Source organism: Micromys minutus, assembly GCF_963924665.1.
Source record: "Micromys minutus genome assembly, chromosome: 11".
NCBI lineage: Eukaryota > Metazoa > Chordata > Mammalia > Rodentia > Muridae > Micromys > Micromys minutus.
Genome location: NC_137980.1, coordinates 11,848,908 through 11,909,855, shown reverse-complemented (window position 1 = coordinate 11,909,855; position 60,948 = coordinate 11,848,908). Strand labels below are relative to the sequence as shown.

At 39.1% G+C, this 60,948-nt stretch overlaps 1 protein-coding gene across 1 annotated transcript; it reads right to left on the bottom strand.

The window, feature by feature from the left end:
* Positions 1-8,155: 8,155 nt before the first annotated feature.
* Positions 8,156-28,419, bottom strand: HAPLN1 (hyaluronan and proteoglycan link protein 1; the record flags this gene model as incomplete). The annotated part of the gene is made up of 4 exons (XM_080925717.1): positions 8,156-8,445; positions 10,734-11,036; positions 14,398-14,769; positions 28,320-28,419. 4 exons carry the CDS (start codon positions 28,417-28,419, stop codon positions 8,156-8,158), a joined length of 1,065 nt encoding a protein of 354 aa, XP_080781843.1.
* Positions 28,420-60,948: the final 32,529 nt, after the last annotated feature.

Genomic DNA, 60,948 nt, shown 5'->3' with positions numbered 1-60,948 from the left:
TTGTGATCCATAATTTCTTCCCATATTGACCAAGGTTGAATTACACAAAACCACAGGATAAAACACTAGCAACATATTCTCTTCCATAGCTTTCTTCACACTGAAGGCTATGGGAAGAGGAAAAATTCAATTATTTTAAGATAAAACTGTAGATTAGGTGAAACGCTTCATGTTTGCCAGCCATCTGGTTCAGTAACAAACTCCCCCAGGGATTTTATAACTGAAAAGACTTTGAACTTGAATGACTTTTAAGTTGGGACATAAAATGTGGTAATACAGTATTCAGAGATATTTACCAAGTACTAATGAATAGATATCTTTGGGCCTATGTTTCATGATTATTTTCTTTATCTTTGGGAAGTTGAAATAAAAGGATACACATAAGTGCTAAAAACTGACTTACAACTCTTCCATTAACACTAAACCATATGTGCAAAATATATTTTATCTCAGTTTGAGAATAACGCAACACGGCTATCTTCAGTAGAACTCTGTTCCTATCCCACAGAAAGCACTGTATGTTGTTCTAGAACTGTTGAAGGATGGTGAATCACACTTATCTCAGAGACTTGAAGTGCTTCTACCACACAGATCAGAACAAAAGTGACTGGTTTCTACATCAGAACATAGTTGACCCTCAGTCTCAGTTTATAAGAATTCAGCTAGTAACTCATTCAGATTTAGACAAAAGGATGAATGAGTAAATAAGCAAATGTAGCTTTCATAATTGAATTAGTTTTATACTTACATAAAACAGTATTTATTTCTACTAAGGTACATCAAAGCAGGCCCCAGGCTGTGTGATAGAATCTCTTGAAGATAGAACTTCTGGATGTGGCGGTGCCAGTCTTTAATCCCAGGACGAGGAAGCAGAGGCAGGTGGATCACTGAGTTTGAGGCCATCCTGGTCTATAGACTTGTCCCAGGTCAGCTAGTACTAAATGGGTTTGAAACTATGTTTCAAAATCAAGACTAGAGCCAAAAATCTCAAACTTTACCAGTTTAAGGCTGATAGGACATTTAAGCTAGTTCCTCTAATTCTGAAGACGAGGGAGAAGCTATCTAATCAGTTGGGAAGATTTCACTGGCCACTGAGAGATGTGCCAAGCCAGGAACAGAATATGTTTGGTCCAAGTGTTATTGGTCTTATGTTTTAAGAAACTTTATGCATTGTCCCAATAGTTGAAGTTCCTTAAAACATAACACTAGGCAGAACTCAGTGAATCCCGAAAAAGAGGAGGGAGTATTGTAGGAGCCAGAGGGCCACGAACATCACAAGAAACCCACAGAATCAGCAAACCTAGGCCTTGAGCATATATAGTATAGATGTGTAGCTTGATATTTTTGTGGAATTCCTAACAGAAGGAACAGGGGCTGCTTGCATTTGCCTACTTTTGGGATCTCTTTCTTCCTCCTGAGTTGCCTTGCCCATCCTTAATATGGGGGAAATGTCTAGTCTTATTGCAACTTGTTATGCTGGGTTTGGTTGACATCTCTGCCTTTTTCTGAAGGGAAACAAAGAAGTGGGTGGGGGAGGGGAGGGGGGATGACAGGATGAGGGGAGGAGGGGAGGGGCTAAAGAAGAGAAAGGGAATCGGTGTCAGGAATAAATTAATAAATAATAAAGCAAAGAAACTTCAACTAGTCTTCCTAATTCACTACACTTCTAAATGAACATATGTGTCATGAATACATTGCATTTAATTTTATAACTTAATAAATGTTGTTGCTATGTATGTTTATGAAGAAATTTGATAAGCTTTTTGTAAAGCACATAGTCAAGAGCAGAATGTTTTTGCTCAGTAGGAACATGAATATCCTAAAAGTTCAGATTTTGATTATTTGACAAGGAAATTTTTACCCTTCAGTTACACTGTATAGACTAGGGGATACCTTATTGTTTGAAACTTTTTTGAAGACGTACTAAAAAGTGTTCGTTATATTCCTCCAGAATTGCTTTCTGTTATACCGTAATGACTAAATGTCTTAGTAACTGTTTTTTTGCTGTGAAGAAACACCGTGACCAAGACAACTTAAGACAAAGCATTTAATTGGAGGGTTACTTGCAGTTTCAGAGCTTTAAGTGTCTGTTATCATCATGGGCAGGAACTAGGAAACACACATGGCAGCCAGTCATGGTGCTGGATGTAGGCGGAGGTTCCCTGATTGTCTCTTGATTGGTTCAATAAAGACAGCAGAAGCTAATTGTTGGGTGAAGGATAAGCTGGGATTTCCGGGTTGGACAGGAAGGGAAGGGGAGGAGAGAGGATGCGAATTCAGACCAGGCCGAGCAGATAGAAAGCTGCGGACAGGTAGGTCTCCCAGGGCACACACAGTTTGTAACCTCTGCTGGTAGCTGCAGAGGCTAAGGAGAATGGGGCAGGATACTGTCTACCCAGCCTCTGAGTTATCTGGTCAGTTTTAAAATATAAACGTCTCTAGCGTTTTCCTTCCTCGGGGCAAAAGGGAGCTGGGTGAAGGTAGTTGCTGGCACAGCACAAGGGGGAACCTGCAGGAATACAGTCAGTGGCTCTGCTAGGGACATAGCAGGGATCCCCGAAAGCCCTGTCTAGCCTTGGGGACTGATTAGACAGCAGGTGAGTGGCTGCTGATCACAGAGCCTAGCTGGATTTTAAATGTGTGTGAATTTTAAAATGATACGCTACAGCTGGAGACGGAAATAAGGAAGAGAGCTCTGTATCTTGATATTCAAGCAATAAAAAGAGGTCAGCCTGCCACATGCCTTTGAAACCTTAACGCCCACCTGCAGTGATACAGGTCCTCTAACTAGGCCAGACCTCCTAATTCATCTTCTAATCCTTTTAAATAGGAGCTTTTATAGGTTTTTTTTTTTTTTTTTTTTTTTTTTTGCAAACCATTACTAAAATTCTTTAAGTAAGTATAATGCATTTTTTTCTTATTGTGGGAGCCTTAGAATAAGTAATACATTAATTCTCTGAACATACTGATTTGACTTCTTTCAGACTCATTACTTAATTGCTTGTGAGGTCATAAAGCAAAAATACATTTTGAATATAGCTGTTTTATGATTTGTGTAAAGGAAGGAATGTGAATATTTTCTGTGTGCTCTGGAGGTTTATTATCTCCAACAGGGGTGCATATCTTTGGTGAGGTATCAGATTAAGAAAATCCTGTTCACAGGCTGTATTCATTGACCAGTGCCTTCCGTTATGAACACAGGTGATTTTGAGATGCTGAACACACCTGTTTTAGCAGTTTTCCGACTTTTCACATACACTGAACTAAACATTTTAAAAGAATTATTTGGTGGCACAGAGTATTGAACAGAGGGCCTCAGATACTCTAGTTTCTTGCTCTGCCACTGAACCATAAACATATCCAAGAAAGACTTTGAATCACATTTTATTAGAGGAGCAGTATCCAGTCATTTGAAGTTGGTTCCCATCACAGAAACAAGCTTCGCCCAGTGAAATAACAATGTTCCCCTTGGCAGAAATCAAGCAGGCAGGAGGCTGCCAAGGACTGTGGGCAGGTATGTCTATTTATCACAGTAATGAATGACAAATAATGAGTGCTCTTCTCCCTTTTAAGTTCACTCACAAGATTCTCAGCATCTTCAAAGATCGGACTTTAACAGTCTGTAAACCGTTAAACTCATTTGCTTTAAACATATCTTTCTGATCTCTGAATACATGCATTTTAGCAAAACAAATTTTTCATGAATTGAAAATCCAAGGAACCTTTTTTGAGCAAGAAATTTTTCAATGAAATGAAAACGGGAGTTGCCAGGTTCCTTCCGTGGGTAAAAATGTATTGAGATTAATGTGGTCAGAAATCTAGTCTCATCCAATATTTTAATTACTAGACAGAAGAGAAATGGGGCTTTGTCATTACCTTGGGGATATTTTTCTAAATCAACAGTGGTCATGTAATCAGACAACTATTACACGAGAGAGCCTACTTTTATGGCTGAATTTTTATAGGTGTGGATAACCTCCAAGGACAAAACTAGAAGAGAGAGACTGAAGGAGAGGAAACTACTTGATTTCATAAGCCACTGATTTCCACCAGGCCTGCTACCATGTTCTGACAGCAACTTACTGACCTGAAAGAGATAGCAAAATATATTGAAACAGATGTGAAGTTTGCTTCTTGTGGAGAAGATGTGCAGTGACAGTTTTCTCTTAAGTTTGGAACATGAGTAATACACACACACACACACACACACACACACACACACGATAACAATATATCTATGTTACTGAGAACTAAGGCTGCAGAGCTTTTAAATATCATAAATGGCGAGACCAAGGAACCGAAATGGAAGCCAACAGCCTGTCGGTAGGCTACATGCCACTTGCTAATAGCTCTCCATTACTCCTCTCCTTATACATATGACAGACCTTGTTCGCAAACACATGATCCATTCTATGTAACGAATGTTGTAGCATTAAACCATGTTCTTGGTAAGAAAGCAGCACACCACACTTGAATGATTTCATTTCTTTTATTTGGGAACTAAGAACCTCAATGGAATCTGTCACCCTGCCTCATACACTTTGCATGACAAGAATAAAAATAGATGAAAAACGATGACAAAAATTGTATATGATATCCATCATTTTGGAAGAGTTTACACACTAAAAGAAAAGTTAATTGGTCTCACTATTGGATTTTTTTTCTTTTTTTCTTCAAAGCTGTTTAATTTATTCAAAACAAGCATGAGGAAGTTGCTTGAATGTCAGAGCTCTAACTCATTTGGGTTTGTTTTCATTCAAAGCATTGAACTAGCAACAGGAGAATACGTGTTTGACCCAAGGAAAAATGGCTTATTCTATAAGTCAGAAGAATTAAATGATACTGTAGTAAAGCAAAATTGGCTTTTAATATTTGTTTACCAATTCATTGTAGCTTACAGAAAATAAAAACATTCTTTTTGCAATACACATTGGTTCTGCTCAAACTTGTACTTAGTAGCTATTTAATGCAATTAAATATTGACCTTCTTCTATTTGGGTGGCTTATTGACTTCTGTATTACTTGTAGCTTTTGCTGTACAGTGTGCTAGCGGTGGTCTTGAGCTATGACATACTTCTCAAAAAGAGTTATCAGCTGTTTGTTGTTTGATTTTTCTCTAAGCATTCTATGCAGAAAGAAAATGAAACAAATGATAAGAGCAAAAAAAAAAAAAAAAAAAAAAAAAAAAAAAAAAAAAAAAAACTAAAAAAACCAAAAGCAAGCAAGCAAACAAACAAACAAAAAACCAAGCTTAAACCAAATATGACAACTGATTCCCTTCTAAGCCTCCCATTTTTAGTGACGCCAGCATGGCTTTAGGAGTACTGAAGTCAAGAAACCCAGTATGGCTGCCAGCAACCAAATTGGTATCTTACTTGAATCTAATTGCTGAAATAACAAGCGACCATCTTATTGAATAAAATAGCACTTTAACAGGTACCGGCCCTCTTTTTATGAAAGAAAATTTAAATTTACAAATACTATATTTGGCTAAAAGTTGCTGTGACAAAACATGGCAGCAGTCATTAAAAGATGGCCTCCAGTGTTAATATGATAAATTATCTTCCTCCCTATATGTATTTTTTAATGTATTGGTTCTGTTTACTTAGAGGTTTCAAATGAAGCGGTTAAGTAAAATTTGTAGATCTGTTCTTTATGTATAGGACATACTATAGAATTTTGCATTACTTTATAGTCGATCTGTCATCTCTTCATCTTGATACTCTGGGAATCTCAACGTCTACAGTGTAATTTCTGAAATCGATGTTGTTCCCGTCATCTTTCCACTAGGGATTGTGCTAAGACTGCTTTTGTCTTTCAAAGACATTCGTTATGAGATGTGAAATAGGAAAGCAGGTTACTTGGTGGAGTAAAACAGGAAGATGAGAACGTTAAAAGGCCCCTTTCCATTAGGAGTTCAAAGGGCATGAAGATTCTGGTCGTTGGTGTGAAATGAGAAGTTAAAAACTCTGTCCAGCAGTGGGCATTCTAGGATGCTTTCCAGAATGGACAAATGGTGGCGTAGACATATGTCAGCTAACAGTCACTTTGGAGATTTTGATCAGCACCGTTTCCTATACTAAGTATTGAAAAGTTAAGAAATGTTACTGCACTGTACTGTGGAGTTCTAAGGTGACAAGTGGAAGGAATGACCCTACCTCAGTATAAAATGTATCTACTTGCATTGCAGACAAAATGCTTACAATATAGCTAATGATTGTTCAAGTATGATCTTCCTCCAAAGAGCTTGGCCCAGCCTGTAAGGTGTCTGAGGAGCTAGTGTGGAGTCTCCTCCTTAAGTAATATGTATTCATTATATTATAGACCTCTTCACCTTGTGTTTAGCTTAGAAGTTGGGGTTCAGTTTATATCAGCACTGTTTGAGTGAAACCCCATGGTTTCTTTGGATGTATACTTTTGTGTAATTTGTATGTCCTAACTTATAACTGCATGCATCACCATGGTTTAAGCATCTGAAAGAAGGGATCTATTAGTACTTACTACATTTTATAGAGAGAATATATCATGAGAGTTATGGCTTTATGGACTTCCAACTGCTCTATACCTTCCACACACATAACTCTATATTTATAGAGCATTTTATTATAGTCATTACAGAGCTTTAAATGCAACCACGGCCAATTCAGGAAACAGATTTATTTGGTTATGTTCATGGGGGGGGAATCTACATAAAAACATGGATGACAGCATATCAGCTATGTTGTACTTGAATTATTATACCAAGGCCCACTCGCTCACGAGAATTCACTGTGAAGTCATGGGAAACCAGAAATATTATTTGAATAAAATACAAATATTGGTCCCTTTGGGGTCTCAGCAGTCATAAAAAGAAATTCTATTTAAGACTGGAGTTGCTAATCCTGGAAGTTACTTTTCTGAACCTGGGCTTAACTTTCCACTTAAAGCCAGAAGGTATAAAATCTGCTGTGAGAATGCCAGTATTTTATTTTTGCCAGATTATATCCAGAAAGGAAACTGACAGTGACTGTATTTCCTATTTGAGAGACTATTTAGAAATGTATTTTTCACTTTTTTTCCTCTAAATACAGGTCCTATTTGGGTACTGTATCCTGTGTGCAAACAAGAAGTATTTGGAAATTGAGTATTTCTTCTAGGTAAGTGTGGAGTTATTCATTCATTTGATGGCTTTTGTCATGTGATGCAAATAAGAAATATTAAATAGACTAAAATCATTTTTTATCAGACAATAATGTTTCATAAGCTAACATAAAACCAAGCTGCTACATTTTACATGTTTTCTGTCCAGCAGTTTACCATTTTAACTGCCCTGAGTAGATTCTAAATACTGCTTAGCAAAGGTTCTTAGAATTTAAATATGATTCAGTAAAGCTACTCAAAAATCATAAAACAAGTCTTCTCAGATAGGTAATTGTAATTAGAAGGTAGGACTCTTTCATCGATAAAGGATTATCTGTGTAGTTGAGTCTGTACTTTATATAAATGAGTTGACCTAGGAGTTTACCTATGGTTTTAATATTCTGCATTTGAGTCTATATGAATTTTTTTTTTTTGGTCAAAAAGGTAGAATTTTAAAGAGTAAACTATTCTGTATACTGGAGACTTGAAGTATTAACTTTTAGAAAAAGTCTCCGTTGTTCCCTTATGATGCTGAGTTTTTGCACCTTTCAGAATCCTGGTTTATGTAAAGAAGCCTGTACTCCAAATTTGTTGTTCTAATTTGTTTAGCGAAGTGAGTTTCAAAATTGTAGAAATATGTAAAATTTGTGCTTGTGGAAGTTACTGCAGCAGGTAGCATTATGTTCCCTAACACAGTCCTGGTGACTCTCAGCCTGCGGCACGTCCCATTCGTGAAATGGCATCTTATTGGGATGACATAGCATAAACCAGTTAGGCTCTAGAGCCCGCTTTTGTTTTTTTGTTGTTTTTTTTTTTTTTTTTTTTTTAGCTTCCTTTATGCTTATATTAATTTATAATATATATCGACTGAAAGCTTTACAAAAGAAATGAATGAATTGGCCTTTATGAAAATGACTCTTTACAGTAAGTGAAAAAGGGTTATCACAGTTTTGGTAACTTGCATGAGTTCATATTAAAAACAAAAACAAACGACACGTTCACGGAACTCGGGAACTGACTCTTTCTAGGGCAACACTCAGTTGTATGCTCGGAAGCAATAGACCCCGTATAGCTTCTGCTTTTTGTCTGGGAAACCCACAAAGCGCACTGCGGCTTCGGTAGGACTGCAGCGCCTTCTTGGCCGAGAAATCGGGTAGCGGACACTGCCATCCGCCAGCCAGCCAGCATCGCAGCGGTCGTAGCCCAGAAGCTTCCAGGCAGCAAATATCTGGCCCACTTTCGCAATCTGAGCACCATCATTGAGACAAGCTTGCACTGCTTCGTCATAGGTAAGCTTGGTGGGGTGGATCAGGTAGTAAAATCGGCCTGTGGGGAGAAGGAGAGAGTTAGCCAGCCTGGGATGGAACCCGAGATGGAAGGAACCAATGGCGAAGTGCTTCTCAGTGAAAGGAGGCACAGAGTGACGTCTGAAATTTGGGGAACATAGACTTGCCATTTAAATATATTAACAGGCCGCTCTAGATTAAAGACGTTTGCTTAAGCCTTGCTTCTTTGGCGTGTTGCTCACACACGCTCTTGTACAGCATTAAAAAGAAAAGGACGCTGGCAGATGCCGTTTCTGTTAGCTAATTAAAGACTGAAAGAGCCCTTCTGTGCTTCCAGGGAAGACAGAATTCCATGTTGAATAGAGGGGCTATTTAAATTCTACTTGTAGCAGGACTGAACCCCCGAACAAGTTTCTAGAGAGGCAACATTTGAATGTGAAAGGATCAAATCAAACGATTCTTCACATAAAAGTCCATTTGAAAAACTCACAGTCCTCAAGCTCTTTTCATCACAGGTATCAATAAGACCTTATTCCCCAAAGCGACAGCATACAAATTCGTCCAACACAGGAAGTCATTTGCTCTCAATGAGACCCTTGCCAAATGCAAGCCCTGTCTGCACCCCCTAACTAGAAGAGGAGTTGGTTAGTGCTTTCAAACGTTCATCTCTTCAAGCCTGACATTTGCTGTTACTAGATTACACCGAGACAGTGTGAGTTTTGGCCATTGCAGTATTAAAGACTGAGATCCCATTAAGGAGATGGAATGCATCCTGTAGAAATGTATCATCAATCGATAGCATTGGCATGCTCCGAGGACCTTCTCAGTTGTCTTAGTTTTAAGTATTACATCGTATTTTCCAGTCGGACCCAGTACATAGTTGATACCCTCATTAACCATGGCGGGCTCTTTGTGTGTGTGTGTGTGTGTGTGTGTGTGTGTGTGTGTGTGTGTGTTATGGGAATGTGCATTTCTGTTCAGTTGTTGATGGTTTTGACTGTGTGGCTCCAGCTCAAGGCATCCTGTCATACAGGGCCTTCCACTAAACTGGCTTAGCTGACCAGCGAGAGCCAGGGATCCCCCGTTTGTGCCTCCCCATTACTGAGATTATATGTGCACACTGCCACATCTGGCAGTCTGACGTGAGTTCTCTGGACACAGCTCTTCATGTCTGTGAGACAGAGATGTCTCCCTATCGCTAAATAGGCTGCCGCACCATAAACCAATACTGCCTGTTCTCTCCGATCTACCCTCGTGAGATCTCAAAGATGTTGCCACCGCAATATTCCTTAACTAGAGAGTTTGGTCTGCCACCTCTCTAGAACAGCAAAACACAAGCCACGAGTTCAAATCTGACCCCTGCAAGTTTGAAAATGAAATGTGCTTGAGACACACACCATGAATGGCTGCAGCAGTGTGGGTGGCTAGAGCTACATCATCCAAAGCTCTCCTGGGTAAAACTTTGAAGTGTAACTTGTTTCCCTTTTGGTTTACTCATGAGTTTATTTCCAGGGACCTTAAGTATTAAACTATGGGCCTAGAGCTCCATTCACAGGGATGTGACTTACACAGTTATTCTGGCTCCTCAACCAGAAGGCCCTATGTTTGTTTTATGGCTCCGTAGTTTGCTTTTGCTTGTGTGTTTGAGACAGTCTCAGTATATAGCTTAGGCTGTCCTTGAATTTATTATAATTGTCACTCCCCAGTCTACTAAAGTAATAGGCTTTTGCCACAATATAGCTTAAAACTCTTAATCATTTTTGAACTAATACTCATCTTGTAATAGGCTATATACAAAATATAATAGGGTTCCGGTAAGAGGGCTGGGAGTGGGAAGAACGCGATGAGTCTCTCCTTAGCGCTGTGCAGACCTTTCCTGTCTTTCTCTCCAAGGCTAACTGTGCTGACTCCCTCAGTTCCCAACTGGCCTTGAACTTTGTTGATCGTCATATTGTGACTAAGAAAGAGAGGACACACGTGGCCAGGAAGCTCCTCCCCTCAGCACCGAGAGCAGTAGTGCAGGGACAGCACAGGCATGTGACAGCTTAGACTACTTCGTCAAAAATGGTTAAACTGTAGCAGAAGCTTTTGTTGAATTTATGTAGATATTTTAAAAATTATGGCACTCAAAAATTCAAGAACATTTTGCCTCTTTTTAAAATACAGTAATAACTTAAAGGATTGCTTTTTATTGTTTGTTTTTTGTTTGCTTGTGTTTTGTTTTTGTTGTTTTGTTTTGTTTTTTTCAAAGATAATAGCAAAATTCAAACAATGTTTTAGGACTTCTTCTCTAGGATAGAGGTAAAGGCAAAGCAGCTGCCATCTTACCATTGTAGTTGGATGTGAAACAGAAAACATCATATCTGCTTTTATCCTTGTCCCAAAACCCATAGTTCCTGACACCAGGCACCGTGTTTTGGCCCCCGCAGGGCTCTCGTGGTTTGGTGATCGGGTACTGCACAGATCCATCGCTGAGCCAGCCAGCATTGCACCAGTCCAGCCCACCCCGCCAGGCATCGTACAGCTGGTCGAAGGACGCAATCACAGCATCCTGGTCCAGACAAGCCTGGCGAGCCTCGTGGAAGTTAAGATTGTAGCGTCCCAGTCGTGGAAAGTAAGGGAACACCACACCTGTTCAATGGAGAGACAGGAAAGGTCATTAGTGATGGCGCCCTGAGCATGTCTACTTACAGGTGGCTGTGTGGAGAAAATGCAGCCTCTAGATGGACTAGGTTTTGGTCAACTTGGAGTGGTTTCTCACAGCCCCTTTCTACTTCACATACTTTGTATCACTCGGAATGACAACTTTAGTGATTTGCCTCCACGGCCAAGAGTTCATGGTAAAATTTTCTCCTTTCTCAAAGAGTTTCAGCCATGTGTTACAGCAGCTCAGTACTGCTATTGGTGACTAACCCCAGAACATACAACTGCTGAGCTCTTATGGGACGGCAAAAGTCAAGGCTAATATTAAGGGTTCTGGGAACTGTAGTATTTGGGCAGATGGTGTTGTCAAAAATTTACAGTTGTTGAGTTAGCAGTTTGTTTCATATAGTCTTTGACATTAGTACAAAGAAATGTTGAATGCTTCAAATGTGTTTGTTCATCTACTTGTGTGCGTGCTGCTGAAACCAGGCAAGTAAGTCACTGTCACTTTAGGATTATTATTTGGAGAAACATACGTTAAATTTGCATATCTGACAAAAATTCATTAGTCTCGCATTGATATGTTTATATGGTAATTCTCTTCTAGGGAGGCACACCCCATTTAAGCATGGTACCTTTTTGTTTCAACATTTCATGTATTCCTTAACTCTTGTTTCCTGCCTTTGAAACAGCTAAAACAGGGGCTCTTACTGAAAATGTTCCATTATTTATTTATAGGCCAGACACAAATGTCTATTGAGAAATAGTTACACCTCCCATCAGCAGAGAGGTACTGCATGCAGGACCCGAAATGGGTTTTGCTTTTAACATCTTCATTTTTCTCTATTCATGTATTATATTACAAACAAGAACCAAGGTTTGAAAATGATTTCCATATAAATAGACCAAAATAATCACTTTTCTAAACTTGTGTTATGAATGATTGGCAGGGAGTAAACATCCATTAGCTGATGGTTTAGTCCCAGAAAGTCAAATATTTCAGAGAATAATCCCTTGGGGAAATGCAGAGGGTGTGGATTGGCATTGGACTTTGGCAAGAGGCAATGGCCTTCTGAAAGCATTCCGTTTGCTCAAATGATTATTGGGGGGAATTGAGCTGTCTCACATTCTTTCGGATTTCTTTAGGACTGATATCAAGTTAAGTATTCAGAATTGTGTCCTTTACTGCACCTTAAGGAAGACATCTGACAACGCGTCTCCTCTGTAGTTAGTGAAAGATAATTCAGAGCACACATTCTTAAAGATGTGATTACAACAAATTAGTATCTTAGCAAATGGAATACAGATACCTTGTCCCACTGGCCCAGTTATTATATAGACTTTAAATTACATGCATCATGTCTACAGAGCCTACTCAAGATCATGTACAATCAGTTTTCTAATAACCAATCATGGGCACTACAACCTTTTCCAAAATGTCCTGGATGCTTCTACGAGAGGACTTGAGGTTTTAAATCAAGTTTCCTCTAGACCAGTCCATCTGGCAGGAATCACAACAGGAGAGGGTCCAAGAACTCATTCTTCTTTCTCGGGTTCTTGGCTGATGGATCTATCAGCTGAATCAGAGCCAAGAGAAAAGGAAAGACTCTTGGTTGCCACTGACCATGGTAAGGGGGAGGAAGAACCTGGAGATGGTTCTTAGGATGCTCTGCCCCTGCCCAACTAGGACCAGAGCATGTCCCAGCATGGAAGTACAACAATGCTGTCTGCATTATAGCAGGTTCTTTGTGCACCCTGTGACCTTTGTTCTTTCTTCAACAGTCTCAGATGTGTCCCCAAGAAGGAAAATAATCTATCAAGCAACGATTCTCTTGGTAGCTAGAGCTCAAGGAGTAGAAGAACTCCCAGCATCTCTATCTGAAAATGAAATGCTTGCACTACCTTTTCTTTCCCAAATGGTTCATGATGGAAACTGGGAAATATAGGATACTTTAATTTGTAAGAACTTTAAAGACCCAGAGACCAATCCATTATCCGATGCCATGGCTCTGCTCATAGGCAGTAGGACAGTTTCATTAGTTCCTGATTAAACTGAAATATGATTGAGTTAGTTCCAAATCCAGTATACAAATATAAATATGTATTTGTATTGGAGTTGCCTTCTATTTTTAAAACCATGTCATTCAACCCTTTTATAGTCAAAACCCATACTTTTGTAACTTTTAGTATTCTCTTTAAAAAACAAGTAATTAACTTTGTTTAAAAAAAACTTGAAGGGAAAAAAAAAAACATTGCACACTAGGATTAACTAGATCCACAATCTAAACTTCTGGTTGAACTTCTATACAGCTAAAAACGTGTTCTGAAGCCATGGAGCTGTGCACTGGATTTTATCAGAGAGATAAGGCTGAGTAACTTCTACATGCCTGACAGACTCTTGTGGAATTGAGGAGGGCCAATAGTCAGGGTTATCATTTTTAAAAAACACAGTAACCTTTTTTGGGGGGGGGATAAGATAAAAGCTTTGAGCAAACACAGAACTATGATCTTCTGAAGAACATCATTCTACTAAGGTTTCCCGTTTTCTTCTTCAGGGAGAACATGCGCAAAACTCATGACAATAACACAACTTGCTCTAATCGAAGTATACTCTTGGAACTTCTCAGTGAGTTGAAGGAAAGGACATTTCTGATTGTATTGCTTTGTATTTTATTGACTTTAAAACCCATTGAATGTGGTATCTATCTATCTATCTATCTATCTATCTATCTATCTATCTATCTATTCAAGAAATAGAAAACCTCCCCAAGTACCTGGATTATTAGGTATTTTATTTCTAAAAGACTCTGGGCCATTAAAAATGTGCTTTTTAGCAAGAATATTTAAGTAAACCAGAAGTTGCTTTCTCTGATAAATTAACTTTTGCAGTCATCTTATAGAATAAAATTACATGTATTTCATTGCAGATGTCCCTTACAAATCTTACCATTAGTTGGAAACAGAGATAATTTTAGAAGCACAATAAAAAAGAATCTAATTTGAATTTCTCAATAACCACATAATGGGATTTAAATTTTGAATAGCATAAGGCTATTTCCAAGTATTATTAATTCAATTCCATTGCACATTTCTCCTTGTTGTGAACAGCTTCAAATTTGCACATGAGTATTGTGCATACATTACAAAGTTGAAAGCTGAAATCATATGCAGATGACAAAACATAAAAGAAGAAAAATATGCTAGGCACAGACTTATGGGTCATTCCATTATTGCTCTAGTAACTGTTTCATCCCTGCATGAAAATCAAGAAGTATTTTACTATTCACTATTCAGTATATAATACTCACTATTATTCCTTTAACGTTTAACAGGCATTATGAATACCTACCTTGTAACTCCAATGCCACTACAGCAGTATCATCTTCCAGTCCTTCAATCACCTCACATTTATATCTTCCGTAATCCTCCAGGGTGAGATCTGTGATGACCAGGGAGGCATCATTATCACTGCCTCCCTTCAGAAACACTCGGCCTTGGTAACCTCCATAGGTTTTCTTGTGATAGCCCATGGATACGAAGACATCCACTTCCCTGAGGTAATCTGAAGTTAGCTTGGTCCACTTAATGCGGATTTTGTGGATTCCCGAGCCAAATGCGGTAGGGTCTCGATAAAATTTGCAGGGCAGTGTTACGTTGCCACCTCTGTGGGAGAAGACCTTGGCCTGTTCTGCTTCCACAAGTAGACGGGGGCCATTTTCCGCTAGAACAGGAAGCAGAAAGGTGGAGAAGCAGAAAATAATTTCATGGGTTTTCAGACTTTTATATGATGAAAGAAGCCATTTGACCCCTTCTCTACGTGGTTGCTTTGAAGCATACATTAAGTATTTCTCTTAGCCAAGAGGTGTCTGCAAGCGACTATAAAACTGGGAACGATATGCATTGTTGTCATTAGAAATTAGGGATTCAAGCAGCATTAATGACCTTTGTAATAAACCCTAAATACTGTTTGGATCCTTTCAATATGAACCCCAAATCTTTCAAGGTAAAGTAAGCTTGGACACATTTTCTACTGCTTTTAAGTCCGCAATATACTTTTAGAAAAACTTTAAATAAACATAATTCACTTGTCCTTTATCATATGGTCATGCAAGCACATTTATATTCATGTCTTGCATTTATATGCACTTCTAGAGTATTTCAGGCTACAGACATTCATTCCATTTCAACTGAGACTGGGCATCAGAGATAGTTTTAATGCTGGTGATGGATGGCAGTACATTTTGAGATACATCCTTCAAAACCTGAAAGCTAAAGGCATGTTTAAAAAATCATACTTATTTTGTAACACCCAATAACTATTTCAGTCTTAGTTTCCTTTCGATGGCCTCAGTTCCTCTCTATTTCCTTTCTTCTTCTCCTTCTTGTTCTCCTCTTGTTCTACACTGAGCACCTCCATCTTTATTGTTCCTGCCCTTTGGTTTCTTGGCTTCACCCTCCAAGGACTTCATAGCTTTGGAAAGAGCACCGCAATAACACAAGTTGCCAAGTCAGCATGGCTGTCTGCTCTAGAAAGCCAACTGTTATTTTCAGATCTTGGCTTTCCCTGGGGTTTCCCCCTCGTTAGAGCTTTATGTTTTTGACCTTGACACATTCTATTGAGGATGTTTGGGATATGCAAAGGAATAAGTGTAAGAACTCTTGGACAAGCATACCTCTTGTCTACACACAGTTTCCAAACCACAGAAGCTGCTTGGTCTGTAGCCTGGCAGTCTTTGCAGCCTGAGAACAATGGCTTTTGGACAGTGCTTGGCTCTGAATCTCTTAAGATGCATAGATCACAAGGACAACGGTTCTCAACTTTCCTAATGCTATGACCCTTTAATATGATTCCTCATGTTGCAATGACCCCTCAACCATAGAATTATTTTCATTGCTACTTCATAACTGTAATTTTGTCACCTATTATGAGTCATAATGTAAAAAGAAAAAATTAGAAATAGAGGTTTGCCAAAGGGGTCACAACTAACAGGCTGAGAAACACTGCATCAGGGAGAATAACTATGTTCCTTGAGATAGAGCTCAAAATTTATTTAATGATGCATATATACCAGGTTCTGATTCACAATAAAAAAATCTAAAATCGGATGCTTTTGATGCTATTGTGATCAGAATTTGATAATTCAAACCTTAGTGAATTGCACTTATTGTGAGTGAGTTGAAATCCTCAAAAGCAGAAAAGTATAACAAAGTCATCTATGTCCCCTCTTTCAACAGATAATAACAAATAAAGAGTATGACTTCATAAAGTAGCTAATTAAAATGAATCATAAAGCACGCTTCAGGAGACATTTGTGTATATTCCCATCATTCTCTTCTTATTTAGTCTGAGAGAATCTGAAAAGGAGAAAAATCTCCCCTTTGCTCTACTGTACATATAATTTCCCTGCCTAATACTCCAATATCTGTATCTAAGATCTACCTAAACACCCCTAGGCATCTTTCTTGGTTGGGGGAGAAATATCCTGCTGACTAACCATGCTTATTTTGGTTGTTTGAATAAGACTGGACCCCACAGACTCATGTATTTAAATGCTTGCTCCATAGGGCGTGACACTATTAGGAGGTGTGGCTGTTGAGTAGGTGTGGCCTTGTGGAGGAAGCGTGTCATTGTGGAGGCGGGCTTTAAGGTCTCATGCTCAAGCTAGGGCTAGGGTGGCAGTCTCCTCTGCTGCTTGCAAATCAAATTGTAAAAGACTCAGCTCTTTCTGCAGCATCATGTCTGCCTGCATGTAATCATGCATATCACCATAACATTAATGGGCCAACCCTCTGAAATTGTAAGCCAGTCCCAGTTAAATATTTTCCTTTATAAGGATGGCTGGGGTTACGGTGTCTCTTCACAGTAATAAAACCGTAACTAAGACACCATAAGGAACTTTGATACCTCATATTTGAGGAACACACCTGGGCTTTATGCCATGCTGGGCTTTGAGTATAAATAGAAACACTAGACATTTCTACAAGATATTTCCGTTTTCTGATTTGTCCAAATTGCCAAAAGGCTCAGCAGCAGATAGGAACAGGGATTTACACATGACAGAGAGCCTCATGTAATCTTGCTGTGTGAATTGCTAAATCTTCCATTAGGGGAAGCTCCTTTACTTGCAGATGAATTAGGGATTTCAAACCTATCATATAGTAGGCCTTGTACACATGAATCACTTAGAACAGCATCAGCTAGCACATGGCACTAACTGCCTAGTTTCTGTTGTATAGCTTGTTTGTACTCATAGGCCTCAGAATACTAGAGCTCTGCCTAATGGTGAGCAAAAATTTCACATCTATAGATTTTCAGTATGTTGTAAAGTTTTTTAGGCAAACAGGTCAAAATCTAAATAACATCTCCAATGTCACCTATTTATTAAGGGACATGGGCATTTGGAGGCTTTAGTGGAGCTATAAGATGTTTTAGGATAAATCCAAGGTCTTATTCATAGATTACTGAGCTGGAGCAAAGAACAAAACTCATGTATGAAGGACTGAGTCTTCTGATGTTCTCTGTTTTTAACATGTTAACTCTTCTGCAGTATTTCATGGCGGGCAGAGGATGAGTATATTTCAGTGTTTAATATGCTTTCCAGGGTTTATGATCATCGAGAATTTGTTAATGGAAATGGTGAATTATGTGAAATCCAAATAATTCTGGGGAGGATGCCTTATACATTTAGTTAGGAATGAGCATCACTGTTCACTAAGTCACGCCCCAGTAAGGCCCTGCTGATGGCTTTGCCTTACATTCCTAGGAATACTGCAGATTATATAGCACTAAGCATGGCTGGAGAGGAAATCTATCACCAAACAGAATAAATGAAAGAACAAAACATGGTTAGCAAGTCAGATGCTTTCAAAGTTCTGTCAAAGCCCCACTATAGCTCAGCCCTGTCATGTCTACGTCAGGAGAGCACTTAGTTTAATCTTGTTACCAGGCTCTGTGTCGCAGGCTTCCAATGCACTAAGCAATGACAACAGCATCAGAAAAGGAGCCAAGACCACTAAAGACAGGATGTGAATGCACATTGTTGCCTAGAGTAGAAAATCTTGGATCTGATCATGTCCTTTTAAGTCCTGGCTTAGTCCTATATATTTATGCTTCCACCAAAAAACTCTCTGATTGACAGGGTGGTCTCACAGCAATACAAAAACGCTATAAAATTAAACCTTGATCACCAGAGTTGATTCTTCTTGTTTTTCTTCTTAACAAAATGAGAGAATAGACAAAACAAAGCTGCATACATGTGCTGGTTTTGTTCTTAGCATTCACTGTAGGCTCAGGCGAACACTTCAGTAGACTGAAGACCCTGTCCTTAAATCAGGCTGTTTACTCAACACGTAAAGCTAATTTGGGAAATTAAAGGTGCTCAGTGGAGCATGTAGCTTTTTGGAAGGGCATCTTTTAGGTAGAAAATTACTTGTTCTATCAGAAATGGTGAGTGATGGTAACTGCAGGGACTTGATGCCCTTCCAAGTGCAGCGCTTCCTCCAAGGGAAACAGCAGGGCATGGTGCGAATGCCAACCGGGGATGCACTGGACTGCTGGCATCCTCCTGTTAGTCTACACGCTGCTGTGCAGTCTGGAGGAGAGATGGAGGAGCAGCATGAGAGAAGTGTGACTTTTGTGTCTGGCACGGACTTGAGAAGAGCAATAGGTCAAAAGTGATTGTACAAAAAAAAAAGGTAGAAATGTAGCTTTGAAATGACACCTTTTAGTTCTATCACGAGTGTAAGGTGTTTGAAGTTCATATCCAGAGAGAAACCCTACCTGGAAAAAAGGTACTGAGAATCAAAGCTTATCCCTTTGAAACACAGTTGTGCAAGGTAACAAGTCTTGTTAGGCTACTTGCCCCCATGGTATATAGAAGGAATCATGTTCTAGAAGTTCAGATTTCTTAAATCAACTGAACATAAAATGTGGTGACTTATTTCTGATGGTTGCAAAGGGGAATAAAAAACTACACCTGTACAAGAAAAACAATAAAGCAAAATTTTGTCACCTTTTGTGTTACTTTGTTTGGTGTTTTGTCTTGTTTGTTTGGTTTTGTGTGTGTGGTAATGTTTTTAAGGTATATATGTCTATGAGCACACACATGCTTGCATATTCACACACATATATATTCATAATGTATACATACACACATACATATATTCAAATATATATATTTGAATTCTATTCACTTATGCATGCAGGGCCACTATTTTCTTTCACTGTAGCATGCAGCCATCCACAATCTCTTTTCAAATTGTTCATGACGTAGAAAAGAAAGCTGATTCCTTTTGTGTCCTCACCTCATAGACAACAATACAGCTGTAAGCCCCAGGAAAAGTCATTCAAAAGACCTTGAACAAAGTTTTAAAACAAATTCCTGGAAGAGATGAAAAAGGTGTGTGTGTGTGTGTGTGTGTGTGTGTGTGTGTGTGTGTGTGTGTGCATATGTGTAGGGGGTATTTATTTATTTGTAGGGAATATTTCCATGTATTAAAAACTTAGAACTTTGTGTATGAATTACATATGCATGATGGAATGAAAAATAAAATTTGAGGAATTCCTTAATAAATAAATAGCCAACCGAAAACACCAAGTGCCTGTCTATGATTCCTGAGGAATGAAATAAAAGAAGTCCCCAGAGGGTGATTGTGGTATATTTGCAAAAATGAAGCATTAATTGTTTTACAGAATGTTTGATCCTCTCTTAATAAAACTGATATCTCTAAGCAATATTTCAAAGATGCTTTATTTCACTTTCCTTAGTCTTTAAAGTCAGTATTTCCGAGAACCCTCAGGGTGTCTGGTTTTGAATTATCAACAAAGCCCCAGTGCTGGAAATGGGGTAATGAAGGTAACCCTTTCAGCCTTCCTGTGCTGGGGTGGCTATCTCTAATACCAATTCTGTGTGTTTCTGTGGCCAGTTCCTTCTCCTGAATCTACCAGACTATCTAGAGCAATATAGTTTGCAGTTTTCTCAGATAGCATGTATTTTTCCTCTGAGACCTGCATTTTCTAGTTTGATGTGCTATGGGGCAAGTAGCCTCATAGTACACACTGTCTTCTTCCCTTGTCTTCTGGCTAAGCTGACTGTGATGGGAAATCATTCAACACTGAATGATAGTTTTGTTTGGGGCCATCCTGATCACGAATGTGTGTTATTTTTCCGTTATTGCCAACTTCACATTGCAAAGCAAAGACACATGCTACCACTGTTTGAAATCCTGAAGATGTATTTATGGCAAAGTTGAAAATACTCTTGATGCTAAAGGCAAACCTATCTGCTTAAGCATCAAGAGGCCCAAAGGAACTCTCTGGGGTCAAATGAGTTACATTAAAAAAAAAAAAAATCTCAACTCTGAGTTGTGCACCTGAACCTCTGTTAATGTACTGATAAACACTTTGCCCTGTGTACTTTCATTTTCTTTATATTTTAGTGTAGGAAGATGGAAGAAGTGGGGAAGGTTTATCTCCATTTTACTGATAGACCTTCACGTGGGCACTTTCTTCCCTGTCAATTATGTCTCTGCCTATTAAAGACATCTGGGTTATGCATGACTCTGAGATCAATCTGCCTAATTCCTCTGACTCTCAGTTTTCTCATCCATAAAAGAGAACAAAACAACCTTATCCAAGCATTCTTATGAATATTTTTTAAAACTCAGTACACAAGACAGCTTTGCGAATGCTCCACTGACAATGAGTGTCCAGTTAGTTACTGGTGCTAAGAAATGCTCGCTAACTGTTCAGCCTGGGAAGAGAGGTACAAGCTCCTCTTGCACCTTACCAGACTCAGAAAACCGTTCCTAGAAGCAGTCGGTTCATAAAAGCCTGTACCTCACCAGGGCCTCCTTGATTCTTCTGAGGCAGTGATTCTGGACTGAACTGTGTGTGAGGACCGTCAACCCCAGGAGGTCCTACTCTGCCTCTGTGGCCCACCAGCAGTTGATGGTTGATGGGCTATGAGGTTTCCTTTTCTTCAGTGGTGTAGCCTGTCATAAGTTGCCCTTGCTTTTAGTAAACAAGCTCCCAGTCTTGCTCAGGCTGAAGATTCTAATTAACCTCAGTGTGTCGCACACAAAAAAGAAGACACTGATGTAGGTGCAGAACTTCTTGCAAGAAAGATTTCAGTGGGAGAGAGGGGGAGGGGATATGCGAAAATGCTCAAAATTCACTGTGTAAATTGAGATATGCCAATCAATAGGCTTTCTTGGTCCTCCTCTCTTCCTCCCACCAATCTTCCCCACCTTTGTCTGTCTCTATCTCTCTCATCTTTATTTCTCTATAACACCATTTCTTTCTAATCCTTCCTCAATCTCTTTGTAGATTATTTGGATTTTTACCAGTACTCTCACCTTCATCCTGATCTTACTCTGATCAATAATCACCTTGGCAGCCTAAAAGTACATTTCTAAGAAAGGCCAAGACTAATCATCATTTCATAGTGATCCCTTTGATTTGGAACACCGTTCTAAACATTTGGAGCAACATTGAATGGAATAAAATATTAACTATTTTTACTTATTTCTGCCTTCAAAAAGTACTCCCCAAGGAATGAGGAAGTTTAGATGGAGTCTGTCTGCTCAGATGAGAGCCTGGTACTCAGGAGAGGCAGACTACGCAAGTGTGAATTTTAGTCTTTAGTAGCTAAGAGCCTCGGGTAAGACACTTGGTCTCCGTCACTGACAGAGTGACTTGCCAGCTTCATACTGTCATTGGAGAGGATGAGATGGGCACTGGACTCACTTTCCAACAGACTGCGTAGATAGAACTGATGCCAATATCAGGGTAGATGCTAGCATTAATCAAGGGTTAGAAAATGGTGGAAAAGCTAGAATAGTAGAACAATGTGTGAGCACACACCCCATTCTAAAGGGGCAGTAGATACGGGTCCTTCCAGTGTCACCTAGGGGATATAGGTTGGGAAGTAGCAAATCATTCTCAAAACATATGTAATTTTAAACTATCTAATTCTAATCCTTTGCGGGTGGTTTAGATTTTAACAGGTTTCTTTCCACCTATATATCCAGGCTAGTTTGGGACATGATTTTTTGATTTTCTCAAGTTCTTGGATTCTGGGCATATGCTACCATGTCAATTTAGAACTAAAAATAATGAGGAAAAAATTTACATGCACTGTAGATCAGGACTTAGACCCTTTGGAAGTGAATGTATGTCTTTTTAATACTCTCCTATTCAAGTTGTTAGTAGTGACGGTCTCCAAAACTATCCTCCTGCCTCTGCCTGCATATCCTACGTCTTCAGGCTATCCTGTCTAGTCTCCAAATCAGTTAACCTACACCATTTAGTTTATACATATCACATGTATGAAAAACTCTGTAAATTAGCAAATCCACACACCTTCTGTTCATATATTGTGTTGCCAATATATCTCTCTCGGTTTATGGTAATTTATTTTCTCTGTTTCTACCAGTATAGGCCTTGCCTTCACCACTCAGTCATTTAGTGACTGAGCCTACAGAAGACCTGTAGGCTGCGTTTTAAGGTATCTCCCTGTCTATTCAATCACTAAGCTCTGGTATGTCCAATTCTAACAAAGTAAACAGGCCATCTAGACTTGAGATGTCATGGCTTCCCATTGACACTACCTAAGACCCTAGTTATATTCTGTTCTTGTAATAAAACACTGACCAAAAGCAACTTGTGGATGATTTATTTGGCTTACAGGTTATAGTTCATTATCTGGAGAAGCCAGGGCAAAGAAATTAGTGTAGGTGCTTAAAGTAGAAACTTCAGAATGTTGCTAACTGGCTTGCTCCGTGGCTTGTGCATTTTTACTTTCTTTTCCTACTCAGGATCTCTTGCTCAGGAGTGGCACTGTTCAGTCAGCTGCCCCTTTTCACATAAAGTATTGATCAAGAAAATGCCCCCATCCCCAGACAAACTAAAGAAAATTTGCTGGAGGCAATTCTACAGCCATGGCCCCCTCTGCCTAGGTGACTCTAGCTTGTCAAGCTGACAAAAAGTAAGCAACACACTCCTAAAGGGCGGCCTTACATTGACTCATAGACATTTCATTGTAGTGTGTTAGCCACCTGGTCTTTCATAAGAGGCAGTTATAATACAGTCTGTCTTTGCTTCAGACTTAACATTTGCAATGGCTACGTGTAAGATGCAAGCATGGAAGACAGCCATGGTAGTCTGGCTTCAGTTTACTCCTCCAGTCTCATTTTCCATCATGCCTTGAAATGGCAAATCACCCGAAATATTCAAATGCCTTGGAAAAGCACAGTGAGGGCTCTCTGTCACATCCTGCTCTTTCAGTTTACACACTCGATAGCAATAAAATGATCCTTGCTCTAGTCGGTCTCATACATGGTGCAGTTGGGCTTTGGGAGTTTACGTTTCTTGGGATGTCTAGGTGCCTTCTGAGAGTAGAAAAGGCAGGGAGAATTCCGTTTGACTTGTTTTGTTTAACACACCTCATAGCACAGTCTTTGCAGATAAAATGATATAGTTCTCAGAGTGTGTGCATGTGGTGATTAATGACTGATGACCCAGGGAAGCCAACTAGCCAACGTGTGTGAATAAACCAGGCAAAAATGGCTCTCTTTTGCCTTGATCACTGGATAATGTGAATGTGCCTCTCTAAAGTATATGCTATAGGGGTGAGTTTACTTCAGATTATTCATTACAAGTGGCTATTGTTATCTGTTTATATGTCTCTATGGGGGAGAACATTTTTGCTGCATACAGCTTGTATACCACATGCTGTTTGCCCGTGTGATTGAACATGTAACTCATGTGACTCCTTTTAATGTGCAAAGTATAAATTGTCTGATGCTTTGCACAAAGTTGGCAATTGCATGAGATTTTAGTCCATCTCATTTATCAGCTCTGTCTTCCCAGGTCCCACAGACTCTAGAGTAGTAAGCAGTCCTTCACGATGGTCATCTACAATTTTTGAAGTACTTTTAATGTATTATTTGTGTTTTTTCAGTGTCTTTATTTTGAATTAATTTCTCCATAGTAATGGTGTTTTTCCTAGACACTATCTGTGATAATCCTTGAATGAGTGTTTTCATTTCTTAGGATTTGATAGTTTATATTCCAATGACTTGATTTAAAACAGATTTTCACTATATTTTTAAGTAAAGAGCTGAGACAATAAAGAATTGTAAAATTTTTCATTATATGGTAAAATAAAAAAACTACCATGCTGTAAAGATTTTAGGTAAGTGCTTTGGTTGAGACAACACTCATTCTCATATATTTTTGGTCAGAACAAGAGGCTTTGCTAATTAACCATTTGTTTGCATGTAGATATGCATTTTCTAATAATCCAATTTCTTTCAGAGTTTGTGAGATTTATCATCTAGGAAAAGAGCATAAAATGCAAGGTCTATCCAATGTAAAATTGTTGTCCCTTGAAAGGGAAATTTTGTACCTAGAAGTATAAAAGTTCATGCTTTTAATAGACAGTTAGCAAAAGTGACATAGAATAACAGTGTTTGTCATTCATTCCAAACTTAGAAATATCCACAAGCTGTATTCTATGGGCTAAAAACGCTAAGTATTTAAAACTTCAATGAATTTCGATACTTGCTCTAGATAGGACCCATTTGTGACTAACTACTTCTCTCTCTCTTCCTTTAGTTAGTTCTCATATTCTTTTCCCTTATCACCTCTGCTGCCCTAATACGTGTGTTGAGAAAAAGCTCTGTCTGACAGTATACCTGCTGTCTCTGGAAAAGCAGTCTAGAGTTTTGCCAACACTCAGAGACATTGTTTAAAATTATGTACAGAAGTAAAGATGTTTCATATGGACCAGAAATTATAATTAGTGATAAAAGTATCATATTCAAATACACATTCATGAATAACCACTAGTTCTTTTGTGTGTAGGAGTGTGTTGTGTTATTGCATGTGTGATATGTTTATGTGTGCAAAGGTATACATGTGCATGCACACCTGTGTGTACCTATGTTATGTGTAGAATGTTTATGTGTGCAAGGATGTACATGTGCATGCATATTTGTGGGTATACAGTGATGTGTGGTATATTTATGTGTGCAAGGATGTACATGTGCATGCATATTTGTGGGTATACATGTGATGTGTGATATATTTCTGTGTGCAAGGATGTTCATGTGCATACATATTTGTGTGTATACATGTGATGTGTGATATATTTATGTGTGCAAGGATGTACATGTGCATCCATATTTGTGTGTATACATGTGATGTGTGATATATTTCTGTGTGCAAGGATATTCATGTGCATGCATATTTGTGTGTATACAGTGATGTGTCATATATTTATATGTGCAAGGGTGTACATGCACAGGCACGTTTGTGTGTATGCCTGTGAAGAACAGGAGTTGATATTAGTTGTCTTCCTTGAACTCTTACCTTCCATATTGTTTTTTATTGGTTGTTTGAGTTTTTTTTTTTTCTGAGACAGGGATTCTCACTGAATCTGGAGCTCATTGACTAGGCTAGGCTGGCTAGTCAAAGGGGTCCAGGAACACATCTGTCTTTGACTCTCCCCCAGTGCTGGGGTTACAGAAGTGTTACCACATTCAGCTTTTTTTGCGGGTACTGGAGAAGTCAGAATCAGCTTCTCATGCATGTGTGGTGTGCACTGGATCAACTGAGATCTATACTCTGTGCTCAGGATTTTATATCCTGCCCTCTTTCCTCTCTCCTTCCTCATTTCTTCTCTTTCTTCTTTGCCTTCTCTTAATCCCTCCTTCTCCCCACCCCCACCTCTTGCCAGGTTAAATATTTCCATGCCTACATTTCTAACAAATTTACAACAAAGTTGTAATGATGTTACCCGAAATGTACTTAGGTAATTCTGAATCAAGAAGCTCAAGAACAAGTCAATAAAATGTCAAGCATTTGTACCCAAGTATCTAAGGAAAATGCATGGACTGTATATAATATTAATTCAATCATTTAGTTTTGCTTGGGGACTTTTGAGTATAAAATACAACTTTAATGATGAATACAGGACATAAAGTATATTTCCATAATAATGTGAATTCTAAATATTTTTTCTACCTCTTTGGAAACATACCGCTTATCAAAACAATGGAGTAATCTGTGGTTCTGACAGCCAGTTTAATCAGTGCACTGTAAATGACTCCAAACATTTTGTGAGGGTTTCAAGTTTTTTGATTCCTCTGGGTTATTACAAATAAGGTTTATCTATGAAAAATGAGTGTAGTGGTTGAAGAGTGTAGCAAAGGCCTCCTGCCTTCTCAGTTCCATACTGTGCTATGACGTTTATATTTGTATTATAATAGACAATTGAAACTGCAACATGCCAGTTAGACTTGGATTCTCAGAACTCTGTGCCTTGAAACTTCACTGTGAGTGCTCTAAGGAAGGGAGGAGAGAGAGAGAAGGAGAGAGAGAGAGGGAGGGAGGGAGAGAGAGAGAGAGAGAGAGAGAGAGAGAGAGAGAGGAGAGAGAGAGAGAGAGAGAGAGAGAGAGAGAGAGAGAGAGAGAGAGAGAGAGAGAGGGAAAGTAGTGGGAAGAGTTCCTTGAACAACTCTACAACACATTTTAATTCGTGAGGAGAACCTCACGATGCTATGACCTAAGCACCTTTCTGTGGTAGTTTCTGCCAGCAAATATAGGCTCGGGAGTTGAATCACCTGAAAGTCTCAAGTAACTTTTACAGGGAGACCTACACTTTCTAAGAATATGAATTTACAATGGAAATGAAGTGCATGATCAAGGCAGTTGAAAAGAATCCAACAGTGTATGAAATCATTTGAATAACCTGGGTATCTTGGGCTCCAGTCCCTTGTCACTGAATTTCAATAGGACTCATGGGATTTAGAGGGCTGGGCTACAGGAGATTTTCTTGTTCAAATAATTTTACTGTAACACAAATAAGTTTATAAATGTCAGTATATTTCTTAAAATAATATTCTCACTGTCTTTCACATATACCGACTGGATCACATGATTTATACTATAACTTGAGTAGATCTTGTAAGTTGAAAGCATAGTTACATACAGAATATTTTATATTAGATTTGAAGTTGCTATCACTAATGATTCAGCAATGCCATTTCTGTTGAATTGACCACTGTGACTAGAAGCTAAAAGGATATTTATTATTCCTTATCGCTAACTACAGCATTTAAATATATTACAGCTTTTGGAAGCAGCTTTGGTTCTAATACATACATTAGGGGAAAAGCTGAGCTAGCAGCTTCCTGAGGAAAATTTACAATTATATAATTTCTCAACAGTGGGAAAAAAAAAAAAAAAAAAAAAAACTAAGGCTGCTGAAAGCAAACAAAACTTAAAAGGATATGCCCAAAATACTCAGAGACAGATTAACTAGAAATTCAACTCTCAACTTCCAAAATATTACAGGACAATATTTCTACCAGATTTACACTCAAGTGGCCTTTACACTTTTTGCTTTTATACAGTGAATATAGTTTCCTTAGACTACACTTTTGACCTTGAAATTATAACTTGATGCCTAATGTTTTCTTTTAATCAAACTTATAGTCTCTGATCCCAAGCTGAAGTTATTGAAAACTACCAATAGTATACATTTAAAGCATTGTGTTCTGGAATCCTTAGTTTAATAATGTAGCTTCCAAGGGCAGGTGACAGACTTTTTTTTTTTTTATTGCTCCTTGGACTGCCTTTCTCCATTGCATAAGTCTTTCGGCTTTCTTATTGCAGGGTGTCCCTCAACAGACGCTTCTCCGGACGGACGAAAGAGCTGCAGTACACTGCAGCCACCAGCCTTGCTACAGCTCTCTGGCTGAGAATCAGCTGAGCTCAACAGAAATATGCAGGGCTGGTGTACTGGTTCACAGTGACCGTGACAGGGTAAGCTGCTGTTTCCTGCTGTTTCTCAGCCATAGTTCGCTTGTTAGTTTTCTTGTTGGCACTGCATTTCTCAACCTTAAAGCAACCACCGTGATAGAATGACCTGACATCCTAAGTTTCACTGCATTTTTAGCTCTCCCCTCACGCTGCATTGAAATGAACTTCCTGCGCCCCATTCGACTTGGAGATACCAGTCACCCTGAGCAGCACCAACTCACTGCAGTTGGAGGCTTGTGATATCTTCAACTTTCATTGTTCCCAAGTTCTAAAGGCCCCCCCCATGCATTAACATCCATGCACCAGAAGCATGTTTCCTAATTAGCAGAGGAAGAAGGAAAAAAGTTCATGCAACAGACCAGACACGAACAAGCATCAAGCGTCACAACCGTAACTAACTGGAAATTCATCTGATGCTCATTTGAGAACTTGTGTTCTCTTACCTTGGATGTGAATAACTCGGTCTTGATCCGGAGTGTAGCTGTCTGAAAGGTGGTCAGCCCGACAGACTGAAATCAGCACCAGGAAAAGTAGACTTCTCATCCTTGTAGCTCGGACTCCTCTCTGCTGTAGGGATCACATACACGGAAGCTTGAGAAATTTGGAAGCCTTCGGAGTGTTGCAGTGCACAAATTATTATTGCCTTATCATCATGGACTGGGTCTCTGAAAATATTTAACCCAATCTGTTCAGAAAGTTACTGTAGCAGCCTGGAGACTTTCAAAGCTGACAGCCAGAGCTTTGAAAAATTTCAGTTTCTCAGAGGCAGCCAGAGTCCAAACAGTGTTTAACTCTGTCTTTGCAGAACTGTAAGTCTAAGAATTTCAAACACTGTGCTTTTGGCACGAAGACTCACAGACTTAGGCAGAGCTTTAATAAGGGGGCAGATACTCTCTTAAAGCATTAACCCCTGAGTTGGGTGTGAGTTAACGAGAGAGCAGTTTGGCACATCTATTTCTGAGTATTTATCCAGGCAGCCTTGTTAGGAACTGCATCTTAGACCAGAGCAAAGAAGCAGGATTTGCATGAGACTTGACATCACTGTTCACTGCACAAGTGGCTTCCGAAGCAGGTCAGCTCTGTTCCTTCCAGGTAGAGAAGAGGAGAAAACCAAAATCAAGCAGAAACCGCGCATTTGCTACAGATCCACTTACCGTTGTAAACACTGCTGGGGTCTATGGTGAAGGATCGAAAATTTGGACAAACTAGATTAGGACGGTGCATGACACGCCACCGCAGTCAAACTGATTGATTTCTCATTGATTCCAAGCTAAAGTGCTGACAGATCAACTCTGAGAGTCAGGTAGGGTCTCCGCAGTCAGCAGAGCCCTGCAGGGAACATCCCTGCCAGGCTCACAGGGCAATTAGGCAAATGAAGAGCTGGAAGAGAAAGGGAGGCACAGCTCTGATCCTAACTGAAAGAGGCAGACCCTTCCTTTGCCTGTCCTTTATCTCGGACTGACTTGATGAGAGAGGACAGACCACCGCATCCCCTAAAACTTTGTTATTGCAAGGACCAAAAAGTAATCTGGAGCTATAGAAACCCATCCTTTGCAGGATTTGCAGGAAAGAATTTCAGGACAGTGTCTGTTTTAATGGAAGAGCAGAGGCAAGCATCAAGACAGACCTTCTGCCCCCCTGCACACAGCCTCCTTAACAATGCCGGCTATTTTTAAAGCTGCAATTGCTGAGTTCTGGCTCCTCACACTAATTTGTTATTTTTTTCCAGGAAATCCTGGCTCTCTGGAATACTTATATTAATGAGTTTACTGCTTGTTCCTGGAGGTCCCTGAGAGAGAACCTGCTTCCCAGGACTTTCTCAGGGCTCTCGGGGACTAAAATCACACATCTCTACAGATCTTGCACAGAGGCCCTGTCACTGCCTTGGGTGACTGAAATATGCCACGTCTGCTGGCTTCATTATCTCACAGGAAGAAGATGTGAACCCGCGGCTCATTTGCTGTGGAAAGCAAGTGTGGTCTCTTCAAAATTCTACTCGGTGTATTAATCTCATTTTCAGAACTTTGTTCATCTGAGAGTTTTGTGAAATGTATTTTTTGCACCAATGACTTTGTCCATAACACCACAGCTAACAGACATGGCACATTTTCAACCCAAATTGTGCTATCGGTGAGCGATAGGAAGAGAGGCAGCATGGTCATTATTAAAGTCATTGGGATAATTACACAATCCAAGGCAGGCTGTGCTCTCTGCTTGTCCTAGCTGTCATGAAAGGTACAGGTGTACACTGTGAAATAAATGGACACTAGGAAAAAAGGAAAAATGTGATTTCAACAACTAAAACGCAAGCCCATTCTAGGGAACGGGGAAGATTAGCAAACATAATGAACTTGCTAGATTCATTTTCATATCACTGTGCTCACATATAGTTTACTTCATGGGGAGCTATAAATATGCACATTTATAGTTGTATGATTTTTGCCAATTCAACTACACAGTTGCCTTGAGTTATTTTACCTAAAATCATATATATATGGAGGTAGGTACATGGGAGATAGATATATGGATAGATTGGTAGGTAGGTAGGTAGGTAGGTAGGTAGATAGATAGATAGATAGATAGATAGATAGATAGATAGATAGATTGGTATGTAGGTAGGTAGATAGATAGATTGGTAGGTAGGTAGATAGATAGATAGATAGATAGATAGATAGATAGATAGATGGATGGATGGATGGATGGATGGATGGATGGATGGATGGATGGATGGATGGATGGATAGATAGATAGATAGACAGACAGACAATAGAGATGGACGGATATAGCTCCTTAAATTCCATAGATTGGTATTCAAACATATCAGTAAAGGTTCTTCCACTGAGTTAAGGTGCCTCATAGTCCAGTTCTGAAAGGCAAATATGGTTAGAATGTGCCTCTCTGTGTGTAGGAGATATAGAGTGTGATGATGATGATGTTGATGATGAATAATTGCAGTGAAATTTTATGAAATCAGGAAAAGAGTCTTCAGGGGCACAGTTTTCAGGAACGGTAACAGATTGCAAGCAGAGCAAGCTCTATCGACCCAACTGCGCCCATTGAGCACAGGTTTATTGCTGCTTGAAAATATCTTAGATGTTTACCATCCAACGAACAGGTAACAAAACTGTGGTGCGTTTGCACAATGGGATCTTATTTAGCTATCAAAAATGAAAATATACCATTCACAAGTAAATAGAGGAAACTGGGAATAATTATCTTAAGTGAGGAAGTCCAGACTCAGGTTGGAAAGCTTCACATTTTTCTCGAAGATGCTAACTGTGAACCTTTTGTTTGGCTGTGCTACATAGAGAACATCCTCAGAGGTTAGCAAACCAGGAGCAAAGGCCTCCCCCAGGCGTTGGAGGCCAGGTTCTGGGAGAGAAACTATTATTCTGTGAGAAGTAGGGTCAGTTTACTTGAATGATGTCACTTCCGATAGACTGACTACACTCCAAGCAAGGCCCTACTCTCAAGAGTAAGTGAGCAACACAATTAGACTTTCTTGGCTTAAAAACTTCAACAGTGAGTGAGAACGAAGGTTTGGGGCAATAGGGAATGTCATGGAGGGGCTGGGGAAGGTAGTTAATATGATCCAAACGCACTGTATGAGGTTCTCAAACATCTAATAACAGTGTTACTTTAAGAATGTGTTCTAGCAGATATGTCCTGGGTAATGAATGGTGTTTGCTGCTCACCCCACTGACCTAAGTGTAATTATTGGCCCCAGGTGGTGGAAGGAGAGAGCTGACATCTGGGAGTTGTCCTCTGACCTCCACTTTATGTCCATGTGCCCTCAGTGCTCCCTGGATAATAAATATGTGAATAAATGTAAAAATATAGAAAAAGTAGGTGCTAAGCATGCAATTTTACAGTATGCTTTTAGTGATAATTAAGCACTGTTGGGACGCAGGCTACCCTTTCTAAAGTAAAATTCCTTTCTTTTAAGCATTTGGTATTTCTATTGTATTCTATTCTGTTCTTCTTCTTCTTCTTTTTTTTTTTTTTAACTTATTTTGAGACAAGATTTCTCTCCATAGTTTTCCCTGTCCTGGAACTTGTTCTGCAGACCAGGCTGAAATCAAACTCAAAGATCTGCCTCCCAAATGCTAGAAATAAAGGCAAAGAGCTACCAACACCATGTCAGAAGTAAAATTCTAATAATCTGATATGCAAATATATCAATACCAACCATCTGATACTAAAATAGTTGCAGAATGTAGAGCTGATTGGAATAGAAATGAATATCAGGAGAGAAGCAATGATTAGGGAAATAACGTAAAACTTAAACAAACAAACCACCATGCATTTCCAGACACACACATTGCTCAACTATATAATGCTAATGTTTCCCAAGGCAGACATGGGAGATTTAAGCCTCATGGTCAGTGGACTAGTTTCCCAGCCATACTCCATGATCCTGTGAATCTCACTGACTATGGTGGCTTTCCTAAATTCTATCCCACCCCAGGGCCAGCCATTCCTTTGGCCATGTGAATGTATTTCTCATTGCCCTTGGTGTGATCCTTTGTCCACCTGGTGAATGGAAAGAAGTCAAAGCCTAGACATTTTTATCTTATTTTAATGATACATACTGCCACATTTGCAAATTACACGTTTTTGGGATTATAATATAATTATTACATCACTCCCTTTCCTCTCTCCAAACCCTCTCATAACCCCTCCCCACTCCCCTTCAAAGACACAGCCTCCTTTTTCACTAAATGGTATTGCATGCATCTATGTATATATTTATAATACATGTTTACAAATGTAACTTGTTAAGTCCAAATAATGTTCCTCGTATACATGTTTTTCAGGCTGATCACACTGGACAAACAACTGTGCTTTTCTGGGTAGATGATCGCGCCATCCCCCAGGCTGTACTTGGTTGCTCGTTTTTATGTAGTCCTTGTAGACTTTTCCCCTCCAGACCAGCATGTCCACTGATAACTTCACTGTTCAGCTCCCTTTTGAGCCTGGGTGAATCTTTATCAGGGTGGCTTCTGTTAAATTTATTATTTACAGGGATTCTCAATTCATGATGTTTTTGCTAAGGAAGATGTAAGTCTATCTTATGCATAAATAGAAATTTACTTGTGACTTAAAAGCCTGACTTTATAGAGTATTGAATAACTTTTTCCTTTTCTTCTCCATGTTTTGAAATCATTTTGCTTCTATTTTTTTTCTAATAATTTTTTCAGTCCATTTGTAGGTTTTGTGGTTCTATTTCTCTATTTATCACCTTACTTTTTACTCCTTTTTTTCTGACTCTGTCTTTTTTTCCCTTCATGTTATTGTGTTCATGAACTATCCCCTACTTACCACGGACCACAGGATTATTTGGTACCCAAATCAGGCCACAGAGAAAGAACTTTATGTAACTGTAGCCTGTAAGCTGGGGCTGTCTTGGGTAGATAGGAAAATATACTATAAGTGTAATCAAAAAAAAGGACAAAACTAATTTCCTTCCTTGGCTAGGCTCATACTAGTTGTGTGACCTCTGGAAGAAGCCACTTAGTAGCTCATGGTCACAGTTTTATTGTTCGGTTGAAATGTCTAATGTCAATACCAAATATACTCATTAGCAATTTCATCATGATAATTACTTATGTTTATTAAGGATGGCAAAAATGGAAAGGAGAAAATTGCAGGTAGATGTTCCCTTCCCTCCCCCAATTTCTGGTAACCTCCACTTTCCTCCTCTTCCTCCTCCATCTCCTCCCCTTCTTCTTTCTTGTTCTTTATTGAGGCTGGAGTTCTACTCTCTTCTTTCTTACATTTCATTTTAGAACTAACAATCTAAGCAAAAGTTTGTAGTTTTTTTTTTTAAAGGAATGGTATCAATAATGTTTCAGTGGCAATTGAATTCTTCTTTCCTCTTGCCTGACTTGTTGCTAGCCCTCTCTTGAAAAATATTGACAGAGGTGTTGCAATCTTAGCACCCTCTAATCAAGTATATTGACTCAAACTGTCCATTGGCCCATCTGAGTCTTAGGTAATTGTTGGGCTGGGGGGTGGGGAATCCTTCTTAACAGACTGTATTCCTGAGTGACTTTCTGGTAGCTTATACATGATTTTGATAGAAACGTTGTAAGTACATCTTATTAACAGCACAAAATGAATGTGATGTTCATAGAGCTCACATATGCAGCTCTATGTATGGGAAGAGCACTATTAAATACACTAAGCAGCAAAGGAAACACTTTTGTTGCCTATGAGTAACTGAAAGTAAGTGAAATGCAGACAGTTATGTGAGTAAGTTGATAATATATATATAATATATAATATAGCAAACATATAATATAAAATATGAATTGCATACACAGGCTATAAACTCCTAAAATTTCACCCTTTTCTAAAGTGATTCTCAAAGCCTTGCACAGGACTTTCAATATTGATCTTTACACAGTACCTTCGGTTAGGGTTTTATTCTTTGATTTGTAGCATGACTGTCAGGGTTTAGATAGGATTTACAGCTATGCTGAAGATAATATTGTATGTTGTTTTGTGTATGTTTAAGCAATTTGCTGACTAGGAAAGGAATAGAAGGAATAAACTGTGTCTTCCCAAAGTGTTCTGACCTTTGCCCCCTGGAATATCAGTCTCGAGTTGTTGACAAAATCTGACTCCATGGCAGGCAGAATAGCAAGGTGGTTAGAATGAACCTAAAAATGGGCATTCTATTTTTTAACTTTTACTTCATTTAAAGGTAACCATTGCTTCTGAAACAGGTTTATTTATTTCTTTTGTGGATGTGAGTACACTATCATTCTCTTCAGACACACTGGAAAAGGGCATCGGATCCCATCACAGAAGGTTGTGGTTGCTGGGAATTGAATTTTGGACTTCTGGAAGACCAGTCAATGCTCTTCACCACTGAGCCATCCCTCCAGCCCTGGGCATTCTTAATGGCATCCAAATGTCTGCATTTGTTATATCCCAGTGGTAGAGCATGTATACACCGCAACACTGACGCTTTCCAACAGTTCGGAAATAAGACTGTCAGGACTAATATACTATGTCGTTTAATATTACAGAATTAGTGAGTGAGTCACTTAGAGTTTTTTGAAGAATAATATATGGGCAATAGAATCGACATCTCCGAGGTCTGCAGTGTACTGCAGAAGTGACGATTGTTACTTCTATCTTCTCCTAAGAACTTTGCCTCGATGCTGCTGGCAAGTTTTCTCTCTAACTCCTTCAACTTTTATTTAAAGTTACTGGCTCTTCAAGTGGCATGTGCCCCATGCTTCAAAGATTAATATAACAAACTGGGAAGTTAATCCTTGGAAGAGAAACTCAGGAACAAACTTTAAGGACTATATATTGACAATGATCATTATATTAAGAAGAAATACACCTCCCCCCCCTCTGTTTATGGAAACTTAATCTAAGGTTCTTGCCCTTAAATTTCCTATTTACTATATATTATTAATAGCAATGCAACAGCCACTGTGACCACTACATTGTGATTCTTTACACGTATGTTCTTTATGTGGGGCAGAAGAAAGCATCATACTTTATCATTAAATAAAGAAAATCATCAGGGTCTGAAGAGATGGCTCAGAGGCTAAAAGCACTGACAGTGCCCTCTTCTGGTGTGTCTGAAGACAGCTACTGTGTACCCATGCCTAAAATAAGTAATTATTTAAAAAAGAGAAAATCATCAAAAATCAAGTGAGTTTATGAACATTTCTTGAAATCTTTCTAAATGTTCAGAATATAAAAATATCACTGTTGTTGGTTTTCAGGCAAACTCATGGTTCTTTCAAAGTTTAATATGTTAAATATCATTCTACTACCATGGTTTGTTGGCATGGTGATAGTCGGCATTGTTTTGGAAATAAGGCCATGTGTTAGAGGTAATATTGACTAAAATAAAAATTTCATTAGCACATTCGTTGTTTCTAGCATAGACTATTTCTTTTTTTTTGCTAGAAGTCTAATGCCAAGAATTAAGGGCAGCACATAAATAAAAATACTTCCTTACAGCCAGAGGAAGAGTCAGTTGGAAGGAGAGCAAGCTCACAGAACGGGCAAGCACTCTGACAGCTATATTGCTGACAGCTGACTAATATCCAGAATGTATAAAGAACTCAAAACCCCTGTATCCCATTCAAAACAATGATCCTGGAATCTCGGCTGAGCAGTGCATTCTGAAAGAAAAAAAATGTCTAGGAAACATCTTAAAAATGGTTCTTCTTCCCTAACAATTGGGAAAACCTGAATCAAAACAATTTTGAGATTTTTATCAATTTCAAACATTTCAGTATTTCCTTATTTTCAACAGTTTTGTGATCACCTAAACAACCATCAACAAATTCTGCAGTGAGTGTTGGGTAAAGAAAACTCCTCATTCATTGTTGGTGGTATTGAAAACTGCTCCAGCAGCACAGAAATCAGCGTAGAGAAACCTCAAAAAGATTAAAGATAAAGTGATCCTATGCTCCAGCTCTCTCTAAATTTCATTAAACCAAGAAACGAGTGATGAAAATGTGGTCCATTTGTACTGTGAGATACTAGACAGCTGGGAAGAAAACTGAAATTACAAGCTTTGCAAATAAATGGATGGACTAGGAAAGCTCATATCGAGCGAGGTAACCCAGACCAGGAAAGACAGAAGTCACATATTCACTCCTAGCTTCCTACTTCCAGCTTTTCAGATGTGAGTTCTATAAAAACAAAGAAAGTCAGGAGGATATGGGCTCTAATTGGGAAAATAAACAAATACAGGAGGAGAGAGAGGGATGAAGTAACACTTAGAATGTCTGAAAAGTCTTAAAGATTTATGCTATAGATTGTCTCCTTAAAACACCTATAATACGCATATCAGTGTGTACAGAATTAATGAACGTATTATGTTTATATATATGTACTATTTTACATATTATACTTATGTATATAATATATACTTAAACTATACTGTTTAAATTTAAACATAAACTTAAATTGAATATAAATTTATACTTTTATTAAATTTAAAAAAATATTTTTTTCTATCTGGGTTGGAAGGCTACTTTAAGAACCATAGACCGTGGTACAGCAACTTAAATACCAGACATTAAAAGTTCCCTACTGAGTAGTTGTTCAGGGTTGTCCGAGCAACTTCAAAAGCATTACAGACTATTGCTATTACCCTTGGTTGTCCCCTTCCCCTGTGAGAAAGGCAATTCCCTACTAGTGAATACACTATTCACTTCAGACAGCGGGCTCAGAGCCCCCTGCATTGATCTCACCTGAACACTTCTTCCCTGAGGACTAGCATTCATAGTGCCAGCATGCCTTGCAAGCTAGCAAAGAGAGAAGTAGACAACCCTCCTAGTTAACTATGTTCCCTATAAACCACAGCAATGCCAACATGGTGCGGTAATTCTAATGGTGCAATAGTAGGTACACATAACTTAGTAGAAAACAACAGGTTCCTAGTTGGACTTAAGATCTGCTCAACATGGGGAAACAATGTCTGGCACTGGAATCCTGTTGGATAACAGTTTTGTGCACTGTTTAAAGATTATCTTTGTATTATTCAAATGCTGATTTTTGTACCATCGAGATCTGGTTATAGGCCAGACTGGTTTTGTTAAGCATTACCTTTCTTTGTGTTTTGTAAACATCTTCTCCATCTCTTCTGATTGGTTTAATAAAAATCTGCTGACCACTAGCAAAGCAGGAGAAGATGGGACATTTGACAGAATTAGGAACTCTGGGAAAGAGTCTGAGGTGGGAAGAGTTGCCAGCCAGACTTGGAGGAAGAAGCAGGGACCAGGACTAGAGACAGAGGTGGAGATTGTCAGGTTAGAGTAGCTGAGAATCTGCTCACCCACAGTGCCAAAGCTTATAATAGATATAGAAGGTATCATTGTTATTTAGGAGCTGGTCCTGAATATCCCAAAGTCCCCCTTTATTAGTCAACCACCCAGAGTTAGTGAAGTCATGGATGATGGAGGAGTACCTACTACCACAACTTTATGGAACCAGCATAATCCCTAACTGCACCTTACATGTTTGTCCTTATACCAACAGATAAGTACAGTTCTCATCTTACATCAAAGAAACCTCTCCTTGAAACAGACAGAGACCATTACAGACAACCTCATCCAATCAACATGCAGAGTTGTGGAGCTCAGTATCAAAAGACATGTCTGAAAAACAACTCTTATACCTAAGGCTCAGAGAACATTGGAATAAACGCGCTGGAGAGATGGTATGAATCAGAGGATCAGGGAGGTTTCTGCAAGCCTGGCTTCCTGTAATGTAAGAAGCTACACTTACAGTCTTACCAACATGGCTGCCTAAACCCAGGCTGAATAGGGATGACACTAGTGGGTATGATCCTGCAGACTGAGGGAATTTCATAAAGTCTCAACCCCAGACCAAGAACAACAGGCATCCCAGGAATGCTGAGACGGGAGCAACGGTCTTCTCCAGGGAAGGCCACACCAACCGGTTATCCAGTACAATGGCCAGCCCTGAAAACATATATGCAAGTAACATTATGCAGGCTGAACAGGTTGCTGTGTTGAGACATGCAGTCACACAGACACATAGACACATAGACATGCACACACACGTTTATATGAACAATAAATAGTTAATGAAAATAGCCATAAATTTGAAAGAGCCAACAGTGGTGGCACATGGGGAAATTTGGAGTGACATAAGGGGAGGAAGAAATTATGTAATTATATTATAACCCCTCCAAATAATATAATTTTTAAAAATGAAGAAAGTACATATCTATTTCTTTCAGCACTACTTTGAGACAAATTCTCCAAATAATCAAAAAAAATTATTCTCTGTCTCTTGTCTCTCTCCTCTCTTTCTGTCTCTGTCTCTTTCTCTGTCTCTCTGTCTCTCTGTCTCCTGTCTCTCCCTCTGTCTTTCTCTGTCTCTCTGTCTCCTGTCTCTCTCCTCTTTTTTCTCTCTCCCTCTCTCTTCGTCTCAGTCTGTCTCTCTGTCTCTCTGTCTCTCTCTGTGAGTGAGTGAGTGTGTGTATGTGTGTGGTGTGTACAGTATGTCTCTCCATGTGAGAACATGCTAACCAAGGTTTTCATGCAGAGGTGAGAGGGAATCTTTGTAGAGCCAGTTCTCTTCCTCTGTGTCTACATGGCTTCCAGGGATTGGGAAGGCTCAGCTTGTCTTGTGTCAAGTACATACACTGTGACATGTCACCAACCAAAGGAGCGTAACTCTAAGCTGGGCATACTTGCAAAGGAAGAGATATAACCTTAGATTTCACTCATACTTAATCTTACAATCAAAATTTCAGTAAAATCCACAATAGTGAATTATTTTGAGTAATATATGGTTAACTCAAAGTATTTTCTTCAAGCACATAATTGACATTATCAATCTATTAAATGATATTGAAACACTGACAGGGACATTGGTGTTAACTTTAAAAATCCCTAAAAGTAAGCTAGACAACCCATTTGCTAATAAATTATAATTTGAAGGAATATTGGAAACATTGAAAAATAATTGGAAGATCTTTAGTCACTAATGTAAACATTTATTTAAATTTTAAAGAATCTAAGAGCTGGAGTTGAAAGATGTCTCAGTGGTTAAGAACATTGGCTGCTCTCCCAGAGGTTCTGAGTTCAATTCCCAGCAACTACATAGTGGCTCTCAACCATCTGTAATGGGATTCAATGTCCTCTTCTGGTGTGTCTGAAAACAGCCACAGCGAAAATAAATAAATAAATCTCAAAACAACAACAACAAAAAGAAACTAAGAGCTTAGATTTAACAAAATAAAAAGAACAGGTAAAACAAACCTCCTTTATGAATTATTTCTTTATATTACTTTTTAAGAGGAAAATAAGTATCCCTTTACAGTATAATATAGAAATATGAAAATAACTGAAGTGGTTTAGGTTTCTTTGAAATGTAGGTTGTATAACAATGAGTTTTTGGTACAAAACATGCATAAACCCCTAGGTTCCAGGTTCTATAATTTAAGTCACTTGTTAACCTTTTAGAAGTGGGATATATGTGGGTAGGAAAATGGATTGTCATGCCACATGAACTATGTTCCTTTTGAAAGTGTTTCTGTTGGAACTAACAACGCTAGGAGACTCCATTTCATTTACAGTTTTAACATCTGTTTTAAAGCTCAAATGTAAACAGCTGTCACTTAAACTCCGGGATTGCACAGACTCTGATTATACAACTGCATATCATCTGCTGGAAGCTTTGCTACCACCACGGAGGTGACAGAAACACATTGCTTACATCGTCCTAGGGCAGAACTGACAATGAGCTCACCGTGGCTTCCCACGGGAGTTCAGAATGAGCTGACACGTAGCATGGAACAGATGAATGACAACTACGTTGAGCAGGGACCCAATCGTGTAGAGGCTGAGGAAGAATTACAACACTTTCTGATTGCACTATCTTTACTCCTTCCAACTAGTAGTTAAAATATGAACAATTAGTGACTTACTGAAGGGCTGGTTAAGTTGAGTCATGAAACACAAAGATCTATTAAAGCTCTACAATAGCAGTGACTGCTCTTCCCTCTCCACTTGGTCCCATCTCTAGCTTATCCCTGCCACGTTGTAGACATCGTCAAGAGCCTTGATGATGGTCGGCTACTGCTGAGCATCACATGGTAAAGCACAATTTCATCACAGTTCACCCCATGAGTCTATGAGCAGCACAGCCTGATGCAGCCTCTGTGTCTATGAAGCACAGGGCCTTGGGATGTACACTGGTTCCCAAAGGGCTTAGTTAAAAGAGACCTAGCGTCTGCTGGATTCTGTGTGATGCAAGACACCATCTAAGCATTCGTCCTGCTGATTTTCAAATGTCATGTCGTATTTTGGTATGTGTCTGTGTTGTACATGTCTGTGCAAGGTGTTCATCAGTACAAGGATGTGTGGATGCCAGAGTCTGACCTTTTGAGTCCACAGTCTTTGCCTATCTATATGTCCCCCTACAGAGCTAGGAATGCCTCACAATCCAAACAAACAGAATAATCCCCCAGGCTGCAGGCACTTCATACTGAGCTACTTCTTCAGACCCCTGGTTTTTAAATTACAGTGATATCTAAGTGCAGTTTTAACTTCGAAAGGATCCCCAGAGGTGTTCATGAAATACTGAAATTTTTAAGCAAGTAACACCATGTGACCAACTTAGATAAAATGACTATGTCGACTGCAAGAACAAATCTTTACAGGTTGCATTCGTGTTTTATAAACAGTATGGTTATTCAAAACTTTCATGTTTGTACACAGGTAAAATATGTATGTCTTTATTATATGTATATATTAGGCTTGTCATTAACACAAAGTTAAGTAGCTTTATAATTATAATTGTTTTACATAAAATATGGCAATATTTTCTAAAATACATGTAGAAAATTTTTTTCTATTTTAAAACTCATCAAAAACCTCACCCTTCACAACTCACTTTCACAGTGGCCCCCAGTCTCAACATTGGATGTATCGGTACTTAGTTCTCATTTCTTACTGGCTGTAGTTCTAAGAACTGCATGGAATGTCTCATGGCCACGCTGATCGGAGCAATGGAGGAGTGGTAGGGTTGACTATCTAGGTGAGTGCTCATCATATTAAATATAAATGAACACCTAAAAAAATCAGACAAACACAAACAGTGAACAAGAACAATGGACAAGAACAAATCTCAGTTTTCTATACTCGTTCTAAAAGTTGGTGGTCGTTCCACAAGATCCTCTATAGAAGAACCCAGCTCTCATTAGTGCTGGGCAGACAATACTTCTGTGAAGTGATGACTGTTAAATACCTTCCCTCTTATATCCCACTACCTTAAGCAAGCATGTGCATGTATTCCTTGTATCCAAAAGACAAAGTGTAGTTATAAGACTACAGCATCTGGAAGAAAAGGTACTGACAACAGGGACTACACTTAAACTCTGGTTAGTTGTCGACTTGACGCTTGTAGAGTCTCCTATAAAGAGTTATTTTCAATAGAGAAATTACCTCCACCAGACAGGTCTAGGGCCATGTCTGCTGCACATTTACTAATTGACTCAGGGATGTACAGTCCACTGTTGTAAGTGTTTTCCACACTGGTAGGCCTGGGGTGTGTAAGGACAGTAGCTGAGTAACTCAGAGGGAGTAGCAGTAAGTCGTGTTTTTTTCATGGTCTCTCTTTTGTTTCAGTCTCAAGACTCCTACTTGAATTTCTACACCACCCTTCCTCCGGTTGATGGGCTGCAACCTATAAGCCACAGACCCTTTGTCCTCACACATTGAGTCTGGTGAGTGTTTTATCACAACAGAAACCAAACTAAGACAGAAAACCTACTGTAAAGCACCTTTCGGTCAACAGTGTTAGAGGTTGGCAATAGTTACACCTTTGGAAATCAATTGTATTTATGTACTACTACTAAGACTCTGGGAACACTGAAGCCATGGGTGGCCTGGGAAATAAAATCCAAAAGGTCGATCCCAGACTGAATTCTACTGACATGTTTGTTAAGAGTACATGACTAGTTAAACATTCTTGGAAGTATTTCGACAAGAATTTTTAAAGCCCATTTGTAGGAAAATATATTAATCTCTCTGTGTGTGTTCCTATGGTCTCCGACAGTTTCCTCTGCCTTTTCCCTTCCTTGTCAGTTTCTAGCTGGTCAGGTTGAACATAGCCTCACTCTCACGAGAGGATGTAGAATATGTAATAGAGAAAAGCCTGGTATGATCATTCCCTTCCATCTTCCGACTCTTGCAAACTAGAGAGTGTATGAAAGTGTACATCTGCCATTAAAGACTGAGTTAGAACAGAGTTGGAAAATGAAGCCAAAAGGTAAGGGGTGGGGGGAGGGAAGAAAAGGAAAGGAAATGGCAAGACTTGGAAGGATGTTAGCCATGGCAACTCCTTCCATCACCCTCTGCCTCAACTGCTATTCTCAGCCTCATCCCGTCCCATCCCCTACCCTGTAATTTTTATTTTTGAGCTGAAAAATTTCACTTACAACATGTGCCCTTTTATGTATTTGGTTTTTTTTTTTTTACAAATCTATTTATTTACTCTCTGATTTAGAAAGGACAGGTATGATGTATTAATCAAAGACTCAGCTATTCCAAGTGGAAACAGGGTAGACAAGGTAATAAGATGGCCCTGTCAAGCATGATCACCTCCAGAAGTTTGGCAGACTTCCCCTGTCAGCTTAATAACCCTGCTGCCTTAGTTTACCTGAGCCACATACACTGAGATCTTCATATTTATGTCTTATCTCAGTTGATAACAGTGATAGAAACCATGCAGCAAAAGGATTTTTGATGTTATTGGATTACAAACAAAAAAATTCTACTAAAAATTCCACGGACTAAAATGATAATATTTCTAATTCAATACAAACACGGGCACATGCCTGTTCCCTGGTTTACACACACCCAGACTGCTGTTTTGATAGAGAATAGTTTAGGGAAACTCCGTAAAGTTATCTAAACAACTCAATCAGGAGGTGGGAGCACACAGTAGAGCAGGTGAGGATCAAAGGGAGAGAAAAGAAAATAAAACAAAAACCAATTTCAGTTTCAGTGAGGTCAAGACAGGATAAGATTCACATCTGGAATGCTATCTTTATTCGAATTCCTGAATCTCAAGGCAAGAGTTTCATTCTCTGAATTGCAACTGTTTAAAGAGAGAAAAAACCTTAAGGGAATAAATTCACAGGTAAAGTTGGCACCATGAGTGATAGGTGATAGGAATGAGCTCAGAATTTTGAATTATGATCAACCCTTCAGGTGGAAAGAAAAGAAACATATGGCAGGGAACGGTTTCTCATCTGACCTTTGGTTTCCATGCTTGCTTAGTCAAAATCCGTTTGGAAAAACTGCATAAAAATGCCAAATATTCTCTCCAGATTCCGTGAACGGCCTCAGTATGCACCTGGCACCCAGCTCACAGAGAACACCATGGCCCTCAGGAACCTCTTGACCACAATTTGCATTTCCTAGTGACAGTGTATTAAGGTCCTTTAAAAAATAGCTCTCTTAGCAAGAGCAGCAATTTCTATACAGCAGGATGTAAACAGGGAAAAAATAACCGCTGCCTTGCATCATTAGTCAGATCACCCACTCGGCATCCGCGTGGGATCAAGTCCATAAAATGGAATCTAGGTCCCCAAATATCTTCCACCATTATGACAGACAATCGATAAGAGGAAGGACCTTGTTAAACCTCAAGAGGAATGTAGGTATTATAACTTTGTGGATTTGCGTCCACCTTTGCCCCAAGAATGGAAGTGGGTTAGTCAGAGTATTTCCAATTATGCTGTTGATTGATTTTCTCTAGCTCAGAAGTCTCTGAGAAGGTATCACTGTGTTCATGTTGCATTTAATATTTCTGTACATCACATCTATTGATCTCTATTATGGAAAGAAAGTAACAAAGCATGAAGATGATTGGCTGGTTCATTTCCTGCTCTTTGGTGTTAGGATATTCGATGGGCATTTTTATAAAAATGTCCCTAGTTATTGATATTCTGGAAGGTCAAAGGGTTGTGTTGACTGCCTTGGCTTCTCACAGAGATAGTCTGATCAACAAGTCCCATGTCACAAAATGGACCAAAAGGATAAAGTAACTTGGTTTTATTTCCATCTTTAGCTTTCTTTCTGAAAAAATATCCTTCCATTTGTCTGTTGAAATAAGTTGGTTTTTGAGACATTTCAGCTATGACCCATCTGCGCTTACAGAACCTCTGTGAACTGGCTGGTCAAATACTGGCTCCTTTCCAGTCATTCCCATTAAAATCCCACTTCTTGGGACTGAGGCTTCAGCTCATCTCTGCCTTCTCCATATGACTCTGATGTAAAGACCTGTGGTCCGAATGAACACGTGAAGGACTATTTCGCTTCAGGAGTCCTGCCGTGACCCCAGACCACAGCATTCACCATGGCTGCTTCTTCCCTGGCTGTAGATGCCTGGCTTTCTCCACGGCACGGCAAAGCCTACCATTTGCCACTTATTCTTCCCAACTTGAAGTTTTCAATACCCACGATGGATCTGGCCGAGCCTGCCGGCACTCTTCCCCACTTTAAGCAGGCCTCATTCTTAAGAGGAAAACAAAGTTGCTTCAAAATATGAACATAATTGCCCAATCAAAGATCTTTCCAGCAATTACATGCACGTAAAAAGTATGTGGATGTTGACCTCTTTTGTGGCAATCCACAATTCTGGGTAATTTCCTGGGCTAGGATTTGCCAAGCGTCCCCCCTCCCCCAACTCCCACCCACTTTGTTTCAAAATGGGTATTTGAGGGAAGCTATTTAAATATGAGGCATTCACTAAGAAGGCACTTAGGATGCTGAAACCTGATGCAGGAGGGGCAATTTCAAACAAAAGAAAGAGCCTCCTACCATATTCATTGTCATCTTCAAATATCTCCTCTAGTGAACACCAAGCTGGAGACCATGCAATAATTATTTGCCAACCAACACCCAGTGTGGCTCACACCGGGGAAGCTGGGCAGCACTGCAGGGAACTTAAATTCGGTGTTTGGTGCTCACACTTATGTACATTTACAAATACAGTCATTGTGTTTGCACAGCCCCAGACAAGTTTAGAATGAGCTTGCTGGAGGGATTTGCAAAGTACACATCAGCGTGCTTTCTGTAAGTCACTTCATTCTATCAGCCAAGCAATCCCAATTCCTGCGTCCTCATTCAAGGGCTATTATTTGAAGGGTCGAGTAATGATGATTAAGTACACTTGACTAAGGTGCAATGTGAACAGTGTAAGGGCCCCGAAGGTGGGACGTGTGCATTGTGCACACATACTGAACACACCTACACACCTTCACATAAAAACACATGTACTTATGTACAAATCTGAATGCACATAGACATACACACACAAGTAACACACACACATACCCTCATACATGCACTTTTACACAGAAGCAGGTGCATACACACACAATGAACACGCCCTCCCTACATATGTGTACAGAGGAGCAGTCGCTTACACACAGTCAGACACAATACAGGCAAACACACACACACACACACACACACACACACACACACACGTACACGTGTTCACACACCAATACACAGATACCCTCAGCTCCCACAGAGCCAGTGTGGTAATTAAAATCATGGCTGTAGTCATGTTAGTAGTGAATCCTAATAATATTGCCAACTTGTCCAGTGTTTCCCTGCAGTGGAAAGCTGCCTGTCTACACATTTTTTTTTTCAGGTCAAAAAAATCCTGTTTGAACTGAAATATATATTTTATTGCCAAATAAAGAAAATAAAATAAATATAAAATTTTAAAGAAGAAAATGGAGACTACAAAACCAAATTCTAGTGCCTTAATATTTTGCCGTGGGTAATCTGCAATGATTTGTAATATCAAGAAAATAACTTGTGATTTCACACTTGAAAAAAAAAAAAGCTCTAGTTCTATCTCACCCTGTCCCTGGGTTTTGGTTTTGATGTGAATGTGAGATTTAATGCTGGCTCCATGTCACTTCTGTCTCTGCTCTCACCGAAGGTTGGGAGTAACGCTGCTTCCGGTTTCAGACTGGAAGTCCTGGAGTAGCATTAAAACATCTTCATTGTTTGTAAATTGTGTTAATTGTATGGAGAAATGTTTATAAAATAAATTTTATGAACACAATTATTTATTAGGAGCATTGTACTAAACTTCTTAAGCCTCAGGACACATAAGGTCAGTTATTTTGTAACTTAATGTAAAAATCCTTATGTCCCATAAAGATTGGGAAGTTTGTGAAAAATGTACATAGTTCATGTCTATAATTATTTTTAAATTTTATTTTATGTGTATGGATGTTTCCCCTCCCCCCTTTGTGTGTGTGTGTGTGTGTGTGTGTGTGTGTGTGTGTGTCTGTGTGTGTGTGTGTGTGTGTTTGTGGTGTTGCCACTGGGAGTCAGAAGAATGTCATATCCCCTGGAAGGAGAATTAGGGATGATGTGAGCCACTATGTAAACTGGACTGGGGTCCTCTGCAACGAGTGCTTCTAATTCCTGAGCCTTCTCTCCAGCACTTAAATAACTCATTCCATGAACTTAACTGTATTAGATACTTGGTTGTCATAGTGTGAAGCTGACTAGTGATCTACACACAACTTATGAAACAGGAAGTTAGTTTTCACACAGAATATATACACTTCCACTTTTTCCTATGAGTTTGTTATAAGGAATTTTATACTCTTATTTATTTTACATTTTGGAAAATCTCCCTCCTAAATGTGAAAGGTATGGGTTAGGATGCTAAGCTGCTATGGAAGGTTGTGTCTTATCTGGAGGGCCGGAGCTTTGTTCCCAATACTCACAAGAGGCAGCTTATTATTGCCTGGAGCACCAATTCTGAGGCGCCCAACCCCCTCTCCTGCCCTCTCAGGGGCTGCCTACATACATCACACACACACACACACACACACACACACACACACACACACACACGAGTAAAATTCGATCTTAAAAAATTGAGGTAAGAAATTCTACACAAATGAATGTGATTAATTGATAGTCTTAGTTTCAAGATTAAAACCACAAGTGTTACTTTTATGGCACTATTAGATAACTCTGACTTCAAAGAGTTTTTTTTTTTTTTCAAAGACCTCCTAGAAATGTAACTCACTGGGGAGGCAACTTCACTTAAGTGTGAAATCATAGTGAGACATATTCCTGGGTTCAGCACACTTTCCTACCACTTTGTGTTGAATATTAAGAGAGCACAGTTTTAAATTTTCAAAATATTTACTTTTTCCTTTGTTTTGTCCATATGATACCCTAAAGGGAAAAACCATCTAGAATCTCTAGATACATTTTTCAGAAGTTTGGTTTCATAATCAAAGCTTTGAAGACTACAAAGGAAGAAAGAAAGAACCACCCACAGAGATCATAGATGCCAGATCCACAGGTGTAGAAGAAGGACTGTTGTGGTGTGGTGTATTTCTAGATTAGGAAGAGTAAATGTTATTCAAAGAGGAATATGCAAGCCGTGGAATTCTCATCAGCTGGTTTCATGGGATAAACATCTGTCAAGAGCAAGTGAGTGTCCATTTTAAAAATGATCAAGGAACACATTGGACAGAGTCAGTAAAAAGCCTTGTAATTAGTATTTATAGTCTTTTAATGCTGGGCGGGTTTGTGTTATTGTAACATTTTAAGATTTATTAATACAAGTTTTTCTTTATAGAAAGTGATACTCTTCATAAAAGGTCATTTTTGACTCCTGATTTACAATATTTTCTATCCCCAATTACCTGTTCTTTAGAGTAAAGAATACTGTAATTAGGGTGCTGGTAATGAAGTTAAAAACTATGCCATAATTCTTAATAATTAATATAACATTATTAATTATTAAACATAGTCTTCATATACAATCAAAATTATATTATTAAAATGCAACATGTTTTAGCTAGCAAAATTGTGTTATATATATATATGTATATATGTATTCAATTCAAATTGAATTGTACAGGTGAAAAACAATAGAACTATGAAAATAGAATCATGAATGCTCTGCTTCTGATCAAGACTGGCAAGCAAGACTTATCCTTCTACTCAAAGCAGCTTCTATAAAAATGGACAGAGTTGTGTTTTTTTTTTTTTTTTTTTTTTTTAATATCCAGTGGCTCTTAAGAAATTGAATATCAACAGAAAAAAAAAAAAAAAAAAGCATTCTAACTGAAATGTAGCAAGGGAGGCAAAGCCTATGATAATCAACATGACTGACCAAAGAGGGTTACCATATAGGGGAAGAAGGGAAACCAGCCCAGAGCTTGACAGGTTAAAGTGTTGTGGGAGTCTGGAGATCTAATGATGCTACAGAAGATAGAGCAGCAGTAGAGATTAACAGAGTAAAAGAGTGCTACCTAGAGGGAAGAGATGTGTTTACAGAGTTCAGTCACCCTAGGATGCTCTGATGGGAACTGAACAGGGCTGGATATGAGCCATTTTCTCTTTGTCCTAAAACCCTTGCTTGCTCAGCAACAGCTATCAGCAGCATCAAACTCAGTGTAGTGTTCGAAAAGCTCCCTTAAGAACAGGGCAAAGAATCAGATCCTGGTTTTGTTGATTCTTGTATAGTTCTTTAGTTTCTACTAGGTTGATTTCAGCCCTGAGTTTGATTATTTCTTGCCCTCTACATCTCTTACATGTATCTTCTTCCTTTTGTTCTAAAGCTTTCAAATGTGCTGTCAAGCTGCTAGTGTATGCTCTCTCCAGTTTCTTTTTGTAGGTGCTCAGAGCTATGAGTTTTCCTCTTAGCACTGCTTTCATTGTGTCCTATAAGTTTGGATCTATTGTGTCCTGATTTTTATTAAATTCCAAATAAACTTTAATTTTTTAAATTTTTTCCTTGACCAAGTTATTGAATAGAGCCCTGTTCAGCTTCCATGTGTATGTGGGTTTTCTGTTGTTTTTGTTGTTATTGTCCAGTCTTAGTCCAGGGTGATCTGATAGGATGTATGGGATTATTTCGATCGATCTTCTTGTATCTGTTGAAGCCTGTTTTGTGACCAATTATATGGTCAGTTTTGTAGAAGGTACCATAAGGTGCTGAGAAGAAGATACGTTCTTTTGTTGTAGGATGTACTGTTCTATAGATGTCTGTTAAATCCATTTGATTCATAATTTCTGTTAACTTCACCGGGTCTTTGTTTATGTGTCTAATGTGTCCATTGATGAGAATGGAGAGATGATACCTCCCACTGTTACTGGGCGAGGTACAATGTGCACTTTGAACTGCAGTGAGTGTTTTTCCTTATCTTTTCTGATAACTTTTGGTTGAAAGTCAATTTTATTGGATATTAGAATGGCTACTTCAGCTTGTTTCTTGTAGCTGATCCAGCTACACCACTCCTGGGCATATATCCAAAATATGCTCCAACATCTTACAGGGACACCTGCTCCTCTATGTTTATAGCAGCCGTATTTATAGTAGCCAGAAGCTGGAAAGAACCCAGATGTCCTTCAACAGAGGAATGGATACAGAAAATGTGGCACATTTACACAATGGAGTACTACTCACATATTAAAAACAATGGCTTCATGAAATTCTTAGGCAAGTGGATGGATCTAGAAAATATCATCTTGAGTAAGGTACCCCAGTCACAAAAGAACACACATGGGATATACTCATTGATAAGTGAATATTAGCCCAAAAGCTTGGAATACCCATGATAACAATCCACAGATCACATGAAGCTCAAGAAGAAAGATGACCAAAGTGTGAATGCTTCAGTCCTTCTTTGAAGAGGTAACAATATCCTCATAGGAGTAAATACAGAAACCAAGTGTGGAGCAGAGTCTGAAGAAAAGGCCATCCAGAGACTGCCCCACCTGGGGATCCATCCCATATACAGACACCAAACCCAGATACTATTGTGAATGGTAAGAAGTGCGTGCTCACAGGAGCCTGATATAGCTGTTTTCTGAGAGTCTCTACCAAACCCCGGCAAATACAGAGTCATATACTCTCAGACAACCATTGGACTGAGCACAGGGTCCCCAGTGGAGGAGTTAGAGAAAGGACTGAAGGAGCTGAAAGGGTCTGCAACCCACAGGAAGAACAGCAATATTAACCAACCAGATCCCCCAGAGCTCCCGGAGACAAAAACCACCATCCAAAGAGTACACATGGACGGAGCCATGCCTCTAGCTGCATATGAGCAGAGGATGGCCTTATTGGACATCAAAGGGAGGAGAGGCCCTTGGTCCTGTAAAGGCTAGATGCCTCAGTGTAGGGGAATGCCAGGGTGGGGTGGCCGGTGTAGGTAGATGGGTGGGGCTCACCCTCATAGAAGAAGGGGGAGGAGTGATGGAATAGGGGGTTTCCATAGGGGAATGGGGAAGGAAATAACATTTGAAATGTAAATAAAGATAATATCCAATAAAAAAAGAAAACAAATAATGGAGCTTGCTTTAGGGAAAAAGGGGGGCTGGGCAACAGTAATACTACAGTTAAATATAGCTCCAATGAGCTGAAAAAGACACAACATCTAACTTAACTACATCTTTGAACAACATCAATCTTTTTTTTTTTTTTTTTTTTTTTGCCTGACTAAAGATCCAGAACTAAACAAGGCAAGATTTTATGACAATGGGCAAAATGCTTGTAAGTCAATAATTAGGACAATGGCCAAAATTACGGGAAGCAACTTAAAAGACTGTTTCAGAAATGACACAGAAATAGTAGATATGATCATTAAAATCACTTTATGTCTATATTACAGATGTAGACAGTAGAGAAGTTGCAGAACGTCTTATAAAGAAGCACAGAACAGACATTTACAAAGGACCGTGATAAAATATTTAAATATGAGAATTACATTTTCTAAGATGAAATTTTTTTTCCTGAGATTAATCGCAGGTTAAACAACTCAGGGTCAAAGATTAATGAAGTTGAACCTCACATCCAAAATGACCGAAGACCCTGAAACTGGAGTGCGCGATTCAAGGGAAATGGAGAACTCTGCTCTGAGACACCAAGTGTAAATATGCAATTAATATCTCAAAGGAAAAGAGCTAGGAGGGGCAAGAAGATTTCTGGAAGAAAAATATAACATGCACGAAAACAGTCGTCATTGAGGAAAATAGAAACACATATCCAAGGAGCTCAGGAAACCCCACTGAAGAGAGAATATGAAGAAAATAATAAAGATGACATAATTTTATAAAGTAGTAGAAGTAAAGGCAGATCCTTACCTGAAACAAAACAGGATAAAAGCAGAAAGTATTTTGTTTTTTGTTTTTTGTTTTTTTTAAACCAGCCAAAGAAAGGAATTGTCAATTTGGAACTATTCAGCAGGCACATAAACAACCCAGCCAAAATAAAGACAACATTAGGGTGCTGTCCAGGATGCAGATCAACACACTCAATGGCTGACACTTCTATAGGTGTTTCTAAATGGCCATTGTCCTAGGGAAATAGTACTACTGTAACCTGGACTGATGGAAGTTATGAGAAAACTGAATATAGTAACTACATGTGTGAAGTCTTTTATCGTCCTGTGAAAAGCTTTAAAATAATAATTGAGGCATGGTGGTGTTTATAATGCATTTAAAAAATTAAATCTCACAATGATGCATGCACCCAGGCCAAACAAACCCTTTTCTTCTTAAGACTCAAACAGCTTACATGAAGAAGCATTTTATTGTCTGGAAGCCAACTTACTGGGAGTTGTATGCTCTAAGTCCAAACATAACCAGTTGCAATATGGAGTAATAATATGAAAATAATACATCAAAGGGAATATAACATTAAAATAGTGCTAAGGTTATTCCAAAGGAAGACTGGAGTCAATAATCAAGGAACACAAAGGTACATCAAGAATCGCCGCATAGAGGATTCACAACCAGCCTTATCCATGCATACATGAAATGTAAATTGTCCAGAAGTGCCAGGAAAAGTTCAGAGACTTTCACATTGAATTTGAAGAAAAGACTAAAAAATATGTCCATGTAAAATTTAAAAGACACAGATAAATAACAGAAAAATGGATGGAACATACATATCACATTAACACCAGTTTCAGCAAGCTAGAGGGATTACATTACAATCAAACAGTAGATTTCAGAAGAAAAACTATCAAACTGGCTAATTAACTTATGATAAGGCGGTAGGTCCCTAGGTCAACAGTACAATGTGTGTTTCTAGTAATAGAAGTTCAAGACACAGAGAGCCAGAGCTGGGAAATAGTAAACAGGGGCTAAGGTGCTTCCCTATTAATAAATGATTACACACAGGGAGGAAAAATTAGTGACATGTAGGAAATGTGAGCACTGCAAACCACTTTCCATAATTAATTTCCACAGAGTGTTCTAGGAAACACTGGTAAAATACATGATCTTTTCAATATGTTCTAGGCCATCAAACAAGAGTAATGTAAAAGAATTCACACCGTGTCAAATGTATTTACTGATCACAGAACTGTGCTTAAGATAAATAAAAAGGACATGCCTAGAATATCTGCAATTTGGAAGATTTAAAGAATAAAACTAAAGCATCCCCGCAATGTCAACGAATAGACTAAAAGGCCCTGTAGTTATTTTAAACTGAATGAACATGGCTGTTCATTGATGTGAAGGTGCAGGAGGGCTTCTTTTATGTGGATACTGTTTTCAGCATGAATCAGATAGAGGTTTGGACACACACACACACACACACACACACACACGAAAAGTATATTTTAAAGAAATATGATAGGTCTGTATCACAGTGGCGTCTGGAGACCTGATCCCATGAAGAAACCTAGCTTAAATCTCTTCAGGATGAGTTACCACTAAGGAGATAGATGGGCAACCCGTGATGAAAAATAATTTGTCTGGCAGGTCCTTTTGCAGGCAATAGGCCAAGGATGCAAAGGATGCTGGGAGCAAGATGAGCAATTCAGAGGGAAGGAAGATGTGGGGGGAGGGGAAGCTGGGAATCTGTGAAATCTGAATGCAGGCTTCAGTCACCCTATGAACTTCAGAGTCAAGAGCTCTGAATTTTCCCCCCTACATGATTGAAATTATGATTATTTTAAACTCATATATCATTCAAATGCCTTCTGGGACATTTTTTATTTATATTTCTTTTTGTTTCAAAAGTGTTGTTATCTTGATTTAGGAAATAAACAAGAATTAGTTAAAGAAAAATGAAGGAAATCTGTTCTGAAATTATTGAGATCACAAAACTTATGTCAATCTGTGTGAAAAGTCAACCAATTCAAAAGCTTGAGGAATAAACAAATACAAGTAAACTCACCCATTCTCTATAAATTCATACAGTACTAAGTGATTTATTAACTCAGTAATTTTTTAAAAAATGATAAGATGATTTGACCACTAACTCAGAAAGTATTTGTGTTATGTTCTTGGCACTTTCTTGGTACTGTAGTTCATGGCATTTGGGGGAAAAGTAAAATGTATTAGTCACAGATTGATCTATTAAGTTATTAACCATTTGCTGCACTGGGCAATTCCTGCAATGGCCACACGGTGGCAGCAAAACAGCAAAATAGTCAACCTCTGTGCCTTACATATTTTTATCATGTTATGATCATTCTGTCATACAACTATTCCCGACTTGCAAAAACTGGAGTTGAGAGCACTAATTAATACACATTTTTGGCTCATGACAGGCCAGTCAAATGTTTTCTATAAATTTATTTTTTATTATGTTACAATTTGACAATTTTATTTGGGTCAAGTTTTCATTTGATTGGAAAAGTGTGTTGTTAAGTAGTGAAGGCTAACCTTGAACTCACAATCTTAGTGCCACACCTGTTCTAAGACTAGGGATAATAAGCACTGGAGGTTATGCCTGTGTGTTTCTCTATTTTCAGTACAATATTCCCATTAACAAAAATAAGTTTAGTTTTGGAGGGCTGGTGATCTAAGCATTAGCTTAGCATATGCAATGATTTTACTCCCAGAAACACACACACACACACACACACACACACACACACACACACACGGTCAAAACCTTTGGGAAGCATTCAGAAGCATTATGAAAGAATTTTTGTGTGGTAAGTTCTAGTTACCCCCAAACAAAGTGGGGACGAAAGCCAGGAAAAAACAAAACAAGACAAGAAAACAAAACCCAGAACATTCAGTTCAATTTGAATCTCAGATGTACAAGATGTTTTTGTTTAGTGTAAGAAGTATGTGCCATACAATTTTCGGAATGCTTATGTTAAAATTGATCAACTACTCATTGTCGTTTACCTGGTAATTCATTGGGGTGAAAGAATTAGAAAGAAATACAACTTGCTGAGAAGACCAGAGAAATTAAACATATAGGCTCTAAATTTGACTTAAAATTTTGAAGTCTTGAGAATCCAGAAACTACTGAATGGGTTGCTAAGTGTCCTTGACCTTAAACCCCATCCTGTGGGCAATTCATTCACGTGTCAGGGTAAACACTGAGGGTATGCTTAATCAAGTACACGGTGAATTCCCATCTGTGCCACACATGACTTGCTGATTTTCAAACAACAGAATGCAACGTGTGTTTAACGTTAAGTAAGTATTGGATGGAGTTGAATAAGAGCTACGGTGCAGGCATTGCGAGGTCGTACTCAGAGTTGTCATTATGACAGACTGTCATTAGAGCATCAAGGCTTGCAAATGCCATTTTAATTTCATTTAATTTGGCAAACATGTCCGGCATCTTGTCTGTGCGGAGGGTGGACGAGGACTGCAAGATGCGGGGACTCCTGGAATGCTGCTGTTCCTGGTGTCCTTTTATTAAACTAAGGATGTGGTGTGGTGGGGGGGTGAGGCATCCCCCCAGGCTCTAGTATAGTATATAGTACTGTAGTACAGAAGCAAATTTGAGGGCATAGGAAGGGGAGTTAAGAAAGGAGTAGAGGCAGAGAAGGAGGGAACAGAGGACAGCTACAGTGTGTATGTGTGGGGGGGGCGAGAAAGAGGACAGCAGGGAGGGAGGGAGGGAGGGAAGGAAGAAGGGAGGGGTGGAAGGACTGAGGGACTGGGGGGGGGGCAGAGAAGGAGAGGGAGAGGCCATGGACTCAAACATCAGAATCCAAACAAGCATGAAGCAGCCTGCATGACAGAATGCTCTTTACCAGTTTCCCCTGGGATTTAACTTACCTCTGTGCCCTGAATGTGCCTCCATCCTTCTTCCAAATGATTAAAAAAAAATAATTATCAGTTTAATGTTAAAGGTTCAAAATCTCCATTTCCAAGCTGACATGTCTGTGGCATACGTACTGATTCAATTTTCTTGTTCCCTGAGGTAGTTCCTAAATTCCATTCACCATTTTCACCAAGGATATTTTAATTGTGTCAGGCACAAGCATCCCGCGTCTTTATGGTCATTGACTCTCTTGAATCATTCTCATCTTCCTAGAATTCTTTTCCTAACCCAGCCAGTGCGCCCTCCCCTGTGCCCTCTCCTGCTCTCTCTGCACCCTTTCCTGGAACCTCTATTGCACCCTCTAGGGTAAAGACCTCTGAACTGATTCCTTACTCACAGCTTTGCTTTCAGTTGTTTGCTTTCTTCTTTGTTTGTTTTTGTTTTGGCTGGTGGTGTTACATCTAATCCAGAGCCTCCCCCCTACTAGGAAAATAATCTGCCCCCCACCTTCTATTTCCACCCTCCACTCCACATTTTATTTTTCAATTTAGAGATTTCATCAAAATTATTTAGAGAGTTACTGAAATTTATTGAAAATTAAGCTGATTTATTTTTGAATTAATTTCAAATTTGAATTTATTGCTACAGTAATTAGTTGAGTCTGAGAAGAATTTATGAATCTGGTGGTGATGGGCAAGAAGACCTCTGTATAAACAGAGGCAGGAAATGGCCTAGGATCCATAGAGGATTAGATACTGAGAAGCAGACACTGTCCCCACGTCTCCCAGTGAGCACTCCTCAATGTCAGGTACTGCATGGACCAGCTAGGTGGGTAAGAAAGATCAAAGTGTTTGCTCCTCTAAGTTCTAGAAAGAAAGAGAAGGATGTCAGGTCTCCAAATCAGGATCCAGCCTTAGAGAGCAGATGGCAGGCTCTCCTTGGTGTCCTGGCTCAGAACAGCATCTTGCAGGAACACCAAACTACAATGACATGCTCTAACAAATATCTGTAACTTCAAGGGCAGAAGCCCTGACGACATCTTCTGGCTTCTACAGGCACTGCAGAAATATGCAGACTGGCATGCAGGCAAAATTCGTGCACATAAACTTTTCGAAACACATTTGAATTAATTCAAGACGCATAATGAAATGTAACGGTCACCATGTCTTATGCTAATCAAGCCTAATGTTCTAAAGGGAAGGCCACTTTTCACTGTGATATTTCTTATTTATTGACAAAATGTATTTCACACACAAAACGACTTCGCTCAGTATCAGTGTGACACATTTTCTAAATCAATTATACCCAATCCTAAAACCTCGTAGATCTGTAGGATGCTGGCTGTGACCCGAATTTTCAACGTGGTAATGGCTGCTTCTCCTGTGTGTACCTCTACCTATTTTCCTCCCATCTTCATGGCTCTGTGGACTTTATATACTAAACCTTGAATATACTATACACACTACCATCTCTTCTTCCTACAGAAGGCCTGTACGGTGGCACTGGAGGCCCAAACAGTAGTGCACAAGTATCTGAGTGTTCACTCTGTCACTGGGTCACAATCAAAGCTTTGCAGTGAGGGGCAAAGGAGGGTAATGACAAAGTAAGCATGGATCCCCAAGAGGAATGGCTCTGGATGCCCTGGGGGTAGAAGTGGAGACATTCATTTTTTTCTGCTCAAATTCCTGGAAGGGTTAGGAGGAAGAGCTGATCTGGCTCAGCTCAAAGCATCAGGTGGTCAACAGGAGTCAGAGCTCTTTGAGGTCTCACAAACAGGCCTTGAGGGAACTCTCACCAGAAACTGTGACAACTCAGAGATTGAAGACTCTGAAATTACCCCCTTTGGGTCAAGCTCGCCAGATGCTTTAAATTCCTTTACTTCAAACAAAACATTTACTTTAAGAGATAAAGGGCTTGGAATGTAGATGCTGGAGTAGAACCCATTCATTCTTAGATGTAGGGGAAAAGTCAATGAACTAGATAAGCAGCTGATCCCCTGAAGAGCATTGATCTCAGTTTATGGTGGTCTACAAAGGGTTGGAAAGTTTGGACAAGTGCAAAGGCGGGAACATAGGAGGTGGGGGAAGGCAAGTCCCACTTCTTTGGCAGATTGAAGTTGTGATTCCTAATGTGTGTCTCTGGCCTTCTCCACTAATTTGAGACTGCCTTGCACTAATTACTGTGTAGTACCTAGCATGAGACTTTCCTGGTGCAAACCATAAGCACTGACTAATGTAAGTTTGCTTTTCCTGTTTGTTGTCTGAACTCCAGGCTTGCTGGGGTTCGGGGAATCATGGCTGTCTCCTTTGACTGGACCGTGCTCACACTGTTAAGAGCCATAACTCCTGTCACCTCAGCTACTGAAATGGAAAGGACTTTTAAAGATATATCTTCTAAATAGACTGTACACCAGAAGTAGGTGTCTAGATCCTTTTGGCTTGTTTCTATTACTCGGAACACACTTCAGGACTCTCTGATGCTTTAGGCCCAATACCATCAATTCCGATGGATGTTCTGATTATTTTATGATGGATTTTCCTACTGTAAAGTATGGGGCAGAGCTATAGAGTATAACAACCAGCCAAGTGATGTTGAATTTGCTTCAGGATTTTAGAAGTGGCTGGCAGAAGGGAAGATATTGTGACTCTGAAGATTCTGTGACTTTTTCTGATTTATGTTTGTTCTAGGAGCTTCCATTTTGTTTTATTAAGAACCTCCTAGTTTAACAATGTGCTTGTCTAGCACGAGTAAGAGCCAGAGTTCAATTTCCAGTGTCATAGACAGACAAAAAGCAAGCAAGCAAGCAAGCAAGTGAACCGATCTTAAAAGAGGTGTGATATCATTTGGCATTTGACAGACAGACAAACCAAACCAAACCAAGCCAAAAACCAGAAGCTTGGCTTTCATTAGGAAACATAGCTAAGAATCTTAATTCAATAGCTCACCTTCCCAATCACCTCCAGTGAGTCAAGACATCGCCCAGATTTCTGAACACACAAACCAGCCTTCAGCCACATCACACCATTTGAGAGAGAAGCTCCAACTTCCTTCCTAGGATTGTGTCAGCCCAGCATCCTGAAGTCACCAGTAGACTTCAGAACTGTCACAGCTCTGTAATTCCTGACAGAACTTCTTCCCCACTTAGGGCACCTGACTTCCAGGCACTCACACAGTAAATGCAGGACTTCTTCTCTATCATGGTGGTCAGATGAAGTATTCACATTATTTATTTATTTATTTATTTATTTATTTATTTTGTCTTATGGATAAGGACTCATTGCTGGAAAGACTAAGGAAGCACATCTCTCTTTATATGTGTGAGGGCTCTGATTCTCCATTCACCTCTGTTAAACTTAGACTCCAGTTTGGTGACATTCATGAAAGAGGATTTGATGAGTGGGTGGTTTTTGTCACTATGTGGATCCCAGGGACAAACATGAAAAAAACAGGAAACCCAAACCCAGAACTCCTAAACAGGAAGGTGCTTATTTCACGGTGACAGCCTGTCGATGCTTGCCTAGTGCGTCTCAGGGGCTCAGCACACGGCACATTCATCAGATTTTTTTTTTCTAACGAGGTGCTATACTCTCCAATTGGTCTTAACAACTCATCTTTATTAATTTCCAGCTACTCAACCCTGCTGCCATTAGTCTGGATATCTTGCACAGAACCCACAGGAGTAATGGTTCATATATCTCTTAGGGAAAAGATGTTTTGAGTTAGCAGTACCCAGAATGAACCTCCTATAATAGCCTACTGCCTCTGTCAAACGGTGTTTCTGCATACAAACACGCTTGTTTATGGAGACTTTTCTAACATATGAACTTCACATAGATCTCCGTGTTAAAATTTCATATGACCGGTAAGGGTGTATAAACTTGTCCTCTACACTAATTATTAGTGCTTAAGAATATTTCCTAAAACAAACCTTATACCTAAAAGCTACATTGGCTCTCCTTGTCCATCTATTTGAAAACAAAGATTTTGCAGCAAGACACACTGGTGTCTCTGTTAACCCTTTAGACAAAGTAACAACAACACACACAAATGTGTTTCTATTTGAGAAACTAATTAGGACAGTGTTCTGTCTACCTTCCTTTGAACTACATAACGATGCCTCTTTACATTAGGTGTGAGTTGTGTAATTAAACTATCTCCTCTAGAAGGCACAAAGCTGACATTAATAACCAATGGAGAATGAAGTGATTTAAATGCAACCTCTGAAAATTCAATAAACTGTTCAGAGAGGCCTTGACTTTTAATCTACATAAAATTACACTAGCTTTGATTTCCACTCTTAGCACCCACTCTACAGGCTGCCATTTAGTTAAGAGTGAAATGCATCAACCAAACAAACTAGTCAATTTTTATGTAATTCACCCCCAAACTAGTGAATTTTTAGAGGCTGGTAAGAAAACCTTCTGTATAAGTCCACTAGGTGGCGATAAGGCACCATGCTTCACTCTAAACTCCAGCCTCTGATTCATAAACGAAGAGTTGTTATTAATTTATACCATCACGCCCTTGTTACATCTAATATTTGTTTAATCAGCTGTTTCCTCTAATACTGCTCAGACAATATTGATTAACATCTCTAGCATAGTCATATTCTGTTAGCTTTCCCATCTTACTTCCCCTAACATTTTGTTATCTTTTGAATGACAGGGTAAGTAAATTTAAATGACATAGGCTAGGTGATGTGGTTAGAAGTAATAGCTGAATGTAGTTGGGAAATTAATTGGAAGCAACAGAAGACTATGATGTAAAAAAAAAAAGATTGTTTCCAAATTTGCCCTTAGCTGCTACTGGAATTTTAATTGGTGGGATGCCATTAATTTTCAAACTGTAATCTGGAAAATTATAATCTGGGGATAAAGGCAACACAAAAACTGGTATTTTCTGAAGGAGCCATCTCCTGAATATGATCCATGTTCGTCTTTACAAAGATGAAGACAGTCCAATGTCTTTAGGAAATACCAGTTCTTCACACCCACAGCGCTAACAGAGAAGACTGTTCAGAAACCTATCCACCATAAGGGATTTTCCTGAATGTATTTATACTGGATGTGTTTCTTGCTCCCAAAGGAAGGAAAACGAACTGAAACCACTGGGGACATAATGAACCGATTCTTCTCTGTGAGGGTTTCTTCAGCACTTCTAAATTACTGTCAGTCATTCCTCCCAGAGACAGAGCCTTGTTAGCAGTAAATGGCTCACTTCATAAGAACACCATGTTCCCCCTTTCACGGAGAGCCAGGGCCCACTGGGCACTTCTGTTTGAAATACTGGCCTATGGGTGGGTTCCTCCCGTGGATTACTGGTCTTTTTAGACTGTTGGCTTGCTTCGGGTCCTTCAATTAGCCTTCAGAAAATGTACTTTTTATTTATTTATTTTTCTATTTCTAAGCATTTTACCATTTGCTAAACAAGTCATAAAGACGTAAAAAAGAACTAAAATAATTTTATCACTTAGCTGAGGCTATTCATATATATTCATATACATGAATTATATCTATATAT